Source organism: Salmo trutta, chromosome 31, assembly GCF_901001165.1.
Source record: "Salmo trutta chromosome 31, fSalTru1.1, whole genome shotgun sequence".
Taxonomy (NCBI): domain Eukaryota; kingdom Metazoa; phylum Chordata; class Actinopteri; order Salmoniformes; family Salmonidae; genus Salmo; species Salmo trutta.
In genome coordinates, this window is record NC_042987.1 from 6,553,368 (window position 1) to 6,623,368 (window position 70,001).

At 42.8% G+C, this 70,001-nt stretch overlaps 1 protein-coding gene and 1 long non-coding RNA gene across 2 annotated transcripts; both read left to right on the forward strand.

Moving 5' to 3' along the window:
* The first annotated feature begins 31,374 nt into the window (after positions 1 to 31,374).
* On the forward strand, positions 31,375 to 57,534 carry LOC115169396 (zinc fingers and homeoboxes protein 3). The gene is made up of 7 exons (XM_029724968.1): positions 31,375 to 31,819; positions 48,219 to 49,323; positions 49,500 to 49,613; positions 49,835 to 51,466; positions 51,662 to 52,531; positions 57,019 to 57,319; positions 57,487 to 57,534. Exons 2-6 carry the CDS (start codon positions 48,532 to 48,534, stop codon positions 57,268 to 57,270), a joined length of 3,660 nt encoding a protein of 1,219 aa, XP_029580828.1. The 5' UTR covers positions 31,375 to 31,819; positions 48,219 to 48,531; the 3' UTR covers positions 57,271 to 57,319; positions 57,487 to 57,534.
* A 60-nt stretch (positions 57,535 to 57,594) lies between these two features.
* Positions 57,595 to 59,115, forward strand: LOC115169397 (uncharacterized). The gene is made up of 2 exons (XR_003870860.1): positions 57,595 to 57,689; positions 57,975 to 59,115. It is a non-coding gene; the product is annotated as an uncharacterized LOC115169397 (long non-coding RNA).
* The last annotated feature ends 10,886 nt before the right edge of the window (positions 59,116 to 70,001 follow it).

Here is a 70,001-nt window from a genome sequence, read left to right on the forward strand (position 1 = left end):
TCTGTAACCGTAAAAGCCTTGGTTTAATGCATGTTAACATTAGAAGCCTACTCCCTAAGTTTGTTTTACTCACTGCTTTAGCACACTCTGCCAACCCGGATGTCTTAGCCGTGTCTGAATCCTGGCTTAGGAAAACCCTGAAATCTCCATCCCTAACTATAACACTTTCCGCCAATATAGAACTGCCAAAGGGGGCGGTGTTGCAATCTACTGCAAAGATAGCCTGCAGAGTTCTGTATTACTATCCAAGTCTGTACCCAAACAATTCGAGCTTCTACTTCTAAAAATGCACCTTTCCAGAAACAAGTCTCTCACTGTTGTCGTTTGCTATAGACCTCCCTCTGCCCCCAGCTGTGCCCTCGACACCATATGTGAATTGACTGCCCCCATCTATCTTCTGAGCTCGTGCTACTAGGTGACCTAAACTGGGACATTCTTAACACCTCAGCCATCCTACAATCTAAGCACCCTCATAGATGTCATCCTAACTAACTCGCCCTTCAAATACACCTCTCCTGTTTTCAATCAAGATCTCAGCGATCACTCCCTCATTGCCTGCATCCGTAATGGGTCTGCGACCAAACGACCACCCCTCATCACTGTCAAATGCTTCCGCGAGCAGGCCTTTCTAATCGACCTGGCCGGGCTATCCTGGAATGACATTGACCTCATCCCGTCAGTAGATGATGCCTGGCTATTCTTTAAAAGTGCCTTCCTCACCATCTTAAATAAGCATGCCCCACTCAAAAAATGTAGAACTAGGAATAGATATAGTCTATGGTTCACTCCAGACCTGTCTGCCCTTGACCAGCACAAAAACATCCTGTGGCGTTCTGCATTAGCATCGAATAGCCCCTGTGATATGCAACTTTTCAGGGAATTTAGGAACCAATGTACACAGACATTTAGAAAAGCTAAGGCTAGCTTTTTCAAACAGAAATTTGCATCCTGTAGTACTAACTCAAAACATTTCTGGGACACTAAAGTCCATGGAGAATAAGAGCACGTCCTCCCTGCTGCCCACTGCTCTGAGGCTAGGAAACACTTACCACCGATAAATCCACTATAATTGACAATTTCAATAAGCATTTCTCTACGACTGGCCATGCTTTCCACCTGGCTACCCCTACCCCGGTCAACTGCCCGGCACCCTCCACAGCAACCCGCCAAAGCCTGCACCATTTCTCCTACACCCAAATCCAGATAGCTGATGTTCTGAAAGAGCTGCAAAATCTGGACCCATACAAATCATACGGGGTAGACAATCTGGACCCTCTCTTTCTAAAATTATCTGCCGAAATTGTTGCAACCCCTATTACTAGCCTGTTCAACCTCTTTCGTATCATTTGAGATTCCCAAAGATTGGAAAGCTGCCGCGGTCATCCCCCTCTTCAAAGTGGGTGACACTCTAGACCCAAACTGCTACAGACCTATATCTATCCTACCCTGTCTTTCTAAGTTCTTCGAAAGCAAAGTTGACAAACAGATTACCGACCATTTCGAATCCCACCGTACCTTCTCCGCTATGCAATCTGGTTTCAGAGCTTGTCATGGGTGCACCTCAGCCACGCTCAAGGTCCTAAACGTCATCATAACAGCCATCGATTAGAGACATTACTGTGCAGCCGTATTCATCGACCTGGTCAAGTCTTTCGACTCTGTCAATCACCACATTTTTATTCGCAGACTCGACAGCCTTGGTTTCTCAAATGATTGCCTCGCCTGGCTTACCAATTACTTCTCTGATAGAGTTCAGTGTGTCAAATCGGAGGGCCTGTTGTCCGGACCTCTGGCAGTCTCTATGGGTGTGCCACAGGGTTCAATTCTTGGGCCGACTCTCTTCTCTGTATACATCAATGATGTTGCTGCTGGTGATTCTCTGATCCACCTCTATGCAGATGACACCATTCTGTATACTTCTGGCCCCTCTTTGGACACTGTGTTAACTAACCTCCAGACGAGCTTCAATGCCATACAACTCTCCTTCCGTGGCCTCCAACTGCTCTTAAAAGCAAGTAAAACTAAATGCATGCTATTCAATCGATCACTGCCCGCACTTGCTCGCCCGTCTAGCATCACTACTCTGGACGGTTCTGACTTAGAATATGTGGACAACTACAAAAACCTGGGTTTCTGGTTAGACTGTAAACTGTCCTTCCAAACTCACATTAAGCATCTCCAATCCAAAATTAAATCTAGAATCGGCTTCCTATATCGCAACAAAGCATCCTTCACTCATGCTGCCAAACATACCCTCGTAAAACTGACCATCCTACCGATCCTCGACTTCGGTGATGTCATCTATAAAATAGCCTCCAACACTCTACTCAACAAACTGGATGCAGTCTATCACAGTGCCATCCGTTTTGTTACCAAAGCCCCATACACCACCCACCATTGCGACCTTTATGCTCTCGTTGGTTGGCCCTCGCTTCATACTCATCGCCAAACCCACTGGCTACAGGTTATCTACAAGTCTCTACTAGGTAAAGCCCCGCCTTATCTCAGCTCACTGGTCACCATAGCATTACCCACTCGTAGCATGCGCTCCAGCAGGTTTATCTCACTGGTCACCCCCAAAGCCAATTCCTCCTTTGGTCGTCTTTCCTTCCAGTTCTCTGCTGCCAATGACTGGAAAGAACTGCAAAAATCTCTGAAGCTGGAGACTCATAACTCCCTCACTAGCTTTAAGCACCAGCTGTCAGAGCAGCTCACAGATCACTGCACCTGTACATAGGCCATCTGTAAACAGCCCATCTATCTACCTCATCCCCATACTGTATTTATTTATCTTCCACATTCATCTTCTGCACATCTACCATTCCAGTGTTTAATTGCTATATTGTAATTACTTCGCCACCATGGCCTATTTATTGCCTTAACTTACCTCATTTGCACTCACTGTATATAGACTTTTTGTTTTCTTTTGTTTATTCCATATGTAACTCTGTGTTGTTGTATGTGTCAAATTGCTATGCTTATTCTTGGCCAGGTCGCAGTTGCAAATGAGAACGTGTTCTCAACTAGCCTACCGGGTTAAATAAAGGCAAAATAAAATTATGGTTCTCGTCCCATCTATTTATTAGAGGTTTAACCTCACATTTTTTTTGGTTACATCCCTTTGTTTTTGTATACGTGTTTGTTCTGGGCTTTATCCCTGTGCCTTTCCATGGCATGTTGTATTTTTGGGTGGAGTATTAAAACTCCCTATTACGTATTCCTGCGCCTGTCTCCAATCATTTATACAATGTGACAAATAGTTCATAAGGGCAGTTACATAGCCTTGTGCCCTGTGCTAGCCAAACAGTTAGCCCTCACATCTCACCTCATCCCTCCATCCCCGGTGCAGTCCTCTAATGAATTGAAAGGTCAGAGCACTAATAACTATTAGCAGAAATTAATCTCTGTGTTAATGCACTTTTAATTCTTCTTAGCAAATTTCATTCCCGAGTAGTTTTCTGCCGGCTAATGAGAAATAAAACGCTGTGCTCAGAGGGAGGGGGGCTGCATGGTTGACGGTCCGACTGTTCTACAATTTCACACACACATTACGCACAGTTCCAGAATGCACAAACACACCAAGGACGCTTCTCAGTGTTAATTAAAGAGCACATCTCGGGCTTAACTCTCTCAAACACACCCACACTCTACATCAAAACACTGGCTGTACCACACTCCTCCCACTCTCTATTTCCTACATCAATTTTAGTCTCCAGAGTTAAGGGGGAAATTTTTTTTACAAGACAGAAAGCTACCTCTTCATTCAAGCATTATGTGCAGTTTACTTTGGAGTGTGGAACTTTAGAATTGCTATAAAACCAAATGTAGCGATCGTCTGAAGGAGAAGTGGACCAAAGCACAGCGTGGTAAGTGCTCATGATTCTTTATTATAACAACACACTCAAACAAAACAACAAAAGGCGAAAAACGAAAACGTACAGTTCTGTCAGGCAACAGAGGCTAAACAGAAAACAACCTCCCACAAACACAGGTGGAAAACAGGCTGCCTAAGTATGATTCCCAATCAGAGACAGCTGTCTCTGATTGGGAACCACACTCGGCCCAAAAAACAAAGAAACAGAAAACATAGATATCCCCACCCGAGTCACACCCTGACCTAACCAAACATAGAGAATAATACGGATCTCTACGGTCAGGGCATAACACCAAAACAGTGCCTATGGTCAGGTTCTGCTATCCCTCCACTACAGAGGCCTCAAAAGCCCAAACAACCCTCTCCGAAAACATGCTCCCCATGTCCTAGAGCATTTTCTTCAGCCACTTTCCTTGCAGACAGCGAAAAAAGGAAGCGAGCCCATAGGAGGGAGTGAGCGGCGACATTCTATTAGCAAACTGGCCCTTTAAATCAATAAAGAAATCAAATATATTTTTGTCAGACATATATCCTTGTTTGTGTAATGCCCCTGCCTCCACCACCATGCACATCATATTTGATGCAAAGGAGAAATAATGCACTGGAGGCCATGGAGCCACTCATCCATAATAACACAAAACACAGGTAGTCAGCAGGAACACACATTGCCCAGTCCAGGGCACGGACACCAGACAGACAACAAATGGGACTCGTTTCAGGAAACTAGGCGTATGTCGCACATCACTACTTGCCAGTTGAACATAAAATAAAAAAAGTTTATCAAAATGCGTTTTTTGGGCAGAAAAGCCTTCTGGAACATGTGAACTTTCATGTGCCTTAATAATAAAATGGTTAAATTACAAGCCTAGCTGGTTTAGCCAAAGAAACGGTCAGGAACCTTCCCGCTAGCAATGATTTGCTGAGATAATGGATGGGCTGGACATGCCGAGAGATGATTTCAGATTGGTCTGCCATGTAGCACCTTCTGTCTATAACATGAGCTGGTCAGTATGTGTAGGTAGTTCAGATTGGTCTGCCATGTAGCACCTTCTGTCTACAACATGAGATGGTCAGTATGTGTAGGTAGTTCAGATTGGTCTGCCATGTAGCACCTTCTGTCTATAACATGAGATGGTCAGTATGTGTAGGTAATCCTTTCTAAAGTGGCTTTTTTAAAAAGATATCACATAGTAGAACTGCAAAGGTGTTGCTCTCCACTTTCTGGAGGACCGAGTTTTGAAATCAGTGGAATGCCCAGTGGAATTAGACTATGATAGCTAAGGAGATGGAGAAAATGCTTGCGTTTGATTGCAAAAATGCAGAAGGAGTCGAAAAGAGAACACACGGAACGCTATTGTATAAAACACCTGTCTGTGGACGACATCTCCAAACTAAGAGCAACCGTGGCATCCGTGACGGAGGGAGAAGTGTCCATTCAAGTGTGCGGGTAAGACAGTCTAGCTAGCTACATTTTCAGATATTACACGTTTCTAATTTTGACAGAAAGTTGTTTTCATTTCAAGTTAAAGTGTACTGTTAGCTAATGTTATGTGTATGATCTGTGGAGTAATATTATTTGTATCTCAGAGCCATTTGCATTGCAAGTTATATCCTAATGTTAGCTAGCTAACATTGAACCTGGTTGGTTAGCTACCTGCAGATTTATGCTGGGTAGTAACATTATGAGTTGGGATAATGGTTCATTGTTTAGCTAGCTACCTACATGTCTAAACAAAAGACTCCACTTTGCAAGTAACCATTTCAATAGAATGTTCATGATGTCACTGTGACAACGGTTGATTGAAGTAGCTGGTAAATTCGCGTTGGCTATTTACTCCGATTTCAGAGCACGCTCATCTGGGTGTGCCAGAGTGCAGAATTACTGACGAATTTACGAACGCTCAACACCCGTTGAATATGCCAAAAAAGCGTAATTAAATTGTTGCCGGCAGCCCAGTTACAATCACCAAAGCTCTGGATAACACAAAAACAGCCTAACCGAGTAAAATGGTCAGAGTGAGCTGTTCTCTCATTTGTGTCAGGAAGTAGCTAGCCAGTTAGCTTGGGTGATACTGTTAGGTCCGAACGCTCGGATCAGCCCTACTCCAAGGCCAGAGCGTCCAGTGTGCACTCTGAACGCTCCGAGAGTGAAACACTCAATCTGACAACAGTCTGAGTTTACGAACGCCCAGAGCACACTCTGAGCTCACTCTGGCACTCCAGATTGAATTTACAAACACACCCGTAGTATAAACCAGCCTTTAGTCTTGAAATCTTTGGTTGTTTAGTACATGGCCTCACATGTGAATCCTTAAAGAGATGGGTGGGGCTAAGGCTTAAGAGGGTGTGAATGATGCTGAATTGGTGTAGACAAAGAAGAGCTCTCCAGTAGGTTTACTGAATCATTCAAGGGCCATTTTCTCAAAAGTGAGATTACAGGTTTAACAACTTTCAAAGCAGAGTGACTTTCCCATTGTTCCTCAACTGTAGTGCACTGTATGATATCCCATTTTCTAGCTCTGTTATCCAAAGTAAAAAACACCATTTCATATTTTGCTACGAGACCCAATCGAGCTGGTTGGACACAAATTACATTGACGGCTGTTTTAAAGGCAAATTGCATCCCGTAAACTCAAATATTAGTGAAACACACACCAAGCTTCACCCCGCTTGCTCTCCACACATACAAACATGTAAACACACACCACTACCACCGGTCATGGGGCTATTAGACTATTAGCGTTTGGGCTGATTGTCAGACAATCAGGCATCTGCCAGCCACGGCTAAATCTTCCCAATGAGATTAGACAGGTAACCAGAGCCTCTCCCTGCCCAGTAGATTGAGCTCACTCTGGCCTACGAGTAGGGAGGTGGTGGTTGGGCTGGATCAGGTTCCCGGGTCTCGGGTGGATCAAAGGGCCGATTGACACTTAATGGAGTGAGGTGAGACGAAGGAGTATGTGTGTCTGTGTGAGGGGTGGTGGGGGGGTTGTTGTTGTCGTCCGGGCTCGCTTGCACACAACTTGTACATCCTTCTCTCCATTAGTTATGCCTCTAATTTGGATTTAAATCAAAGTTACTGAATAATTGTTGTCTGTGTGTGCACACACACAGCTGCTCTACTATTAGTGATTAATGCTTGTCATCAGGCCCTCTGACATTGATGGTTTGATCCGTTGCTCAGTGCGCTGTAGCAGCAACACAGGCCAGGGCAACATCATCATAACTGCTGGGCGGGGGGGGGGGGGGTTGGGGACTGACATATTGATATGCCTTCAGTAAGGAGATGTGATAGATTGACCACCCACTGTAGATTCTTAAAACGTCACAGGGGAGACTGGATTGGGAAATGAGAGAGAGGGAGGGAGGGAGGAGTGGAGGGATGAGAGAGGAATGGGAGAGACGGTGATCAGATAGTGAACAGAGCTGGAGATAAACTCAGAATGGTACAGGATACAGGACCTGGTAAAACAATATCAATCAATCAAATGTATTTTTGAAGCACTTATACAGAAACCAAGACTAAAACCCCAAAGAGCAAGCAATGTAGAAGCACGGTGGCTAGGAAAAACTCCCTAAAAAGGCAGGAACCTAAGAAAAAACCTAGAGAGGAACCATCCTCTTCTGGCTGTGCCCGGTAGAGATTATAAGATGTTCAAATGTTCATAGATGCCCAGCAGGGTCAAATAATAATCACAGTGGTTATAGAGGGTCCAACAAGTCAGCACCTCAGGAGTAAATGTCAAATGGCTTTTCATAGCCGAGCATTAAGTCAAAGTGTTCAGGGTCAGAGCGTTTTTGTTGGTAGTCTTAAACAAATCTACTTTGAAACCAAAGTATACACCTCACACACATGGTTATGAGCTTAGAAAAATGAAACACCCGTACCATGCATCCCAATATTACACTTTATATACATCACAGAAGACTGAAATATAACAACCCCCCCCTCTCTCTGCTGCAGCCAGCCTGTCGGGTCCCTGTGGAGGGGCAGTGAAGGGCTAGGCAAGACACTTGGCTAACTCACGCTAACGACGGAGGAAAGCAATCGTGTCCAGTCCACTGGAGCTGAGGCCTATTGTTCTGCCAACACAATGACAGCCTGTGATTTAGGACCAAGGCGGCACAGGAGAGGTGGAGGTGGGTTAGGGGCAAGGGGGGTCAGAAAGAAGGCTCCACGGGCACCCTTCAACTCCCTTTTACCACCCCTCCCCTGATTCCTTTCGAAGATAGCGAGATGGCAGAATGTATCATGCCTGACCCAAACCCAACCCGGACCTGGCTTCCTCCTTCCTAACCCCCCCCCGACCCATCTACCATCCTCCCACCTCCTCCCTGCACAATCATGACAAATCTGGTGTTTATTTGATTAAAAAGACCTGGAGAAAAGCGCAAAGGGGAGATAAAAACTGTAAGATCAATAGAAAGCTAGCAGGGCTAACCCCTGGTGGTAGAAATGGTTTTACAGGCTAAAGGCTAGGGCCCAAGGAAGCTCTGCTGGTATGTGTGGATGGGCTATAATAAGGGCCAGAGTAAGAGGACGCAGATGGCTGCACAGGGCTGTGTCAAGACTGGGAACATCTCACAGAGAATGTACACTTGTATAGGCTGTGAAAAACAATGATCTTCAATTAAAAAAATAAGCAAATGATAAAATGAATATTGGCCCTCTTCCTGTGCTAAACCAAATTGCCTATCACGCAAAGTTGTCTGTCAAGTGCACGCACTTACTTTGTGTGATTCGGCCGTGTCTGTTTAAAACAGATCAAACCAATTATTTTTCTTGGCGGGGTCATAAACTGAATGATGATTGGAGACAACTACCAGCAGCTTCAGGTCTTCCATCCAAGAATTAACCATAACCAACCCTGCTTAGCTTCAGAGGCAAGCTAGCAGTAGGTTGCAGGGTGGTATGACTGCTGGCAAAGCAGGGCAGTGTATGCCATGGTAGTGTATGCCAGGGAAGTGTTTTCCAGGCATGAGTTATAACCTAGAAATAGAGGACATATAAATCTATAGTGACCATCTCTTCAATGCTCTTGATAGGAGAGATGAGAAGGGATGGTGGCTAGCTAGCCAACCAACAAGCCAGTCCACCTGAAAAGAAAATAGCAGCTGCAAGCCGTCAAGGCTTACAATATGTCATACCTTACATCACATCTACCGCCCCATCCCACCTGTCTCATCCCTGGCACGGCAAGCCATCCTGTTGTAGCCAAGAATTTTCTGCCCACAAGCCACTGCCCTCTCCACCCCAATCCTCTACCCCTCTACTCCCCCCCCACCCCCACCCCCCCACCCCCACCCCACCAAACCACAGTCCTCTTGAAGACAAATGGGTCCAGGGCAATGACAGAGTGCCTGGTCTACAAATCACCACCATCGGCCGCTCCCCCCCATTCCTTCCTCTCCCATCCCCTGCCCTCTGACCATTAGTTGTATGCAGCAGACGGCAGCAGTAATTAGACAAGGACAAATTGCCGGCCGCAGACACGGACGGGTCTGTCTGTTAAATAAGACCCCGTTACCATAACGACCAGTGGATGGAGAAGGGGGAGTGGATTGCAAAGGTGGGGCATAGGGGGACCAGGGGAAATTGAGAAGAGATTGGGGGAAGAACATTTTGAGAATGCTGAGAGGGACTGTCCGCATGCTACACTACACTACACTGTCCACTCATTTATAACCCTGTACGGCCCTCACATACACCTCTCAACCCCAACACCATCAGATCCCCGAAACTTATCCGTGCAAGTTGGGTAGGTTTGGGGGGTATTGGGGCTCATGGTCCAGGCCTGGTTCAGTGGTTCAGACTCAGCATGGGGAATGGGGCCAAAGTGTAGAGACCAACTGATGCACGGTGCCACAATATATTACTAAAGTATAGCCACATATTACAAGGTGTTCCAGTAGAATCAGGTTTAGATTGAGCCTGGTACGATGCAATAGAAGAGATACAGTAGATAGATAGCCTTATAAAACAGTTTACAGCCCACAACAGGTATGGCCAAAACTCATGTCTACCCATCATCTTTCACAACAGCATGGGGGAGAGAGTCCGCAGAGGACCACGGGCTGGCCTCCCAAGTGGCGCAGCGGTCTAAGGCACTGAATTGCAGTGCTTAGGCACCACTAGAGCCTGGGGTTCATTCCCGTGACCGGGATCCCCATAAGGCAGTGCACAATTCGCCCCGCGCCATCCGGGTTAGGGGAGGGTTTGGCCGGGGGCCTTTCCTTAGCTCATCGCACTCTAGTGACTCCTGGTGGTGGGCTGGCGCTTGCAAGCTGACTTTAGTCGTCAGTTGAACAGTGTTTCCTCCGACACGTTGGTGTGGCTGGCTTCTGGGTTAAGCGAGCAGTGTGTTAAGAAGCAGTGCGGCTTGGCGGGTCATGTTTCGGAGGATGCATGTCACGACCTTCGTATCTCCCGAGCCTGTTAAGGAGTTGAAGCGATGAGTCAAGATTGTAACCAACAATTGGACATCGCGAAATTGGTGAGATTTTTTTTTTAATTACAAAGAAATAAAAAGAGGACCCATGGTGACAAAACAGATGGCACTGTGATAGATAGCCTCCAACACTCTACTCAACAAATTGGATGCAATTTTGTAAATGACATCGCCAAAGTTGAGGATCGGTAGGATGGTCAGTTTTACGAGGGTATGTTTGGCAGCATGAGTGAAGGATCCTTTGTTGCGAAATAGGAAGCCGATTCTAGATTTAATTTTGGATTGGAGATGCTTAATGTGAGTCTACAGTCTAACCAACACCTAGGTATTTGTAGTTGTCCACATATTCTAAGTCAGAACCGTCCAGAGTAGGGATGCTGGACGGGCGAGCAGGTGCGGGCAGCAATCGGTTGAAGAGCATGCATTTAGTTTTACTTGCATTTAAGAGCAGTTGGAGGCCATGGTAGGAGAGTTATATGGCATTGAAGCTCGTCTGGAGGTTAGTTAACACAGTGTCCAAAGAAGGGCCAGAGGTATACAGAATGGTGTCGTCTGTGTAGAGGTGGATCAGAGAATCACCAGCAGCAAGAGCGACATCATTGATGTATACAGAGAAGAGAGTCGGCCCGAGAAATTAACCCTGTGGCACCCCCATAGAGACTGCCAGAGGTCCGGACAATAAACCTTCCGATTTGACACACTGAACTCTATCAGGGAAGTAGTTGGTGAACCAGGCGAGGCAATCATTTGAGAAACCAAGGCTGTTGAGTCTGCCGATAAGAATGTGGTGATTGACACAGTTGAAAGCCTTGGCCAGGTCGATGAATAAGGCTGCACAGTAATGTCTCTTATTGATGGTGGTTATGATATTGTTTAGGACCTTGAGCGTGGCTGAGGTGCACCCATGACCAGCTCTGAAACCAGATTGCATAGCGGAGAAGGTACGATGGGATGCGAAATGGTCGGTAATCTGTTTGCTAACTTGGCCTTAGAAAGGCAGGGTAGGATAGATATAGGTCTGCAGCAGTTTGGGTCTAGAGGGTCTCCCCCTTTGAAGAGGGGGATGAGGGGGATGACCGCGGCAGAAACACGGCCCCAGTGATGTACTGGACGGAGCAATTCCCGTAGCAGGCTGTGACTTCACATCTTCCACATTATGAGAAAGTATTTTCTCATCATGTCTTTCAACAGCTCAGGAGTTCTTCGAAATCATCCTTGTGTTGTGTTAACCAGTTAGGATGTTCTCTGGGGTAATTTCCTGTGTTTTGGATGACTAGTGTGCATGGTGTGTGTTGAGGATGGCTAGTGTGCATGGTGTGTGTGTGGAGGACAAGTGTGTTCTATTACTGTTCTTGGGGACGATGACCAGGTTTCTGACATTTTGAGGCCAATTTCAGTTTATTGAGAACATTTACCTTTCTAGAGAAGGGAAGGGCTAGACAGGAACGGCTCCAGTCACGCACCTGTGCCTCCAACATACCTATAACTTCCTTCCATGATGTAATGATAGGAAGATCATCAAGGACATCAACCACCCGAGCCACTGCCTGTTCACCCCGCTACCATCCAGAAGGCGAGGTCAGTACAGGTACATCAAAGCTGGGACCGAGAGACTGAAAAACAGCTTCTATCTCAAGGCCATCAGACTGTTAAACAGCCATCACTAACACAGAGAGGTTGCTGCCTACACACAGACTCGAATCATTGGCCACTTTAATATATGGCTCACTAGTCACTTTAAATAATGCCACTTTAATAATGTTTACATATCTTACATTACTCATCTCATATGTTTATACTGTATTTTATACCATCTATTGCATCTTGCCTATGCCACTCAGTCATCGCTAATCCATATATTTATATGTACATATTCTTATTCCATCCCTTTTGATTTGCGTGTATTAGGTAGCCGTTGTGAATTTGTTCGATTACTTGTTAGATATTGCTGCACTGTCGGAACTAGAAGCACAAGCATTTCGCTACACTCTCATTAACATCTGCTAACCATGTGTATGTGAGCAATAAAATTTGAAGTGTGTCACAATATCATCCCAATATCAGACTTCCTGGATTCATCCAGGAAAAGATGATGGTTGGTATCAGTGGGGAAATAATTTTTCTTTGGAATGAATACTCACAGACCCCAACTCTAACACACATAGGCCTAGTGTTAGACATCTGTCTTGAACTGTGAATAAGTTAAGGGACACCACAAACATCTGTTTCAAAGTCTAGTAAAGAGACATGGCACTTTTTATTAGGTCCCTTGCCCTTTTACAATGGGTTAAGTGATAAACTGACATTCACAACCAACCCTGCCAAGTTACACAGCGCACCGCACAGAGAAACAGACTGAAGTAATAATGTGAGAGAGCACACATTTTCTATTAACACTGTAGAGAGGAGTTGAAGTGGTGGACTGCTAAGAGAGGAACTGTAACTCCATACAATAATGCCAACGCCACTTCTCCCCAAGCATCAGGCTTCAAACAAAGAGGAGCTTTACCTCCACCTAGTGGTCATGGCATGCCACGTCCGCGGCACCCAACTCCAAACACATTAATCATGACAAAGGGAGTTTAAAATTAAATCGGCTCCTTCCATCCATTTCGAGTGTAGCAGCTTGAAGGCCGGCCTTGTAGTGTCTGAGAAAGGAGGGATGAGGGAAGAAAAAAGAAAGAGGTGCTCCCTACACTTCACCAGGACCCCTACTTCATAAGAAATAGTGTCTCTCCAGCGGAGGAGTGCCATTCTCTCTATACATTTCATTCCAATGCTGGAGGAAGGGTCAGGGAGGGAGTAGTGGATGCACGTGGTGCTCTGGATCCTTACCCAGACATATTTTCTGATCAGCGCTATAAACTAGACCGAGACACTTTCAATTTGTCACCTGGGGAGGCCGCTAGCCAGCCTCACGACTGATCGAATGCACCATCCAAAATGAAAAAATTCCACTCGAGCTTGAAACGCTTTCTATTCCTTTCCCATTTTTTCTTCTTTTCAATTTCTCTACTACTTAACATGTATGGCACACTGCCCTTTATTGGCTCTAAAGGCTGTGTAAAAGCATGCTTTGTAGTGTATTTTGTCCATTTAATATCCATATATTTCTCTGTAAACAATGCAAACTGTGAGATGAATTCACACCTTGGATAAACTATTGTATGTATTCTACTATATTCTATAAAGAAAGAACATATGCCAATTACATTCAGCCGTTGGGCGAGCTTTTCTTGAGCGGATGGTCGGGGGGCCGGAACAGTTATAAATAAGAAGGGTCTTCTGTAATAAACCTCATCTCATTTTGCTGGGCTTAAGATCAAGATCTAACTCAAATTCATCAGCACTTTTCATTAGCTATACTTTCATTACACGATATTAAAACCATACTGATAATGGGAACATCTAATTTAGTTCAGCTTATAAAACTGATTGTTTGGATCCTGGATGCTGATTGGACAAGCAGTGTTCCAAGCCATCCTGTATTGGCTGTAACAGACACCCCTATGCCTGCTGACAGTTCCATCTGAAAATGATCACTGCACCTCCATGAGAATATCATGTTGATGTTGCTGTCCCAATCACCCCTTGTATTTATCTCAACTCGCACATTATTTCCCCTTGCTTCCAGCCTAGCTTTTACAGTGCCTTCAGAAAGTATTCACACCCCTTGACCTTTTCCACATTTTGTGTTACAGCCTGAATTTAAAATCAATTTAATAGCAAAAAAGATTTCACTGGCCTATAATGTCAAAGTGGAATTATGTTTTTCGAAATGTTCACAAATAATTAAAAATGAAAAGCTTAAATGTATTCAACCCCTTTATGGCAAGCTTAAATAAGTTCAGGAGTAAAAATGTGCTTAACAAGTAATAAGTTGCATAATAAGTTGTGCTTAATAAGTAATACTTAACAAGTAATAAGTTGCATAATAAGTTGCATGGACTAATATGTTGCAATAATAGTGATTAACATTATTTTTTTTATGACTGCCTCATCTCTGTAACCCACACACAATTATCTGTAAGGTCCCTGAGTCGAGCAGTGAATTTCAAACACAGATTCAACTACAAAGACCAGGGAGTTTTTCCAATGCCTCGCAAAGAAGGGCACCTATTGGTAGATGGCAAAAAAGCAGACATTGAGTATTCCTTTGAGCATGGTAAAGTTATTAGATGGTGTATCAATACAGCCAGTCACTACAAAGATACAGATGTCCTTCCTAACACAGTTGCCGGAGAGGAAGGAAACTGCTCAGGGATTTCACCAGTCAATGGTCAATGGTGACTTTAACTTCATTAGCATACTGGTTATTGTTCGGAATTTCGGATGACTGACTTGCCAAAAGTACTGGGCCTGTTACTCAGGCCCAGAAGCTTGGATATGCATATACTTGTTAGCAGTTGATAGAAAACACTCTGAAGTTTCTATAACAACTGAAAACCCGAGGAAAGTCCATCCGGAATTTCTTTTTTTGAGGTCACAGGCCATTTCAATGCTAGCCTATGGGAAATACAAATAGATAGGACCCAGATTGCAGTTTCTATGGCTTCCACTAGATGTCAACAGTCTTTAGAAAGGGTTTCAGGCTTGTTTCTTTTTTTAAATGAGCAAGTATTTGTAGTTTTTCCAAGGTGTCTCATTGGCGCGTGAATGAGGTGCGCGCTCTTCATTATTTATCTTCCCTATTGAACATACTATTCTCTGTATTAAATATTATTGTTTATTTAGATATTAGAGTACCTGAGGATTAATTAAAAACATCGTTTGACTTGTTTGGATGAACTTTACCGGTAACTTTTTGGATTCGTTTGTATGCACGTTTAACAAGTGGATTACTGAGATCATTGGCGCCAACTAAACTGACTTTTTTGGATATAAAGAAGGACTTTATCGAACAAAATGACCATTCATTGTGTAGCTGGGACTCTTGGGATTGCAAACAGAGGAAGAACTTCAAAGGTAAGTGATTTATTTAATCGCTATTTGTTATTTTGTGATGCCTGTGCTGGTTGAAAAAGTATTTTGATGTGGGGCGCTGTCCTCACATAATCGCATGGTATGCTTTTGCTGTAAAGCCTTTTTGAAATCTGACAACGCGGTTGGATTAACAAGAAGTCAAATGATTTTAAAGGTATGACTCATGAATGTTTAATATTATGATTTTTGTATTTCGCACTCTGCAATTTCACCGGATGTTGTCGTAGGTGTCCCGCTAGCGGTTCATGCGCCCAAACAGTTACAGAGTTTAATGGCTGTGTTAGGAGAAAACTGAAGATGGATCAACAACATTGTAGTTACCCCACAATTCCAAACTAATTGTCAGAGTGAAAAAAGTAAGCCTTTAGAGAATAAAAAATAATCAAAAATATTCAAAGCAATTAAACTTTTGTCCTGAATACAAAGTGTTATTTTTTTTTTTACCCGTATTTTAGCAGGTACGTTGACTGAGACCACATTCTCATTTACAGCAACAACCTGTGGAAAAGTTACAAGGGAAAAGAGTGCGGATGAATTAGCAAATTGAAAGATGGAGATTGGGAATTTAGCCAGGACACTGGGATTAACACCCCTACTCTTACGAAAAGTGCCATGGGATCATTAGTGACCACAGAGTCAGGACACCCGCTTAACATCCCATCTGAAAGATGGCACCCTACACAGGGCAATGTCCCCAATCACTGTTATGTTTGGGGCAAATCCAATATAACACATTACTGAGTACCACTTTCCATATTTTCAAGCATAGTGGTGGCTGCATCATGTTATGGGTATGCTTGTAATCGTTAAGGCCTGGTGAGTTCTTCAGGATAAAAAAATAAATGGAATGGAGCTAAGCACAAGCAAAATCCTAGAGGAAAACCTGGTTCAGTCTCCTTTCCACCAGACACTGGGAGATGCATTCACCTTTCAGCAGGACAATAACCTAAAACACAAGGCCAAATACACACTGGAGTTGCTTACTAAGAAGACATTGAGTGTTCCTGACTGGCCAAGTTACAATTTGGACTTAAATCTATTTGAAAATCTATGGCAAGACCTGAAAATGGTTGTCTAGAAATGACCAAAAACCAATTTGACAGAGGTTGAAGAATTTTGAAAATAATAATGGGCAAATGTTGCACAATCCAGGTGTGGAAAGCTCTTAGAAACTTACCCAAAAAGACTCACAGTTGTAATTGCTGCCAAAAGTGCTTCTACAAAGTTTTGTCGTGTCTTGACTATCACTCATGTTTTTGACTGTTATTTTTTTTAAGTAATTGCATACCACGTGATTACACTAATCATATAACAATTAATTAAGTAGCAATCTAAGGCACCACAGGAAAAGTTATTTAACGAGTTACTATCTCCCAAATAAATCTAAAGATGTATATCTTATATCAGTCACCGTCAATTCATATTTACCTTATCTCAGTCGCATTCTGAACGTCATAATATTCTATAAATCTGCACAAACACTAGTCTCCATGATGAATCAGTGATACACAAATTGGCTTAACTTAAGGCTAGGCGTCCCTCTAGCGGGAAATTGGAGGGCGCAATTCAAATAAATAATTGTAATATGAAACATTTATGAACATACAAGTATCTAATATCGTTTAGCGAAAATACAATGGAACAGCAGGGCGCAAAATACAAAACATTAAATTCTCAAACATACGACTATTTTACACCATTTTAAAGACACACTTCTCCTTAATGTAACCACATTGTCTGATTTCAAAAAGGCTTTACAGCAAAAGCAAAACATTAGATTATGTTAGGAGAGTACATAGACAAAAATAACCACACAGCCATTTTCCAAGCAAGAATATGTGTCACAAAAACCCAAAAGACAGCTAAATTACGCACTAACCTTTGACGATCTTCATCAGATGACACTCCTAGGACATCATGTTACACAATACATGTATGTTTTGTTCGATAAAGTTCATATTTATATCCAAAAAGAGCATTTTACATTGGCGTGTGATGTTCAGAAAATGTATTCCCACCAAAACTTTCGGTGAATGAGCACATCAATTTACAAAAATACTCATCATAAACGTTGACAAAATATATAACAATTATTTAAAAAATGTGATATACTGCTCCTTAATGCAACCGCTGTGTCAGATTTTAAAATACGGAGAAAGCACATTTTTCAATATTCTGAGTACATAGCTCACCATCACAGCAAGCTATACAGACACCCACCAAGTTCGGGGTGAACTAAACTCAGAATTAGTTTTATAAATATTCTCTTACCTTTGCTGATCTTCGTCAGAATGCACTCCCAGGACTGCTACTTCCACAAGAAATGTTATTTTTGTTCGAAATAATCCATATTTATGTTCAGATCACTATCCAAAGGCATAATGCACGAGCGTGATTCCAGACACGAAAAGTGAAAATGTTCCATTACTGTTCGTAGAAACATGTCAAATGTTGTTTGCAATCAACCTTTATGGTATCTTTAACGTAAAATAATACGATAATATTCCAACAGGACAATAGCGTATTCATTCCAGGAGAAAAAGAAGGAACGGTGCGCTCACGGATCGCGCATACCCTAGCCCTTTGTCCACTGATTGACTGAGCTACTATTATCTGCCCAGCAACAGGAGAAGGCTGAAATAACTTTCTGAAGGCTGTTGACAGCCAATGGAAGCCTTAGGAAGTGCAGCGTGACCCCACAGACACTGTAGCTTTGATAGAGAATCAAAAGAAGAACTACAATTCTCAGATTTTCCACTTCCTGGTTGGATTTTTCTCAGGTTTTTGCCTGCCATATGAGTTCTGTTATACTCACAGACATCATTCAAACAGTTTTAGAAACTTCAGAGTGGTTTCTATCCAAATCTACTAATAATATGCATATTCTAGTTTCTGGGCACGAGTAGTAGGCATTTTTAATTTGGGTACGTTTTTCATCCGATCGTGAAAATACTGCCCCCTATAGCGAAGAGGTTAAATTCTTGTTAATCTACCTGCATTGTCCAATTTACAGTAGGCTTTACAGCGAAAGTATACCATGTGATTGTTTGAGGACGGCACCCCACATCAACCAGCACAGGCTTCATAAAATCACAAATAGCGATGAAATAAATCACTTACTTTTGAAAATTTTCCCGTTTGCCATCCCAAGGGTCCTTAGATAAAATCCTTCTTTATATCCCAAAAAAGTCTGTTTAGTTGGCGCCATCGATTTCAGTAATCCACTCGTTCAACATGCAGACAAACGAGTCCAAAAAGCTACCGCTAAACTTTGTTCAAACAAGTCAAAATACGTTTTTATATAATCCTCAGGTATCCTAAAATGTAAATAAACTCTAATATTTCATACGGAAAGAAGTATGTTCAATAGAAAAGTAAAATTAGTAAGCGCGCATCGTCATGCGCCAACAGACTGATATTGTACCGAGACTCTTTGTACAAAAACTTCATTCTTGCTCGTTTTTGAAGAAACAAGCCTGAAACTATGAACAAAGACTGTTGACATCTAGTGGAAGCCATAGGAATTGCAATCCATTATAGCCTGGGAGCTAAAAAAAAAAAAAGGTTTTTTTTCTTTGGATTTCCACCTGCCATATCAATTGTGTTATAGTCTCATACATTATTTTAACATTTCTACCTAATGCTACCAATTGTATGCATATCCTGGCTTCTGGGCCTGAGTAACAGGCAGTTTTACTTTGCGCATGTCAGTCAGGCGGAATTTCGGAAAAAAGGACCCTAGCCTGAAGTGTTTCATTATTTATTTATTTACTAACTAACTAAACAATCACACAGCATTTCATAAAAACACACACACACAGGATAGATTATACATTGAAAAGCCCTTAGTGGACGAAACCGATATGACGGCTTGTTATGTTACACAAAATGGCGGATTCAAAAGAGAGGGAAAGGGAGAGACAAAGGAATTACACTAACGTACATACAGCTGTTAACTATGCTCATGAAAATGTGAATACTTTGCACATGAACGGCCGCTCATTCGAAATAATTGCAATGTACATATTTACGTATGTATGTCTTTGCTGTCTCTATGTTGAAAACATTAGATCCATCTATGGGGAGTAATTCGACAGAAAGTCTCTGGTTGTCCACCGAGATCACCATGTCTTTCATAGTCGTAGCTTCTTGGTTTCGGAGTGTCTGTGAGTACGTAATGGAATGGATCTTTCAATGTACCACTCGGTGGTTCTCGGTCAAGTTTACTAGACTAAAGTACATAAACAGCTGCAGACTGAATGTTCCTGTGTAGTCTTCTTCTTCTTCGAGAGAGAGTTTCAGAGATTCTAACCATGTCAACGTGCTGTCACGCTCCATGTTTTTCTGGTCTCATAGAGTCTGACCATTCGTGACGTCCGGATCAACGCTGTCTGCCTGCTTGGTCTTTAGTCTTGTAGTTTTCTTAACCATTTGTAACATATTCAGCTGGCGCTGCACGTAACTGCGGGTCCTTTTAAACACTTGGGAAAAAGGGTGTTCCATTACGCTTGGCATAATGTCTGTGTTCATGTGGCCGTGGATTCTGAGTGGATAAACTTTACATGAAAAAACATTTTCTCATATTGAAGGCCAAGATCACATTTCATCTTCTCACATTTAATCCTATAAATTCCATAACATTTGGATGTAAACCTGACAACTGTGAAATTTACACATTCAAAGATAGTTTTGTTGTTATACCATCCTTAATGAGATCCCAAAACAACAACTGACCTGACATAATTGTTCTTTAATAAAGCCAGTGACTGATGTGGTGTACTCCTCAATGCCATCGGAAGAATCCCGGAACATGTTCCAGATGCAACCCAGAAATAGATGGTCCATGAATCGGCAAACGTGAGTAGATTACATTGAAAGCAACAGCTGGACATCTTGGATGGAGTCTCCAGTTCTTTTATACCTCAGTGGTTTCACCTCACAAAAATTAAATACAGCATCATCTAGAGGTGTAGTCATGCTATTGCTTCTTTCTTTTTGTCTTTCGGGTTGTTTAGGTGGTAGGCAGAAGCATCATAACTGCTTTAGTTTTCAATAGTGATGGGAAACCGAGCTTTCTGAACTCTTTGGGGCTTTCACCAAATTGTGCTGAAAAAATGCTTCATTACTCTATGCTTTTAACACAGTGCACATTAGTGACATCTGCTGGTCATTAATAAATGTCAGCATGTGTGATGTTTATGTAGCCTTGTTTTCCCATTGCATCCATCAAAACCTGTTAATAAACAAAATTTAGTTTGAATGTGGGGTTCGCATCCCACATCCTACTTACCCTTCTTGCCTCCATGTTAACAATCTTTTCAAAAACTGCATTTGTGGTATTATTCAGGATGCTGAAGGCAAAAGATGATCTTAGGCTACACTAAATAACAGAAAACTGGAACGTTTCTAGAAAATTCATATCTTATATTCTGAGAACATGGCAACCATGTTCTGTGTATGTTTAATGGGACGTCAATAGAAAAATGGACACATGAATGTTCATGCAACGTTCTCATGTAACATGTCTAGAACATTAATATCTAATAATTTGAGAGCATGGCAACAACTGGAACATTCCTCTGAAAACGTTAGGTTATGACCTAAAAGCGAACGTTCTCTAAAATTGTGGAACGTTTGTTATTAGCTGAAATAGCCTATATAATAAAATAAATATCATGTTCATTCAATTGAGTTCTATTTTGCTAATTGTAGGCTACTGTCTGTAATTTTTGGCTCAATATATTTTGTGATGTGTAACAACATGTGCGCAATGATATGCCAAATTTTGATTTACTGCGTTATTATAGTGAAAGCATTAGAATAAGCCGCCTCAATATTTGTGGCCATAGGTGAAAATATCTTTCTAGGAGCTGATCCGTCGTTAGTATTGTAGAATAATTCTAATGTTAAGGTAAGATTTGAATGGAGAAAGCTGATCTGAGAGCAGCGCTGCCTTTCTTTAGATCCTATCAGTACCGACACTATGCCTCAACACTGATCTGAGAGCAGCGCTGCCTTTCTTTTGATCCTATCAGTACCGACACTATGCCTCAAAACTGATCTGAGAGCAGCGCTGCCTTTCTTTTGATCCTATCAGTACCGACACTATGCCTCAACACTGATCTGAGAGCAGCGCTGCCTTTCTTTAGATCCTATCAGTACCGACACTATGCCTCAACACTGATCTGAGAGCAGCGCTGCCTTTCTTTTGATCCTATCAGTACCGACACTATGCCTCAACACTGATCTGAGAGCAGCGCTGCCTTTCTTTAGATCCTATCAGTACCGACACTATGCCTCAACACTGATCTGAGAGCAGCGCTGCCTTTCTTTTGATCCTATCAGTACCGACACTATGTCTCAACACTGATCTGAGAGCAGCGCTGCCTTTCTTTTGATCCTATCAGTACCGACACTATGTCTCAACACTGATCTGAGAGCAGCGCTGCCTTTCTTTTGATCCTATCAGTACCGACACTATGCCTCAACACTGATCTGAGAGCAGCGCTGCCTTTCTTTTGATCCCATCAGCACCGACACTATGCCTCAACGACGCCCTTTACAAACATTCTCTCTGTGTGGTGTTTTGGGAAACGCATGTTACATCTTTGGGCGTTGTAGAAAAGATGCATCTTTAAAACAGTCATAAGCCTAAGTTCCATCACTATCGGGAGACCGGGCACTGGTATCTAACCTGGGCTGTATGTGTAGAAACTCAGACTGTGTTAGTCCACCATCAGGCTTAGGGAGCAGCTGACACAAGTCCTGCAGGTCTAAGGTCTGCTACTTGTCCATCATCAATGGGTGTAACTCAAGAAACGCTGATATCAGAAAACACCCTTTATTGCGGTCTGCAATTACACCCTTCTCTTCAAGTCTATGCAATTGCTCCTCACCAACTGTACCAGGCAGCCATCACCTGCATTGTGGGAGGCTCTGTTTGTCAACCAATCATTGTGGGAGGTACTACTTGTCAACCAATCATTAGGGTGTTTTTGGTTGACCCACACAAACGTGACCAAAGACGTGTCTGAAACAGGAACCAACTTTGCCATGATTCTCTAACCAATTAATTGTACACACATTATGTTTTCATAATATGGGGGAAAAGAACATTTTATTTATAAAGACTTTTATAAACAATAGCAGCTATATTGACACTACCCTCTTGATCTAAGCCTTCCTGTTGGAAAACCACCATAGTGTCTGACTTTCGGCTGTTACAGATGCACCTCCCCCGACTTGACTCACCTCCTTTCGTCTACAGTTGGCTTCGTTAGCCTTACTGCTCGAACACATCCATTGTCTCCAAGGTTGATTGATGAGGAATGATGGTGAGGAAAACAGATGTGTCAGTGTAAGCCTTCAAATCAAAGTTTATTTGTCACATTCGCCGAATACAACAGGTGTAGACCTTACAGTGAAATGATTACTTACAGGCTCTAACCAACAGTGTAAAAAAGGTATTAGGTGAACAATAGGTAAGTAAAGAAATAAAACAATAGTAAAAGACAGTGAAAAAGGCCTCGTTACAAGAATGGTCTCAATCAATTCCCTTGAGAACCTGAGAATATGTGCTTTTCAATTACAGAGTCTTGGTAGAGTAAAGTAGGGCTTAAATACCTCCTAAATTCCCTTTTAATAAAAACTGCCATTAAAGGTAGGCCTAGTTCCAGCATCATCTGGACCCTACTGTGCTCCATATTTTTTGGCCCATCTACCACATTGAAAGTGATTTGCACATGATTTCACGTGTGACTGGAACTATTGTCTGATAAACATGAGCCTGTTATGGCGTGATCAGAGCTGTTTCACAATCATAAACCTTATAATAACTTAAGGTTACTTGAGTAATCTCAGTTCTCTGATATTATGAGTGAGACATCTCACTAGTGGGATTCACCACAATCTTCTAAATTGCTTGAAGAACCAAATATACATGTTTGTCGGAGACAGACAGGTTGAGTGGCGAATGAGTGAGACCCACCCCTCATACTAAAGAGCCACTCCCCTGCCCTCCCTCTCTCCCTGGTTTTAGCTTGCAGCTATCACTGTCTAACGGGCTAGGTTTAGAATATTTACTAGCCCATACCAGTGACAAACTTAGCTACTGTATGTTATTTGACATATGGCAATACACAAACAAGCTCACTTACTTTGCCAGCTAAAAAGAAATAGCCACAAATTAATTCAGAAATGGAGGAAGAGGATAGCTAGCTATAGCAAGCTAATGCTATCTGCGGCCTCTTCAACAAGAAGCCACTGCGACAACATTGATCTTAAGATCCAACCATAGACCACAATCCACCCATCCAAATAAAGCATGGCTCCGGGGCTTCTCCGAAATGCCACATCCAAAATAAAGCATGGCTCCGGGGCTTCTCCGAAATGCCACCCGATCCGTGATTGGATCTATGGCTCTCTCCCCCAGAGCCACAGGACGACCAAATTAACGCAACGCGCAGCCTCGCAGAATACCTTGAAAACGACTCTTTCCCATAGGCTTGTACTATCTATGACAGCATCAGCAGCTTTCTACCAACCACTGGCAGACATGTTCACATTTGGTTAGTTTTATTAGTGTTATTTAGATGGAAGAAGTGAGCTAAATGTGATAGCTCTATAGCTTGCTAACGTTACCATAGAGGTAGCAAGCTAGCTAGCTCTTTCACTTACCCGTTTCACTTCTATGCCAGGTCTCTGCTGGTGCTGCTGGCTGTTTGAGATGCTTTAGAAGCCACGTTAATGGTAGGGACAGCATCCACTTTGAGATGTGCCCCACAGATTGAGGAGTAGACGCCCAATTCTCCCGCCTCATTTTCGCAAATGTATCCCACTTTTTCATTCACTGTGTGACGCTGAAAGCAGGGCATTGTGGAATTGTTTCTGAAGTTAAAGCTGATTTGGAGAAAACCTCAAACCCAACTTTTAGAACAGTATTACTGTCACGTCCTGACCAGCAGAGGGCGTAATTGTATTAGTTTTGGTCAGGACGTGGCAGAAGTTTTGTGTTATGTGTTAGTTAATTGGGGTTGGACTCCCAATTGAAGGGAGGTGTGTTGAGTTGCCTTTGATTGGGAGTCCTATATTGTAGTGTGTGTTTTTCCTTGGGGTTGTGGGTAATTGTTTCTGTTCAGTGTGATATGCTGTCAGTACTGTTTAGCTGTCGGTTGTTTATTGTTTTGTAAGTGTATAGTGTTCCGTTTTGAATTAAAATTATGAACACTAACTCCGCTGCACCTTGGTCCACTTCTCTCCATGACGACAGCTGTGACAGAATTAACCACCACCAAAGGACCAAGCAGCGGAGGAACGAGGAAGACGGATGGACGTGGGCGGAGATAAGGATGAGCGTTTCCAGGGCTATGGAGGAGTTAACCTCTCTAGGGTAGCCAATAATAATAAGCCAATAATTATATGCATATTCTAGTTTCTGGGCAGTAGTAATAACCAGATGAAATCGGGTACGTTTTTTATCCGGCCGTGCAAATACTGCCCCCTTCATCTGGTTACTACTCCTGCCCAGTAACTAGAATATGCATATAATTATTGGCTTTGGATAGAAAACACCCTAAAGTTTCTAAAACTGTTTGAATGGTGTCTGTGAGTATAACAGAACTCATTTGGCAGGCCAAAACCTGAGAAGATTCCAAACAGGAAGCGCTCTCTCTGACTATTTCCTGGCCTTCTTGATCCTCTCTAACCAAAACAGGGGATCTCTGGCATAACGTGACATTTTCTAATGCTCCCATAGGCTCTCAGAAGGCGCCAGAACGATGAATGGTGGCTTTGCAGGCCATGGCTGAAAAACATTAGCGCATTTTGTAAGAGGTCGATCTGAGGACAATGAGACTGGAGGCGCGTGCACGAGCCGACACCATGTTTACTTTCTCTCTCTTTGAACGAAAACAACCAATCCCGGTCGGAATATTATCGTTTTTTTACGAGACAAATGGCATAAAAATTGATTTTAAACAGCGTTTGACATGCTTCGAAGTACGGTAATGGAACATTTTGAATTTGTTTTGTCACGAAACCCGTCGGGAGCGTCACCCTTCGTTACCCTTCGGATAGTGTCTTGAACGCACGAACAAAACGCCGCTATTTGGATATAACTATGGATTATTTTGAACCAAACCAACATTTGTTATTGAAGTAGAAGTCCTGGGAGTGCATTCTGACGAAGAACAGCAAAGGTAGTCAAACTTTTCTAATAGTAAATCGGAGTTTGGTGAGTACCACACTTGGTGGGTGTCAAAATAGCTAGCCTGTGATGGCCGGGCTATCTACTCAGAATATTGCAAAATGTGCTTTCACCGAAAAGCTATTTTAAAATCGGACATAGCGAGTGCATAAAGGAGTTCTGTATCTATAATTCTTAAAATAATTGTTATGTTTTTTGTGAACGTTTATCGTGAGTAATTTAGTAAATTCACCGGAAAAGTTCGGTGGGAATGCTAGTCACATGCTAATGTAAAAAGCTGTTTTTTGATATAAATATGAACTTGATTGAACAAAACATGCATGTATTGTATAACATAATGTCCTAGGATTGTCATCTGATGAAGATCATCAAAGGTTAGTGCTGCATTTAGCTGTGGTTTGGGTTTATGTGACATTATATGCTAGCTTGAAAAATGGGTGTCTGATTACTTCTGGCAGGGTACTCTGCTGACATAATCAAATTTTTTGCTTTCGTTGTAAAGCGATTTTGAAATCGGACAATGTGGTTAGATTAACGAGAGTCTTGTCTTTAAAATGGTGTAAAATAGTCATATGTTTGAGAAATTGAAGTAATAGCATTTCTAAGGTATTTGAATATCGTGCCACGGGATTCAACTGGCTGTTGAGTAGGTGGAGTCGTCAGAGGCCAATGAAGGTGCAGTGACGTCTAGTCGGTAGAACCTCATAAAAGTATGAGGGGATGCCCATCAAGCCTCATCGCAAAACTCCTGTAAGGAGATGCCCTTGAACAGAGCCCAAGAGCCATACCTCTGGCAGAGTGAGCTCTCAGGCCCTCCGGAGGCTGTAATGCTTCGCTATTATAGGCCAATATAATAGCTTCCACAATCCTATATGACAACTCTGGCCAGAGTGGGTGTATGAGGCTGAGGGGAAGAAAAGCGTCAAGCAACAACCTTGGCCAAGAGTGTGCCAGCGTGTCTACCCCCAGTGGTGCATCTCTTTCTAGCATGAAGAATAATGGACAGTGTGCGTTTTCTTGCAATGCGAAGAGATCTATGGATGCTTGACTTTATCTCGTCCAGATCGGTTTCACCACTTGGGGAAGGAGTCTCCATTCCCCTTAATAGGAATTCCCTCTGGACAATAAGTCCGCTCCTTCCTTGAGTCCTGTGTAAGATCAGTACGGTCAGTAATCCTAATCTTTATCTGACGATTGAGGTGATGCCACAAACACCCAGTGCTGGAAGTAGGCCGAGAAGTACTACTGAGATGGTGGAAGCCATCAATCCCAGTACTCTGAGGCATGTCTTGAACGTGACCGAACACCCCCTATGGAACAGGGAGAGGCACTGTTGGAATGACACAATACAGTCTTCAGAGAGTGCCTGATAAGATAAAGAATCCAACATTATGCCTAGGTATTATATTCTCTGTGTTGGCACCAAACAGCTCTTATTCTAATTGATCTTGAATCCTTGGGGAGTGACGTTTTGTCTCGTACCGCTTGTTCCCAGGATGGGGAGCAAAGCAGGTAATCGTCTATGTTGGCGGAGCCTCTCAGCCCCTTGTTTCTCAGAGGTGTGAGAGCTGCCACAACACACTTGCTGAACGTTCAAGGAGCTAGCGCTAGCCCGAATGGGACAGCAAGGTATTCGTAGGCTGTGCCTTGAAAAGCCAACCTCAGAAACCTCCTGTGTGCTGGCAGGATGCTTGTGTGAAAATAAGCATGCTGCAGGTTGACAGAGGTGAACCAGTGGCCTTGACGAATAGAGCAAGACAGCACGTTGAAACGTAAGCATAAGGAACGTGAACTTCGTCAGATAGCTGTGAGGACCCGTAGGTCCAGAATGGGGCGAACACCTCCTCCTTTTTTGGAAGCCAGGAATTACCGGAAGTAGCAGCCGAGGTGGCTCTCTGCCGCTGGTATCGCCTTGATAGAAAGAATGTCACTGAAGGGAATGGGGGCCGTTTTACGAGCTCCTGACCAATTGTGCTATTTTGTCATTTTTATGTTCAGAATCTTTCCGCCATCGTTTCCTATGACCTAAAAGAACTTCTGGACATCAGCTATCACTCGATTTGGATGAGGACTACTTCAATGAGTCGGAGGCAAAATACATACTGATTATCCCAGACCAGACCCTAATCCCCAAAACTCATAGAAAGCAAAGACGGCACTGTAAAGGCCGGCGCACGGGCACAAATATTTTTTATCTATATTACTTGTAGCTGCCTATTTACCACCACAAACCGATGCTGGCACTAAGACCGCACTCAACGAGCTGTATAGAGCCATAAGAAAACAAGAAAATGCTCATCCAGAGGCGGTGCTCCTAGTGGCTGGTGATTTTAATGCAGGCAAACTGAAATCCGTTGCATGTCTACTTGCATGTCACCTGTGCAACTAAAGGGACTAAACACTTTAGAGCATCATTACTCCACACACAGCGACACATAAAAAGCTCTCCCCTGCCCTCCATTTGGCAAATCGGACCATAAGTCAAAGCCTACGCTGACATCTTATTCAATCTCTCTCTGACCCAGTCTGAAATAACTACATGTTTCAAGCAAACCACCATAGTCCTTGTGCCTAAGAACATCAAGGCAACCTGTCTAAATGGCTACCGCCACATAGCACTGAAATGCTATAAAAGCTGGTAATGGCTCATATCATCCCAGAAACCCTGGACCCATTCCATTTCGCATACTGCCTCAACAGATCCACAGATTACGCAATTTCTATTGCACTCCACACTGCCCTTTCCCACCTGGACAAAAGGAACACCTACATGAGAATGCTATTCATTGACTACAGATCTGCGTTCAAGCACATCACTAAGCTAAGGACTCTGGGACTAAACACCTCCCTCTGCAACTGGATCCTGGACTTCCTGATGGGCCGCCCCCAGGTGGTGAGGGTAGGCAACAACACATCCGCCATGCTGATCCTCAACACAGGGGCCTCTTAGGGGTGAATGCTGAGTCTTCCTGTACTCCCTGTTGACCCACGACTGCATGGCCACACACAACTCCAAAACCATCATTAATTTTGCCGACCACACGACAGTGGTAGGCCTGATCACACACGATAGGGAGGAGGTCAGAGTCCTGGCAGGGTGGTGCCATGACAACAACCTCAATGTGGGCAAGACAAAGGGGTTTATCGTGGACTACAGGAAATGATGCGCCGAACACACCCCCACTCACATCGACAGGGCTGTAGTAGAGCGGGTTGAGAGCTTCAAGTTCCTCAGTGTCCACATTACTAAGGACCTATCATGCCCAAATACACCAACACAGTCGTGAAGAGGGCACGACAACGCCTCTTCCCCCTCAGGAGGCTGAAAAGATTTGGCATGGGCCCTCAGATCCTCAAAATGTTATACAGCTGCACCACTAAGAGCGTCTTGACTGGCTGCATCACTGCTTGATATGGCAACTGCATAGCATCCGACCACAAAGCACTACAGAGGGTAGTGTATATGGCCCAGTACATCACTAGGGCCGAATTCCCTGCCATACATTACCTCTATACCAGGCGGTATAAAAAGAAGGCCCTCAAAATTGTCAAAGACTCCAGCCACCCAAGTCAAAGTCTATTCTCTCTGCTACCTCACGGCAAGCGGTACCTTAGCGCCAAGTCTGTGACCAAAAGGCACCTGAATAGCTTCTACCCCCAAGCCATAAGACTGCTGAACAGTTAATCAAATGGCTACCTGGACAATTTACATTGACCCCCTTTATTATGTATTTATTTATCTTAATTGTTTTCCACTGACTCCCTTGCACTGGCTCTATGCACACTCACACACACACACACACACACACATACACACGCACACACACACACACACACACACACACACACACACACACACACACACACACACACACACACACACACACACGCATGCATATTGACACCACACACACACAGACACACTTTACATACGCTGCTGCTTCTCTGTTTATTATATATCCTGATTGCCTAGTCACTTTTACCGCTACCCACATGTACATACTGTATTCCCTCGTACCCCTGAACATTGACGGTACTGGAACTCATTGTATATACTGTAGATTCGTTATTGTTTTATTGTGTTACTTACTTATTAACTCTGCACTGTTGGGAATAGACTCATAAGTAAGCAAAGTCTACACTGGTTATATTCGATGCATGATTGTTGGCTGCCCCTCTCTACCGCAGCGGGCGTACACCTAGGTCGGGCAGCCTTTCTTCCCTCTTCTTAAGAACTGTAGCCTCTGGCCCCTTCAACGCTCTTTACCGCCTCCACATAGGAGATTTGCTGTACAGCCCTGACCCTTGACACCTCAACCCCTTTCACCCTAACAGGGCACTCTGGGAATTTGGAAATATGACCCCCACCACAGTTTCAACATTTTACATTCAGAGACTCTTCAATAACATATTCCTTCCATCTGCAAACACTTGACAAATGGCCAAACTTTTTACACTTCTTGCATTGCATCAGGTTTTGCAGGAACACTCCTACAGCGTATCTTAAATATCCCAACTTTATATAGGGTGGTAAATCCTCACAAACAACAATAATACAGATAAACTTTTTTCCTTTTTCCCATTCTCCGTACGGGTCAAGCGACATGCATTAACTACTCCTGGAATTTTTTGTTTAAGATATTGATTATCAATGTCCAACGGAACACCAGAGATATCACCATTTACTGGTGCCCTGCTCCGAAAATCAAAGCTGTTCACTTTATGCGTCGATACTTCCGCGAACCACAATGCATGCTCCGTTTGCTCTTTAGATACACACGATATCGAAACACTATATCCCTCCCAGTTACTTTGACTGCATCCACTTTTCCCCAACGCCTTCTTCACCATCCTCGTGACTTCAAAAGGGTTTCCCAAGTAAACATCCTTATTAAAAAAACGTACTCCAACAAGCAACGACTCATCAGACTCATTTTCCACAACAGTTTTAGCCCTTTTTGTTCCATTCTTGGACTTCACTGTTGTCCACTCATCTTTCTGGACTTCACTGTTGTCCACTCATCTTTCTGGCTAATTGTACTCAACGTGTTTTCAGCTTCAAACAACACTTATGCTTCCGCCATCTCCCCTTCCATGCACCTCTAGACAGAGCCTGCCATTATCATGACAATCCCCCCAACATTTAAAGGAACAGTGACAGGAAATAGGGATTGCGTCTGTGTGCTCCCTCAGGGGCTACATCAGTGTGAATTCCCAAATCTGATATGGGTCACATGCAAAATTGAGTGTGGACAGTCCTGAGAGTGGCTGTGTAAATACAGTATCTCTGTGAGTTTACCACAATCTGATGGTGCTTTCAAAACAACTAATAGGAACTCAGGAAAAAAAAATTGTTCAAATTATGACATCATTGATCTTTAGATCGAAGACAGAGTTCTATAAAGATGCGACTTGGAATTACGAGCTGGATGACTGTTCAAAACGATTTTTACCAGTCAGAGCTTGTTTTAACCTAAGTTCCAAGTCGTACTGAACGCAATGAAATCTGAAGTCGGAGTTTTCCGAATTCAGAGTTCCCAGTCATTGGCGAAAATCTGATATCAACTTTGGAGGGGGCAATTACATGAAATTATCTCAAGAGCAATTCCTGAGGGGGACACCAAAAGTAGTGCTGTAACACATAGCCTACATTGTAATATGGTAAATGTATATTGAGGAACCAAAGAAATAAGGTGTTTGCCGTACTCCTAACTACCGGTACCCAAAACTACACAACTAATCACAACAGCAATACGTCGGAGTTTTCAGAATTCAGAGTTCCCAGTTGTTGTGAACGTAGCATGGGGACTTGGTGTAATGACGTTTTGTACCACGCGCCTGTCCCTATCCTGTCCAAAGATGGTGAATCAATGAAGATAATTCACTCCCACTGTTTACCATTGGAAACAAATGGTCAGTTCCTGTCTGCTTAACGGAGTTCATCTCCAATAAACACCAATGCGATAGCAGCTGAGTCTGGTCTACTTAGTTCATTGTCTAAAAATGAACCAGAAAAAAACTGTGAGTGGAGTGTCTCGCTTCCTCTTCCGTCTATGCCCTGACTCCGTGTGTTGTATTTTCCTCTCCACTATCCCGGACTCCGGGACGTGAGAGACATTAGAAATAAACATGAGCGACGGGGGCCATTGTGGCCACTAGCCAGTCAAGGAAGAGAGGGGGAGAGAGAGGGGTACCACCACTACCTGAGTTGTTATCAACAAAAGACCCACATCTCACAGTTTATATATATGGTTCGGTTTATTGAAGTTGACTTTTTCCACAATCTAAACTCCATCTGGACTAATTAAGGTGAGTGAGCTTTTAATGAATGTATTTACATTTTAAAAGTTGTGCGAGCGTTACCTTTGCTGTGCTAGTGTTGGTCAGCTGCATGTCGCTCGCATAAAATGGCGACAGCAAGTGGGTTTATGTTCCCCCTTTCTGAATTGGTTATAATATTGCAAAGATGTATGTAATCCGCCTGTTAATTTATCGCTCACTCTGCGGAGTAAAAAATGTGAGTAACAACACCCGCCAGTTTTGTTACAATGTATCATTTCGGAAAATGTCATGATGGTTTCGTTGACGGGATGTGACTCGCAAGCTTTCCTCTTACAATCACTCTCTCTATTTTAATTAGTCACACTTTTATAGCTTGACTAATGTAGTTATAACGTAATGCAACAGCAAGTAGTTAACGCACTGTAGGCGTTATGGTTTATGTGGAATCTGATTTAATTTGAATCAGTCCATATCGCATCCTCATTGTTGCATGATTTTGAGGAAGATTGGCTATATTCTATTAAAGTTTAAGATATTCTAAATATCATAAAATCGTTTGTCCATGGACATTTTCCAAATGATCACAATCAGAAATTATTGGAAAATAAGACTAAATAGCCTATTTGTTTCACCCCAGCTGTGACAGAAATGTATTTATCAAACAGGTTATGCGAATGATTGAATGTTATCAGAATATCATCATTTGCACTTTTTTGTCTCTTCATATTTAAATTCATATCTCAATATACACACTGTGTGACTGATAGCCTATAGGAATGTATGCAAGCAGCAGTAGTTGTTTTAGGTTACTCCCACAACATGTCAACATTGCCATGCTTTCTGTGTGTGATTTTAGAGATTAGTTCAAAGCTGTACCCCAAAGGCTAATTTGTCTGATGTCCATGTGATAAACAAGCCATAGTGCCCCAGCTCCAATCAAGCTATCTATTCATCAGCCATGTCACAGTTATCACCCCTGACATAAACCAATTGCCATACCTTTGTTGGAAAGAAAAGAGTAGACTAGTCCTTTATGAGTAAATGGAGGAGGAGGTGGGAGTACTAGTTTAGGAGATCTTATACATTTTGTTCACCAGTGTTGGGTTCTGACCTTTAAACTTCAAAATATGAAATATCCTTATTCATGTCACCCGAGAGAGGGGAATGTAAAGTGTTTACATTCTACCAGGATATGTTATTGTCAGACATCAAGTGTCCTATGGGAGGAGAAGAGACACAGTCTGGTACAAGTCAACATGGCAGCTGTGAGTTGGGGAGGAGTGAGGAATTAGGGCAGAGATCAGGTTAGATGAAGTGAGGAAGAACATATATCACTAATCTTCTGGTTAGCAACAGAGGTGTATTGGCTGTTCTTTGTCTGTGTAGCTGTATGACCCAATGGGTGAATAAACTTGGTTTGAGCTTTACTAATTATCTGTGAAATGTTATAATGTTAATTTAGAACCTAACACCAACTAATGTCACTTTTGAAGAATTTATGGAACAAAAAAATACACACAAAGGCTTCGTAATTCATAATGGTGATGTTAACTGATCTCATAGAACAAAACATATACATCTCCTAAACCTGTGTCAACCTCAGACCTTATTTTCATCATTTATTCCAAAACCCTATTCTTTCCCCATTCTATTTTTTTCCATAGGGATGGCTGAACGAGGTATCTAATTTCCGTGTTTTAGGACTACAAGCTGGCGAGCTCTATTAGGCCTATGAATTCTAGATACTTTTGAAGCACATGTTGTGCTCTGGAAACTCCTATTCAATCCTGTAAAGACGTTTATTACAAAAAGCTAAAACGTTGATACAAAAACCTGTCAAAAAACATTTCGGACATTGAAATTACAAAGTAATTTGTGGACTATTAGGTTTCTACATTGTGTATAAGCACTACTCATTGTGTGCTTATACAGTAATCTTCACTACTCATTACATAAAAAATGTGACACTTTCTCTTTAGGAGTGTCAAGTTTGTGAGTGAAGATTACTAAAGTTTCTCTTGAAAACGCTTAATATTTAATTAAAGACTGCCTCAAAAATATGATTCAATGGAAATTGAAATGACAAAATTGAAAATCGAAGTGACAATATTGAAAATCGAGATGACTATATTGGAAATATAAATACAGTGGGCTATAGGCTACAAAGACCTATATATTTCAAATAGAGGTCGACCGAATATGATTTTTCGATACCGATTATTGGAGGACCGAAAAAGCCGATACCGATTAATCGGCCGATTTAAATTGGGGGGAAAATAAACATTTATTTATTTGTAATAATGACAATTACAACAATACTGAATGAACACTTATTTTAACTTAATATAATACATCAATAAAATCAATTTAGCCTAAAATAAATAATGAAACGTGTTCAATTTGGTTTAAATAATGCAAAAACAAAGTGTTGGAGAAGAAAGTAAAAGTGCAATATGTGCCATGTAAGAAAGCTAACGTTTAAGTTCCTTGCTCAGAACATATGAAAGCTGGTTGTTCCTTTTAACATGAGTCTTCAATTTTCCCAGGTAAGAAGTTTTAGGTTGTAGTTATTATAGGAATTATAGGACTATTTCTCTCTATACGATTTGTATTTCATATACCTTTGACTATTGGATGTTCTTATAGGCACTTTAGTATTGCCAGTGTAACAGGATAGCTTCCGTCCCTCTCCACGCTCCTACCTGGGCTCGAACCAGGAACACATCGACAACAGCCACCCTCGAAGCAACGTTACCCATGCAGAGCAAAAGGAAAAAACTACTCCAAGTCTCAGAGCGAGTGACGTTTAAAACGCTATTAGCGCGCACCCGGCTAACTAGCTAGCCATTTCACATTGGTTACACCAGCCTAATCTTGGGAGTTGACAGGCTTGAAGTCATAAACAGCGCAATGCATTGCAAAGGGCTGCTGGCAAACGCACGAAAGTGCTGTTTGAATGAATGCTTACGAGCCTGCTGCTGCCTACCATCGCTGTCAGACTGCTCTATCAAATCATCGACTTAATTATAACATAATAACACACAGAAATACGAGCCTTAGGTCATTAATATGGTCGAATCAGGAAACTATCATCTCAAAAACAAAACGTTTTTCCTGCCAGTGAAATACGGAACCGTTCTGTATTTTATCTAACGGGTGGCATCCCTAAGTCTAAATATTCCTGTTACATTGCACAACCTTCAATGTTATGTCATAATTACGTAAAATTCTGGCAAATTAGTTCGCAACGAGCCAGGCAGCCCAAACTGTTGCATATACCCTGACTCTGCGTGCAATGAACGCAAAATGACACAATTTCACCTGGTTAATATTGCCTGCTAACCTGGATTTCTTTTAGCTAAATATGCAGGTTTAAAAATATATACTTCTGTGTATTGATTTTAAGAAAGGCATTGATGTTTTTGGCTTTTTTCGCAAATGCGCTTTTGGTAAATCATCCCCCGTTTGGCGAAGTCGGCTGTCTTTGTTAGGAAGAAATAGTCTTCACACAGTTCGCAACGAGCCAGGCAGCCCAAACTGCTGCATATACCCTGACTCTGGTTGCAAGAGAAGTGACACATTTTCCCTAGTTAAAAGAAATTCATGTTAGCAGGCAATATTAACTAAATATGCAGGTTTAAAAATATATACTTGTGTATTGATTTTAAGAAAGGCATTGATGTTTATGGTTGGAGCAATGTGTACCTAAGTGATTATATGCAACACAGGACAGGCTAGATAAACTAGTAATATCATCAACCATGTGTAGTTAACTAGTGATTATGATTGATTGATACTTTTTTTTAATAAGATAAGTTTAATGCTAGCTAGCAACTTACCTTGGCTTGTTACTGCATTCGCGTAACAGGCAAGCTCCTCGTGGAGTGCAATGTAAAGCAGGTGGTTAGAGCGTTGGACTAGTTAACCGTAAGGTTGTAAGATTGAATCCCCGAGCTGACAAGGTAAAAATCTGTCGTTCTGCCCCTGAACAAGGCAGTTAACCCACCGTTCCTAGGCCGTCATTGAAAATAAGAATGTGTTCTTAACTGACTTGCCTAGTTAAATAAAGGTCAACTTTTTTTTTTATCGGCCAAATCGGCGTCCATAAATACCGATTTCCGATTGTTATGAAAATTTGAAATTGGCCCTAATTCCGATTAATCGGTCGACCTCTAATGTATATATGCGTCAGCCTACTAAATATATTTCAAAATTAAAATCAAATTCACTAACCTATACTTGTAACTTTGTAGGTAGCATGTGCTGCACCCGAATCACATGTTCTGTTCTGCTTTATGGTTTGAATGATGTGCGTAATTCCAGTCTATTTAATACAGTGTAGTACAGTAGAGTAATACAGTTCACACACACCTAGGAGACATGAACACTGCGTGTGTGAGGCACTGAAATAGAAGCAGGCCAGCGACTCTCCTGTCACCACTCACAGGAGTGTGTGGAAAAAAACAAGCCCACGAGAGCCAGGAATGGCGTGTGTGTGAGTGAGAAAAAATGAAATTAGGAGGGTGGGAGGGAGGGAGGGAACGGGATGGGGGGGACGGTTGCCATGGGGAGTGTGTGTGTGTGGAAAAAAATGAAATTAGGAGGGTGGGAGGGAATGGGATTGGGGGGGCGGTTGCCATGGGGAGAGTAACACACCAGTGGTATTGCCGACCTGTCTCTCTGGGCCAAAATTATTCAAAGGGAGAGGGAGGGACGTAAATACATCCATCCATGCGTACATACAGGGGGGCACAGTAGCCCAAATGGAGGGCACTTACTCTCTCGAGGAGGGGTGGAATTTCATTCCCCCCACAGTAGCAAAGGCCTGCTCAGCCTCTTAAAACTTCTTTGGGATAGGGGGCGGTATTTTGATGTCCGGATGAAAAGCATGCCCAAAGTAAACTGCCTGCTACTCAGGCCCAGAAGCTAGGATATGCATATGATTGGTAGATTTGGATAGAAAACACTCTAAAGTTTCTAAAACTGTTACAATAATGCCTGTGAGTATAACAGAACTGAAATGGCAGGCGAAACTCCGAGGACAAACCATTTAAAAAAAACACTGATTTCAATGGCTGGCACTTTTATAATAGGACGAAATCGTCCCTGATTGCAGTTCCTAGGGCTTCCACTAGATGTCAACAGTCTTTAGAAAGAGTTTCAGGCTGGTTTTTGGAAAAATGAGTTTGTAGTTTTTCTAAGTGGCTCCCATTTTGGCTGTAGTGTTTCCAAGCGCGTGGAAGAGAGCGCGTTCTTTGCTATTTTGCTCTGGTAAAGACGATAATGATTCTCCGTCTTAAATTGTATTGTTTATTTGCGTATTAGGGTACCTATTGTTTGATTATAAACGTTGATTGACTTGTTTGGATAAGTTTATTGGTAACGTTTTTCGATTCATTTTGGATGCATTTTGAAGGAAGGAAACCGAGTGGATTATTGACTGAAGCGCGCCAGCTAAACTGAGTTTTTATGGATATAAAGAAGGACTTTATCCAACAAAAAGGACCATTTGTAATGTAACTGGGACCTTTTGGAGTGCCAACAGAAGATCTTCAAAGGTAAGGCATATATTATATCACTATTTCTGACTTTCGTGTCGCAACTCCCTGGTTGAAAATGATTTGTTATGCAATTGTGTGCTGGACGCTGTCCTCAGATAATCGCATGGTTTGCTTTCGCCGTAAAGCCTTTTTGAAATCTGACACGGCGGCTGTATTAATAACCTCTTACATCTAGATGTTCCGCTAGCGGAACACCGCTCCAATATCCAATGATAGGGCGTGGCGCGAATTACAAACACGTCAGAAATCCAAAAACTTCAATTTTTCAAACATGACTATTTTATACCATTTTAAAGATAAGACTCTCCTTTATCTAACCACATTGTCCGATTTCAAAAAGGCTTTACAACTAAAGCAAAACATTAGATTATGTCAGGAGAGTACCCAGCCAGAAATAATCACACACCCATTTTTCAAGCTAGCATATAATGTCACAAAAACCAAAACCACAGCTAAATGCAGCACTAACCTTTGATGATCTTCATCAGATGACACTCCTAGGACATTATGTTATACAATACATGCATGTTTTGTTCAATCAAGTTCATATTTATATCAAAAACCAGCTTTTTACATTAGCATGTGACGTTGAGAACTAGCATTCCCACCGAACACTTCTGGTGAATTTACTAAATTACTCACGATAAACGTTCACAAAAAACATAACAATTATTTTAAGAATTATAGATACAGAACTCCTTTATGCATTTTCCTTTATGCTATTTTGACACCCACCAAGTTTGGTACTCACCAAACTCAGATTTACTATAAGAAAAATTCGATTACCTTTGCTGTTCTTCGTCAGAATGCACTCTCAGGACTTCTACTTCAACAACAAATGTTGGTTTGGTTCCAAATAATCCATAGTTATATCCAAATAGCGGCGTTTTGTTCGTGCGTTCAAGACACTATCCGAAGGGTAACGAAGGGTGACGCGCCGGCGCGTATCGTGACAAAAAAATTCAAAATATTCCATTACCGTACTTCGAAGCATGTCAAACGCTGTTTAAAATCCATTTTTATGAGATTTTTCTCAGGTTAAGCATCTTCAATCCAAAATTAAATCTAGAATTGGCTTCCTATACCGCAACAAAGCATCCTTTCATGCTGCTAAACATACCCTTGTAAAACTGACCATCCTACTGATCATCTATAAAATAGCCTCCAACACTCTACTCAACAAATTGGATGCAGTCTATCACAGTACCATCCGTTTTGTCACCAAGCCCCATTCACTGCCCACCACTGCGCTCTCATTGGTTGGCCCTCGCTTCATACTCGTCGCCAAACCCACTGGCTACAGGTTATCTACAAGTCTCTGCTAGGTAAAGCCCCGCCTTATCTCAGCTCACCGGTCACCATAGCAACACCCACTCGTAGCACGCGCTCCAGCAGGTTTACCTCACTGGTCACCACCAAAGCCAATTCCTACTTTGGTTGCCTTTCATTCCAGTTCTCTGCTGCCAATGACTGGAACAAACTGCAAAAATCACTGAAGCTGGAGACTTATATCTCCCTCACTAGCTTTAAGCACCAGCTGTCAGAGCAGCTCACAGATCACTGCACCTGTACATAGCCCATCTGTAAACAGCCCATCTATCTACCTCAACCCCATACTGTATTTATGTATTTATCTTGCTCCCCAGTATCTCTACTTGCACATTCATCTTCTGCACATCTACCATTCCAATGTTTAATTGCTATATTGTAATTACTTCGCCACCATGGCCTATTTATTGCCTTAACTCCCTTATCTTACCTCATTTGCACTCACTGTATATAGACTTTTTGTTTTCTGTTTTTCTACTGTATTATTGACTGTATGTTTTGTTTATTCCATGTTTAACTCTGTGTAGTTGTATGTGTCGAATTGCTATGCTTTATCTTGGCCAAATGGAACTAAATACCTGAATTTGTCCAATAGAAACTCTCTGTTGCAACTGTTGGACTAATGATTACATCCTAGGTCAGCTACAGTTGAAGTCGGAAGTTTACATACACTTAGGTTGGAGTCATTAAAACTCGTTTTACAACCACTCCACAAATTTTTTGTTAATAAACTATAGTTTTGGAAAGTTGGTTAGGATGCATGACACAGGTAATTTTTACAACAATTGTTTACAGACAGATTATTTCACTTATAATTCACTGTATCACAATTCCAGTGGGTCAGAAGTTTACATACTTGACTATGCCTTTAAACAGCTTGGAAAATTCCCGAAAATTATGCATTGGCTTTAGAAGCTTCTGATAGGCTAATTGACATAATTTGAGTCAAATGGAGGTGTACCTGTGGATGTATTTCAAGGCAAACTCAGTGCCTCTTTGCTTGACATCATGGGAAAATCTAAAGAAATCAGCCAAGAAAAATTGCAGACCTCCACAAGTCTGGTTCATCCTTGGGAGCAATTTCCAGATGCCTGAAGGTACCACGTTCATCTGTACAAACAAACAGACAGTACGCAAGTATAAACACCATGAGACCATGCAGCCGTCATACCGCTCAGGAAGGAGACGCATTCTGTCTCCTAGAGATGAACGTACTTTGGTGCGAAAAGTGCAAATCTATCCCAGAACAACAGTAAAGGACTTTGTGAAGATGCTGGATTAAACAGGTACAAAGTATCTATATCCACAGTAAAACGAGTCCTATATCAACATAACCTGAAAGGCCGCTCAGCAAGGAAGAAGCCACTGCTCTAAAACCGCCATTAAAATACCAGACTACGGTTTGCAACTGCACATGGGGACAAAGATCGTACTTTTTGTAGAAATGTCCTCTGGTCTGATGAAACAATAATAGAACTGTTTGGTCATAATGACCATCATTATGTTAGGAGGAAAATGGCGGGAGGCTTGCAAGCTGTAGAACACCTTCCCAACTGTGAAGCACAGGGGTGTCAGCATCATGTTGTGGGGGTGCTTTGCTGCAGGAGGGACTGGTGCACTTCACAAAATAGATGGCATCATGGGGCAGGAAAATTATGTGGATATATTGAAGCAACATCTGAAGACATCAGTCAAGAAGTTAAAGCCTGGTCACAAATGGGTCCAAAGTTGTGGCAAAAAGGCTTAAGTACAACAAAGTCAAGGTATTGAAGTGGCCATCACAAAGCCCTGACCTCAATCCTATAGAAAATGTGTGGGCAGAACTGAAGAAGTGTGTGCGAGCAAGGAGGCCTACAAAACTGACCCAGTTACACCAGCTCTGTCAGGAGAAATGGGCCAAAATTCACCCAACTTATTGTGTGAAGCTTGTGGAAGGCTACCTGAAACGTTTTACCCAAGTTAAACAATTTAAAGGCAATGCTACCAAATACTAATTGAGTGTATGCAAACTTCTGACCCACTGGGAATGTGATGAAAGAAATAAAAGCTGAAATCATTCTCTCAACTATTATTCTGACATTTCACATTCTTAAAATAAAGTGGTGATCCTAACTGACCTAAGACAGGGAATTTTTACTTAGATTAAATGTCAGGAATAGTGAAGAACTGAGTTTAAATGTAGTTGCCTAAGGTGTATGTAAACTTCCGACTTCAACTGTATATGCTGAAAAATGTGTGCAAAGCGGTTTTGAATGTGTCAATGTCCGTCACCTTGATGATTAAAATGAATCTCGACCTGTGCACCTACGTTGTAAACATTCATTTATAGGCTTAGCTGTAGCAACCTCATGATGGGCGTAGGGAAAATGTGATTATTATGCGCTGACCTATAGTGCACAGTGGACATGTCTGCACAGGGTTGGGGGATTCATTGTGCTGATGGAAGTCACTCTGGCATTGGGCTGAAGGACTGCGTGTGTGTGGGTGCTGTCAGGTTTGTGCTGTTGGGATTAATTGCCCTAGAGCTGTCCTCCAGTACTGCACCAATGCCTCTTGGGGAGAGGGGAAGGAAAGGAGTGGGGGGGTGGGGGGGTGTAGTTGTTACGTAGAGTTTTGGATATTATAGAGAGGAGATTGAGTCTCTGTCTCTGTCTGTGAATTAGGCATGCGCCATCCGCATGCCTAATGCGAATCCCACCTTTCCAAAATGAAGGCCCCCGAAAATCTTCTAGAGTGATTGTCCTGCTACAGATCTGAAACTGTTCACAAAGCTTTTGTGCTGTGAATTGTTTGGCGAGCCTATAAGTGTGGAACTGTGTCATGCAGTGTTTTAAAATTGTCCAGAGTGCAGTGTGTATGAAGGAGGGGAAGTAAAAGGAGGACAGTGAGCGGTGGGGGAAGGGAGAGGAGAGGGGGTGGCATGGGATAGGAGCTCTCTTTACAGAAGATTGAGAGATTGGAAGGGGAGCGAGGAAAGACTGGGGTTCACTATATTGTAGGGCTGTCCCAGTCCAAAAAATCTTAGTCGACCAAGAGTTGTCTGTTTTTTCGACGTGTGTTTTTTTTTCATATATTGATACATCCTATGTGTTTTAATCATCAAATCAACTATATTCACTGAGCTTGTCTGATGCTTTAAGCACAATGTTTGATTCAATATTTAAGACACACATGACTAGAGGAGAACCGTCCAGCAATTGATTTGATAAAAAAAAGACAGCGAGTGACTATCCCCCGTTGTCTCTTTCTGCAGCGACATCAAACTGTTTATCGCACCGTCTGTGTTGCTAAAGCTGCAGCAAAATTACAGCCATTTCTGACTGAAAAATGCTGTTATTGAAATCCGTCATTTGTTTAGAAAAAACATTCCCTTTACCATTGCTCTCTTTACGTGACACATGTATGCTTCGCATGCACGTGACCAAAGACCTATTTGCACGGGACCAGTATTACTGGAGAACATTGGTTATGTAATTATTACTCCAGAATGTCCGTTATTCCAGAGGACAATTCGGAGGGGTTAGTTTTTTTCCAAACTGCCCCCTGTAATAAAAATAAAAATGTCTTAATAAATTGACTGTTATGACGGAAGCCTGGAGGTTTTTATTCTATGCGTGAAGATACAGTATTTCAACATGTCCAGGTGATAGCCACATTGATAACTCCAGCTTGGTTCCCAAGTTTCTAAACCATACCAAACCATCTTTCGTATAGTGTCTCCATAATAATTGAATTGTGGAAGTGTGATCATAATCATTGGGATATTTTAGCAATCCGCAGTATGTCCTAAATGCCCCCCAGCCTTCAGATTTGCGCTAAACAGTGCAATTGCACTTTAGATGCATTTTAAGGCTATTGATGAGAAAGTTAATTTATCATTTCCAAACGTTTAGGTCATTTGTATGCTGCTTTGTGATCTATTAACAGCAAGGGTTGTATTAAATATGGTCAATACTGATGCATTTTGCAATATTCAATTCATATGCACAAAACCTGTATGAACAAAAGCATTCACTATGAAACTTGATAGGCTACATTTAGGTCATGCATATAGCTTATGTGCAACACTTAGTTCAATTTATCGAATAAGTTATTGTTTTCATGCTAAAACCGTGAGCAACACCTGTCAAACTCAGACACTTCTCTCAAAACACAGGGATGTCGATTAGCACGGGACTTAGTATTATCAGAGGACATTGGAGTTCGCCAAAAAAACGTTGGTTATTCTAGCTAGAATGTAGGGCTGGGCGGTGTACCGTATTTTACTATATACCGGTAGTGATGCACGGACCGGTTTGGGTTTTTCCTTTACCTTCTATAACGGTATTTGAATGTTTGGTTTGTTAAATATGATACGCCGGTTGTAACGTCCATCTTTATAGTTTACTCCGCTGCTCGAGTCTCTCCTGTCTCTCTTTCCACACAGACCTAGTCCCACCCCCTGTCACTCAAGAGTGCATTTGTTGTTGACCACGAGATACTTTTGTTCAGTCTGCATGGTCAATGCAGCACATGCAACAATGTTGTTTCCAATTTGATCTTAATATAAATCCACAAGCGTTCAATAATTACAATATTAATTTGTGTTTCTTACATTTGCAAACTGCTAGTTTGTAATTTCTTAGCAAGTTAAGCTACATCGTGTTAGCCACTAATGCTAGTTAGCTGGCTAGAAAACTAACTAATAAAAGTACTGAGTCAGAGCAAACGTAGCGAGCTAATACAGCCTGATACCAGTGCTGGTGGTGGCCTAAATCAGCATGTTGTTTGTGCAACAGTATCTTCTATATCAAGGAGGAATAGGCAAAGCTTGAATTTGTTGGCTATATGAATAAAGATTTAATGTAGCCAAAGGTTATAGGGGTCCCCTAGGAAACACTGAACATCACTTTGGTTCCTACCCTGTCACAATAACTCGTCCATGGCATTGTCATATCAAACAACACTGTATTCAAAGTGCCCACTGTTATCTATATTCTAACTATAGAATTATAATAAACGTTATATTTCCATGATTCCAAAAGTTCACCCATGTGTTTTGATCTATATCGCAATTGCAACATTTGGTTAAAATAAGGCCTAGTATTTTTGCCCACATCGTGGAAATGATCTCAAATGAGTGCAGGAAATGCAGAAATTGATAAAAATGCAGGAAATTATTTTAGGTTGAATTGAACAGTATAAAACAATCAGAATGGAGAAAGACCCATTTGAAATCATTTAGAATATATGTGTTGCCACCCAATGGTCACACACAACTCATAAAGCAAATGTAGAACTTTTATTAATCAAAAACATAAAATAGCGTCATACTGTCCAAAATGTGAAAAATACCATATGATATGATATTTTGGACATATCGCCCAGCCCTACTGTAATTGTTACTCTCCTGACATGTAAAAATGACAGACATGGCATTTTCGGACGGGACAAAAATGACAGTGTTTAGTGCTTGTGCACAGAATTACATTACCTGACCTCTCCCAGTAAAACGAATCCTGTCCAAATAGGGCACAATGGGACCTGACCTATAGCATATCATAATCACATCAATGACTTGTTTATAACAAATTCTAAACACCGTAACACGTGACAGCAAAATGGATGCAGAGGACGTGACAAATAAGGTTTACTGGTTGCTCAGGAGGTAAAGGGAAAATCAGATGTGTGGAATAAATTTGACTAGTTGTGGAAAATACTGGAAATCAAGAAAATGTTAAGGAGCAAGCGCTGTGTGCCAAACAGGTGCTGTATAGATTACAATATATTTTTTTCTGACCTTTTGGAACAATGTAAACAACATTTGAATTAATTATAAGCATACCAGGGAGTCTGTAAAGTTTTCTTGCTAAGCCTTTGTTACAGCAAAGACTAAAAAAATCAAACTAATTCAGTCGTGAATGCAATTTCCGAAATGGAGAAGTTTATTGTTTAAGCTAATTATTCAAGGCTCACTATTTTAAAACTGAAATGTTTAATAGCATTTAAAATCATGAATGACTCGTGATGACATGAACGAATGATTGATTGATTGATACAGTAGCCTATACAGTGCCTTCAGAAAGTATTCAGGCCCCTTGACTTTTTCCACATTTTGTTATGTTACACTCATATTCTAAGATGTATTAAATAAATACAAATCCTCAGAAATCTATACACAATACCCCATAATGACAAAGCGAAAACAGGTTTTTCGAAATGTTAGCAAATGTATTACAACTTTAAAACAGAAATACCTTATTTACAAAAGTATTCAGACCCTTTGCTTGAGCTCAGGTGCATCCTGTTTCCATTGATTATTTTTGAGATGTCTCTTGATTGGAGTCCACCTGTGGTAAATTCAGTTGATTGGACATGATTTGGAAAAGCGCAAACCTGTCTATATAAAAGGTCTCACAGTTGACCGTGCATGTCAGAGCAAAAACCAAGGTCAAAATAATTGTCCGTACAGCTCCGAGACAGGATTTTGTCAAGGCACAGATCAGGGGAAGGGTGCCAAAAATGTCTGCAGCATTGAGGGTCCCCAAGAACACAGTGGCTTCCATCATTCTTAAATGGAAGAAGTTTGGAACCACCAAGACTCTTCCTAGAGCTGGCCGCCCATCCAAACTGAGCAATCTAGGGAGAAGGGCCTGGGTCAGGGAGGTTAATAAGAACCCGGTGGTCACTCTGACAGAGCTCTGGAGTTTCTTTGAGGAGATGGGAGAACCTTCCAGAAGGACAACCATCTCTGCAGCACTCCACCAATCAGGCCTCTATGGTAGAGTGGCCAGACGGAAGCCACTCCTCAGTAAAAGGCACATGACAGTCCGCTTGGAGTTTGCCAAAAGGCACGTAAAGGACTTTCAGACCATGAGAAACAAGATTCTCTGGTCTGATGAAACCAAGATTGAACTCTTTGGCCTGAATGCCAAGGGTCACGTCTGGAGGAAAACTGGCACAATCCCTATGGTGAATTATGGTGGTGGCAGCGCATTTGTTATAAAATATAATTTTTATTAGTGTTGCACCATTGTTCTTATGTAATATAAGCATATTTAATTTTCAGTAGCAAATGTCTTAGACTGATGGACTGTGCAATCCCCACTGCCTCCACAATGGCAAAGCATTGTATTTGGAACAAATCATTCACTAAACCTCAACTAAATCTTGTAATATATATTGTGGAAATTGAGCAAGTTGAGGAGACTAAACTGCTTGGAGTAACCCTAGATTGTAAACTGTCATGGTCATAACATATTGATGCAACAGTAGCTAAGATGGGGAGAAGTCTGTCCATAATAAAGCGTTGCTCTACCATGATATGATCTGGTAGAGCAGCACTAACAACAAGGCAGGTCCTATAGGCCCTACTTTTGTCGCACCTTGACTACTGTTCAGTCGTGTGGTCAGGTGCCACAAAAAAATGACTTAGGAAAATTGCAATTGACTCAGAACAGGGCAGCATGGCTGGCCCTTGGATACACAGAGAGCTAACATGTCAAAGTGGAGGAGAGATTGACTTTATCACTACTTATATTTATGAGAGGTATTGACATGTTGAATGCACCGAGCTGTCTGTTTGAACTACTGGTGCACAGCTCGGACACCCATGCATACCCCATAAGACATGCCACAAGAGGTCTCTTCACAGTCCCCAAGTGAAAAACAGACTGTGGGAGGCGCGCAGTACTACATAGAGCCATAACTACATGGAACTATTCCACATCAAGTAACTGATGCAAGCAGTAAAATTTGATTTTAAAACACACTTTATGGAACAGCGGGGACTGTGAAGCAACACAAACATAGGCACAGGCACAGACACATGCATACACACACGATAACATAAGCACTATACACACACGTACACGTGGACTTTGTATTGTAGATATGTGGTAGTGGTGGAGTTGGGGCCTGAGGGCACACTGTGTTGTGAAATCTGTGAATGTATTGTAATGTTTTTAAAATTGTGTAACTGCCTTAATTTTGCTGGACCCCAGGAAGAGTAGCTGCTGCCTTGGCAGCCACTAATGGGGATCCATAATAAATACAAATAGAAATGGATCAGTCCACTCAGACAGATGTCTTGTACACCATGCTACTTTTTTTTTTGCTACTAAAGAAATCACTGTTGACCAACAGCTTGTCGACTAAATGGAGTCAGCCCTAATACTGTACATTGGCCTATAGCCCTATAAAAACCTTGTAACTTGGCTTGTGAGTTGAATTTTAAAAGCAGCACACTATATTGACAAACAAGAATACCAAATCATGAAGGCATCAAATATGTTTGTTTATATTATACAGTAGATAATGGTACCACCATTTAAGACATCTCCAAACCAGATAATATTAAATGACTTGGAGGAATTTCATTGTGTAGTGTAAAATGTGTTTCTGGGCACATTTCTATGAATGCTGTCCTCACTGATTTCTCTGTGTACTCTTTCTCTCTCTCCACATTGTCTTATACAGTATCAATCAAAAGTTTGGACACATACTCATTCAAGGTTTTTTTAAAAATGTTTTACTATTTTCTACATTGTAGAATAATAGTGAACTATGAAATAACACATATGGGATCATGTAGTAACCAAAAAGTGTTACCAAAAAATATATTTTAGCTTCTTCAAAGTACCCACCCTTTGCCTTGATGACAGCTTTGCACACTCTTGGCACTCTCTCAACCAGCTTCACCTGTAATGCTTTTCCAGCAGTCTTGAAGGAGTTCCCACATATGCTGAGCACTTGTTGGCTGCTTTTCCTTCACTCTGCGGTCCAACTCATCCCAAACTGTCTCACTTGGATTCAGGTCGGGTGATTGTGGAGGCCAGGTCATCTGATGCAGCACTCCTTCACCCTAAAATAGCCCTTACACAGCCTGGAGGTGTGTTGGGTCATTGTCCTGTTGAAAAACAAATGATAGTCCTACTAAGCACAAACCAGATGGGATGGCATATCGCTGCAGAATGCTCTGGTCGCCATGTTGGTTAAGTGTGCCTTGAATTCTAAATAAATCGCAGACAGTATCACCAGCAAAGCACCCCCACACCATCACACCTCCTCTATGCTTCATGGTGGGAACCACACATGCGGAGTTCATTCGTTCACCTACTCTGTGTCTCACAGAGACACGGCGGTTGGAAACAAAAATCTAATTTGGACAGAATTCCGCAGGTCTAATGTCCATTGCTCCTGTTTCTTGGCCCAAGCAAGTCTCTTCTTATTATTGGTGTCGTTTAGTTGTGGTTTCTTTGGTTAGAGTGTTGGGCCAGTAACCGGAAGGTTGCTGGATCGAATCCCAGAGCTGACAAGGTAAAAATCTGCCGTTCTGCCCCTTGTTTAATACTTTTTTGGTTACTACATGATTCCATATGTGTTAATTCATAGTTTTGATGTCTTCACTATTATTCTACAATATAGAAAAAAATAAAGAAAAACCCTTTGAGTAGGTGTCCAAACTTTTGACTTAGCACATATTTTAATTAATCATACATGATGTATGATTAATTAAACTTTTAATTGTTTTCTTTTTCTCTTCATCTTATTTGCAGGTTCTTCTCTGGCTCCCTGAAAGGAACACACATACACATACATACATACATACATACATACATACATACATACATACATACATACATACATACATACATACATACATACATACATACATACATACATACATACATACACATACACACATACACGCACACTGTGATGTGAGAAAACAACGCATGGTCATGTTCTCCCAAGCTCCCCTCCCAATGGCTTGTCTATAATCAGGACCCCAACCCCAACTGAACCACAACCCGACCCCCGTACTCCTCGTCCGGCTACCACAACCAACTCCCACCCTCTACTCCAACCATGGCCAGCAAGAGGAAGTCCACCACCCCCTGTATGATCCCCAATAAGACCATTCACCTCCGTGAGGAGCTGGAGCAGGACTCGTGGCTGTCAGACCCTCCTTTCCTCCTCAGACAGGCCCAGGCCCGGGACCAAGGCTACCCCGTGGGCGGTAACAGGCAGATCCCGATGGAGCGATCCCCAGTTGAGTCCTCCAGGCTTGAGGGGGGCGACATTGTCAAAGACTGGGGTGGCACCTACACATGCAGGCATTGTAACTTTGAGAGCCAGGACCTCAACCTGTTCCTGGACCATGTCTACAGTGGCCACCCGGACTTCAGAGCTGACCCCAGCTTTCAGTGCATGGACTGTGGGGTGTCGGCAGCCAAGTTCGAGGGCCTGGCCCTGCACAACGCTCGGGTCCATCTCAGCACTGTGAGCACCACCCTACAGCTGAGGAAGAGGGACATGAGGTTCGTGGTGGAGCAGAGTCTGGTCACAGGGACAGAGACAATGAGGGACACAGAGATCTCCATCACCAAGACCCCCATCATGAGGTTGATGAAGGGCAAGTCAGAGTCCAAGAGGATTGTGGTGTCCCATTCTTTCCCTGATGAACCCTCCTCAGACCCCCCACCCCTCTCCATCTCTACCTCCAAAGAGACCAAGAGAAAAGAGACCCCCAAAGTGACGGTTACTCACGTCCCTACCATAGTGCACAATGGGACGGTCACCAAGGTCACGCTGCCCTCAGCTATTCAGATAGTGAATGACTCGGGGGCTCTGCCCATGCTCAAGACCGCCATCACACAGGTACTTAGTACATACATTTTTGCTGCGTTTCGGGTACTGGTATGTTCATTACTGCAAATGAGAATTATTAAACTTATTTGGTTCAATGTTTTATTTAATTACTTTGCCAGAATGTGTACATCTTCCCTCAGGGAGTTGAATGCAGTTCAACGTTTTTTTTCTATTCTCTGAACCAGGTTGTGTCCGTGATCCAGAACAGAAACTTTCACCATCAGACAGCTCCCATCACTGTCTCCTCAGCTTTCTCCTCCACCTCCTCTTACTCCACCTCCACCAAGAACATGCCCAAGGTACAATTCCCCCTTTGATTAAATTGTGTCGGTCCCACTTTATATGAAGACTTGATAGGCAGTGTAGGTACACATTATTACAAATACATGTTTTTTAGTGTCTTTTGAGCTAAGTGTAAATCTTCTCCTGTTTCATATGAAATAGTTCCATGAAGTAGTGTAAATTCTGTAATTACGATTTTGGTGCTACATAAAATATGTTTCTACCTTCTGTGGTCCAGGTGATGATCCCTCTGAGCAGTATCCCAACCTACAACGCCTCCATGGACTCGTCCTCCTTCCTCAAGACGTCCTTCAGTAAGTTCCCCTACCCCACCAAGGCAGAGCTCTGCTACCTCACCGTGGTTACCAAGTTCCCAGAGGAGCAGATCAAAATCTGGTTCACCGCCCAGAGACTCAAGCAGGGCATTAGCTGGTCTCCAGAAGAGATTGAGGAGGCCAGGAGGAAGTTGTTCAACACCATCATACAGACTGTGCCACCTAGCACCCAGCACCAGACACTACACCATGGCCAGACCCAGGCCCAGCATACCATCACGGTCCTGCCTGCCTCTCTGGGTCCTACGGGGATCCCTCACATCCTCCAGGGCTCTCTGGTGGGCCAGGGAGGGGTGATTGTCACCCAACCCATGATGGCCAATAGCATCCAGGTCAGCAGTGCCCCCATGGCCCTGGCGGTCACACCCAAGCATCAAGCTGCGGCCCGGCCTATGGTGCAGGCCCGGCCTGCCGCCGCCCAGGTGGCGGATAAGGGGATCAGCATGGCGGGGGGGACAGTGGGGAGCAGTAGTAGTAGTAGTAATGGTGGAGGGAGTACTAGTAGTATCAGCAGTGGTAGTAGTAGTTTCAGTAGCCATGCTAGTGTTATTAACTTTAGCCTTGGCAACAACCGAGGGAACAACATTCATAGCAATCCCAATGGCAAAGCCATCAACACCAATGGTAAAATCAATCTTGCTATTGCTATTCTCAATGGTAAAAGCAACAGCAATGCTCTCAGTATGGTTAAAAGCATCAGCACTGACAGTAGGCGCAATATCGGCAGCAAAAGCCACAACAGTACTATTGCTAAAATGATCAGTGAGAGTAGAGTCATCGCTGATATCAAAAGCACCATCGACAACAAACCCAACAGCAGCAAAGATACTAACAGCAGCAGCTTGAGCAACAACAAATTAACCACCACCCCGACCTGTGGTCCCACAGCCACAGCTACTCCTCCCCCTACAACCTCCACAAACACCACCAGTAACCCCACCACCACCAAAACAGAGGTGGCTTCTTCCCCCTCCACCAAACATTCTTCCCTGGCACCAAGTGGGAGCACGGTCGCCAGCGGAACCCCAAGTTCCCGAACGCTCCCCAACACCTTCCTGGACCCTAGCTTCTACAAGAGCAAGAAGTCAGTGGAGCAACTGTGGGCACTCAAAAAGAGCTTCACTAACAACCAGTTCCCCAACCAGGAGGAGGTGGACCGTCTCATCTCCTTCACCGGCCTGACCGTGCGCGAGGTCCGCAAGTGGTTCAGCGACCGCCGCTATCACTTCCGCAACCTCAAGGGGGGGCGTTCAAGTACGGGCGTTCAGGGTGGTGCTAGCACTCCAATCACACCCGGGTCGGCTAGTGCAACCACCCGATCTGGGACCCCCAGTGGTAACAGTGGTACCCCCATGGACGTGTTGGACACTGCCACTCCCAATGAACCCCCCCCAAAAAAACAGCAGGGGTTGGCAGCCCTCAGCTCCCCTCCCTCACAGATGCCCACTTCCCCAACCACCCCGTCCAGACGGCCCCCCAGACCCCCCTCCCCAGACTTCACAGCCATCCGCTACAAAGAGCGGGACCCTCAGCAGGTGAGTGGTGGTGTGACTGTGATGATTATGACTTAGTTTATCTACACATAGCTTAGTGTTCCATAAGATTCTTTTTAATCTCATATCGGTTAAGTATCCCTTTAATGTGTATTTACTGCCAATCAAATTTGCTCACTGTGACATGAGAAACTTACGCTCATCTACCCTACAGTAATCTCCTCTCTACCTCACCAGGTGAGGGCGCTGGAGGCCAGCTTCAGCCAGGACACTGACCCCTCCGGAGAGGAGGTGGACCACCTCCGGTCTGAAACCAAGATGACCCGCAGAGAGATTCACAGCTGGTTTGCTGAACGCAGGAAGAGAGTTGCTGCTGAGAAGAAGAAAGAGAAGTTAGAGAGGGAGGAAGAGGAGGAGGAGGAGATGGATGCAGGGGAGGTGGGAGGTAAGAGTAATGATGATGCCGGGGTGAAGAAAGAGGAGGATGCGGAGGAGAGGCAGAAGGAGGATGGTTCATGCTCAGAGCTGAAGGTGAACCCCATTAAGATCAACCTGAAGATGCTCAAAGTGACTGAGTCCAATGGCAAAATGGAGACTGAGGCAGGGCAGGCAGACAGCCCTACGATGCCTACCCTATTTCCCCCAAACCTTAGCCCAGAACCCTACCCAGCCCCAACCCTCACCCCTGTTCCAGCCACAATTCCATCTCTAACCCCAAATCCAACCCCATCACCCAAACCCTCTGCCTCTACAACCCCAAAACCAGCAGCACAATCTTCCACCCCTGCCCTCAAGCCCTCCACATCCCCCAAACACTCCCCTATCCGGGGCAAGAAGACATTAGGGCAGCTCCACCTCCTGAAGCAGGTGTTTGCCCGGACCCAGTGGCCCAGTGCGGTCCAGTATGACGAGCTGATCTCTTCCACGGGGCTGCCCAGGCCCGAGGTGGTGCGCTGGTTCGGTGACTGTCGCTACGTGCAGAAGAACGGCCAGCTGAAGTGGCTAGAGGCCCACCAGACCATGGTCCTGGAAGAGGACTTCCAGAGGGGAGACACTCAGATTCTCAAGGCCCATCTGGAGGCTCATGGGAGTCTGGAGGAGGAACAGGTACGACTCTCCCATTATCTCGGATCAAGAGTTTTTATATTACAGAGTGGCTGCTGTTCTGGATTTCTAGAACCCGACTTGCCGTGGCTAATGATACGGATATTTCTGCACATGCGCAGGATTTTCTTTTTACATAGTTATTTATTCCGCTGCCAACGTAGCTTCTGCTCAGTGCTCCGCTGCCGCTTCCCCCTACTACAATAAATACAAAAAAATGTAAGTCAATGCTAAAGACATGGTCGACATGTCTATCTGCATGTAGCCTTACACCCCTTTTTTTCCAGGAGGGGTGTAAGGCTACATGCAGATATCATGTTGTACACAATCGACATGCAAGGAATAATAGTGAGCCTAAAACGTTCGGCTGCCCAGAGCTGTTCCACCAGCTAGGTATCCTACTCGTGTGGTATTTGCATGATTATTGAGAAGTGAAATAGCAGTTAGTAGGGCAGCGTTTTCCAAACTTGGTCCTCGAGACCCCAAGGGGTGTATGTTTTAGTTTTTGCCCTAACACTACACAGTTGATCAAATTATCAAAGCTTGATGATTAGTTTATTATTTAAATCAGCTGTATAGTGCTAGGGCAAAAAACAAAATGTGCACCTCTTGGGGTTCAGAGTACCAAGTTTGGGAAACCCTGTAGTAAATCCTGTGTGTGGTTAAAACTCACATCGTTTTTTGCCCCAATACAAAACTCAAGTGGGGAGTTACAGTTGAAGTCAGAAGTTTACATACACTTGTTTTTCAACCACTCCACACATTTCTTGTTAACAAACTATAGTTTTGGCAAGTCAGTTAGTACATCTACTTTGTGCATGACACAAGTCATTTTTCCAACAATTGTTTACAGGCAGATTATTTTTCTTGTAATACACTGTATCACAATACCAGTGGATCAGAAGTTTACATCCACTAAGTTGACTGTGCCTTAAAACAGCTTGGAAAATTCCAGAAAATTATGGCTTTAGAAGCTTCTGATAGGTTAATTGACATCATTTGAGTCAATTGGAGGTGTACCTGTGGATGTATTTCAATGCCTATCTTCAAACTCAGTGCCTCTTTGCTTGACATCATGGGAAAATCTAAATAAATCAGCCAAGACCTCAGAAAAGAAATTGTAGACCTCAACAAGTCTGGTTTATCCTTGGGAGCAATTTCCAAATGCCTGAAGGTACCACATTCATCTGTACTAACAATAGTACCCGAGTATAAACACCATGGGACCACACAACCATCATACCACTCAGAAAGGAGACGCGTTCTGTCTCCTAGAGATGAACATACTTTGGTGCAAAAGTGCAAATCAATCCCAGAACCACAGCAAAGGACCTTGTGAAGATGCTGGAGGAAACAGTTACAAAAGTATCTATATCCACAGTAAAACAAGTCCTATATCGACATAGCCTGAAAGGCCGCTCAGCAAGGAAGAAGCCACTGCTTCAAATCCGCCATAAAAAAGCCAGACTACAGTTTGCAACTGCACATGGGGGCAAAGATTGTACTTTTGGGAGAAATGTCCTCTGGTCTGATGAAACAAAATTGGAACTGTTTGGCCATAATGACCATTTATGTTTGGAGGAAAAAGGTGGAGGCTTGCAAGCTGAAAAACACCATCCCAACCGTGAAGCGCGGGGGTGGCAGCATCATGTTGTGTGGGTGCTTTGCTGCAGGAGGGACTGGTGCACTTCACAAAATAAATGGCATCATGAGGGAGGAAAATTATGTGGATATATTGAAGCAACATCTCAAGACATCAGTCAGGAAGTTAAAGCTTGGTTGCAAATGGGTCTTTCAAATGGACAATGACCCCAAGCATACTTCCAAAACTGTGGCAAAATGGCTTAAGTACAACAAAGTCAAGGTATTGGAGTGGCCATCACAAAGCCAGACCTCATTCCCATAGAAAGTTTGTGGGCAGAACTGAAAAAGCGTGTGCGAGCAAGGAGGCCTACAATCCTGACTCAGTTACACCAGCTCTGTCAGGAGGAATGGGACAAATTTCACCCAACTTGGGAAGCTTGTGGAAGGTTACCCAAAACGTTTGACCCAAGTTAAACAATTTTAAGGCAGTGCTACCAAATACTAATTGAGTGTATGTAAACTTCTAACCCTCTGGGAATGTGATGAAAGAAATAAAAGCTGAAATAAATCATTCTCTCTACTATTATTCTGACATTTCACATTTTTTAAATAAAGTGGTGATCCTAACTGACCTAAGACAGGGAATTTTTACTAGGATTAAATATCAGGAATTGTTTAAATGTATTTGGCTAAGATGTATGTAAACTTCCGACTTCAACTGTACATGCAGCTATATAGGCAGCATATCAAACACAAGACTTAGACACAGTCTAATTAGCTGTTTACTATGCGTTACTATGTAGTTTTATTTATTTTATTTCACCTTTATTTAACCAGGTGGCCAGTTGAGAACAAGTTCTCATTTACAACTGCGACCTGGCCAAGATAAAGCAAAGCAGTTCGACACATACAACAACAAATGTAATAACCTGGTATTTGTGCACCTGAATGTAAAGTGTGACTAGAACTGTTGCGGTGACCATATTACCGCTACACCAGCGATCAAGAGTTAAAGGCAGTCAAATTCCATATGACTGTTTAGTCACAGTAATTAGGCATCTCCAAGCTCTGATCCTGCTGATGGTCATTAGTAGCCTACCAAACTTGCTAACTGCCTGGTACTCAGCACTCTATTGTCCCTCTAATCACTCTGTTATCAATGCAAATGTGTTTCGAATCAAATCGAATCAAACACTTCATGGGAGCCTGTGAGCTCATGTTGCGTTCCTCTACTAAAAGGAGGAGGATTCCATCAGCTTTCTATAGACTATGCCTACTATATTTATTTTTCAACTTTCTTAATATTAAGCACATTATTTATCTTTACAACAGGAGTATAGCCTACCTGGCTGGCATGAAAGTGAACCACGGGAAAAGCGTTCTCCATTCACTATTTACCTGCATAGATGACATGTATTTTTCCCGCTGCCCCTGTTTCGAGACAGGTGCATGCTATTGGTCCATTTTAAATCACAACAAATTTCACACATATTATTTAGTATATGTAAAGACAACATTAAATCAAGAATAGTCTGATGGGTGACAATATTAGCCTATCACTTGTGAATTATATATTATCACCTGAATGATGTAACAAACTGACTTTTTGTTGTTGACTTTCCCTAATCATAGTAGCACACCTCTTGTAGCCTGCCCATTGGCCTATATGTTATGATAAGGTTTGTATGTCGAATAAAGTGGCCAATAACTTCTTAAAATTGAGTATATTAATCCGCTTTACAAATCAAATGTATTTATATAGCCCTTCTTACATCAGCTGATATCTCAAAGTGCTGTACAGAAACCCAGCCTAAAACCCCAAACAGCAAGCAATGCAGGTGTAGAAGCACGGTGGCTAGGAAAAACTCCCTAGAAAACTCCCTAGAAACTCCCCAAAATCTAGGAAGAAACCTGGAGAGGAACCAGGCTATGAGGGGTGGCCAGTCCTCTTCTGGCTGTGCCGGGTGGAGATTATAACAGAACATGGCCAAGATGTTCAAATGTTCATAAATGACCAGCATGGTCAAATAATAATAATCACAGTAGTTGTCGAGGCTGCAACAGGTCAGCACCTCAGGAGTAAATGTCATTTGGCTTTTCATAGCCGATCATTGAGAGTATCTCTACCGCTCCTGCTGTCTCTAGAGAGTTGAAAACAGCAGGTCTGGGACAGGTAGCATGTCCGGTGAACAGGTCAGGGTTCCATAGCCGCAGGCAGAACAGTTGAAACTGGAGCAGCAGCACGGCCAGGTGGACTGGGGACAGCAAGGAGTCATCATGCCAGGTAGTCCTGAGGCATTGTCCTAGGGCTCAGGTCCTCCGAGAGAGAGAAAGAAAGAAAGAGAGAATTAGAGAGAGCATACTTAAATTCACACAGGACACCGGATAAGTCAGGAGAAATACTCCAGATATAACAGACTGACCCTAGCCCCCTGACACATAAACTGCAGAGCCTAACTGGTATACATAAGCAGCACGTGAGTTTCAAGTTTGGGGTAGATAATTTTCACAATATGCTATTCTTTGCTTCTGAAATAGACTACATTTTCTTCATATCATGCTTCTTTGGACCTGTCTAATAATAATAATGGATGTGTTGTGAAGGTGTAGGGTATATTACATGGATGTATTATACTTTTTTAAATGTAGATGTTCCAAAGGTCTGCATCAGTGGTTTGTGTGGAAGCCAGGAGATGCTAAATGTGTTTCTGTTAATTAACGGTCAATTACCATGAGACCTACAGTTATTTGCTTGACAATCACCTGCTGACAAAATTTCCTGACCACCTCAGCCCTACGTGTGACTAGCAATTGTCAATACTCTCATGTTGCCTGTGTGTCTATATTTTGAGTAGCATAATTCATGTCACTGGTAATATGTAACAGACTGTGTCTGTCCTCTCCAGGTGTTGGAGCTGGCACAGGCTAGTGGGCTAACAGAGGAGCTGGTACGACGCTGGTTTACTACCCAGGTTCCTCTACTTCTGCAGGGGAAGGATAGTGGGGAAGCAGGGGAGACACCCGGGGTGGGGGGAGTAACTGTAACAGCCAGCCCAGCACCCACGGCACCCATGGAGGGAGGAGTGGCGGAGCCGGTCCAAGGAGAGGGGGTGGTGAAAGAGGAGAAGATGGAGCAGTCGGTGTGTGGAGGAACGTAAGGGGGATGAGGAGAGGAGTGCGGGAAAACAAGACTGAATCCTGTAAAAGGTAGTTGTTTTCCCACCAATTTTTATTTGATATGTAGTCTGCATTATTTTCTTGGTATATGTATGTTTTGAATATTGACATATTACACTTATCATTGACATTCACTGAGTTTACAAAACGTTAGGAACACCTTTCTAATATTGAGTTGTACCCCCTTTTGCCCTCAGAACAGCCTCAATTCGTCGGGGCATGAACTCTACAAGGTGTCGAAAGCATTCCACAGGGATGCTGGCCAGTGTTGACTCCAATGTTTCCCACAGTTGTCAAGTTGGCTGGATGTCCTTTGGGTGGTGGACCATTCTTGATACACACGGAAAACTGTTGAGTGTGGAACAACCCAGCAGCATTGCAGATCTTCACACTAAAACCGGTGTGTCGTTCAAAGGCATTTAAATATTTTGTATTGCCCATTCACCCTCTGAATGGCACACATGTCTCAATTGTCTCAAGGCTTAAAAATCCTTCTTTAACCCTTCATCTACACTGATTTGGAAGTGGATTTAACAGGTGACATCAATAAGGGATAATAGCTTTCACCTGGTCAGTCTGTCATGGAAAGAGCAGATGTTCTTTTTGTTTTGTACAGTCAGGGTATAAAGTGGCACCACACTAATTACCCATGTAAGGTTTATTTTAATTGTATTTTTTGTCACAGATACAGACTGAGGATCTTAGTCTGAGCAGGGAAGAGGAGTGAGTGAGTGATGGAGGGATGGAGAGAGTTGCCCCCCAACTCCCATATTTCTCTCCAACGCTCCGCTATGCTGAAGATGGCACTTGAAACCACCACATGCTCCAATCCACCATTTCCTCCTTCAAACGACAAGTTCCAGTTGAGACTCTAAATGCAGGATTCACAGAGGAAGGGGTGGGAGTAGAGGGTATGTTTCTCTCTCTCCATCCTCCTCTCTGCTGCCGGCCCTGCTGCAGTTGGAGGGAGAAGTGGATGGATATGGAGCAGAAAAGTAGGGGAGAGATGTGGTTGGGATTTGGACTCCAGCAGACATAGGGAGGGTGGGGGGTTAAAATCCTGACTGGACAGATATTGACCCAGCCGATCATCTAGTGTGAGGATCACTCGTGTGTGAAGAGCGAGAGAGACTGACTGTAGGCCTATCCAATAGGTTTTTGGTACTGGGGTACAAGATGAGAACTGCACAGAATGGTTTTTAATGACACTTGAGTTCAGAGGTATCCTTGTTTTAGCATCAAGTGCTTCTGTTCTGGACATCTATTTCTGTTTACGTGGATCTTTCTTAAACTGTAACAAACCTTGACTGACTAAAAGAAGCTCCAACATACTTAGGCCTGTTGTATACTTTTTTGATATTATTTGCAGAATAAACAAAATTTAACATTGGTTATTTATTACTTATTTTCAAAGTAACAATAGTCACCATAGGCAATTTTTTTTTTTTTTAATACCGCACAAAAAACTGGTGTTAATAATCTGTGAGATAAGAATTAAGACATTACACATTTATTACATCTTCACCATTTCATCAGGCGACAACCTTTAAGCTCATCATGATCCTAGTAAACTAGGTGGGATTTCTATAATTTTGCTTATACTTCTTATCAACCTATCAATTCCTCTACACAAGTGGCTAGTGGGTAGAGGTTTCAATGTGGATCAGACAAACAAGTTCATCATCAATTAAAGAAATTGTGTACTTCATTGATCCATGATTAATCATCACTTCCAAGTGTTTACCTTCTCAGTTAACTGTGTAGTTTCACATTGAAACGGATGTTTATTCATGGGGAATGTTCATATTAAATAAATCAAACAAGCACATAAGATGAGGCCAATAGTTGAATAAGTACTTTATTTAATTCTCAAGCTTGAATATGTTTCACATGAAAGGCTAAATTAAAATGAATACTTTTCTCCATAGCTCAGGCACATTACAAAAAGGATGAGTTTATAAATGATACCATCGGTAACAAAATTATGATGCGTCAAGATCAAAATTAAGACAATGACAAACCAACCAAGCGATTTCTGAATATGCAATGTAGCTATGTACTCTTACCCTACGTATTTGTTTGGACAGGTCAAATGTTTTATGAGGCGACAGTACAGAATGTCAACTCATTTGAGGGTATTTTCATGCATATCGGTTTTACTGTTTAATGCTTTAATTTCTATGTATCTAGTCCCCCCCCCCATTTGAAGGTGTCAAATTAATTTAAAGTATGTGTATTAAAGTAGTCAAATTTAGTATTTTGGACACAAATTCCTAGAATGCAAAGACTACATCAAGGTTGTGACTCTACAAACTTGTTGGATGCATTTGCTGTTTGTTTTGGTTGTGTTTCGGATTATGTTGTGCCCAATAGAAATGAATAGTAAATAATGAATTCTCATTGTTGTCACTTTTATTGTAAATAATATAATATGATTCTTAACACTTCTACATTAATGCTACCATGATTGTGGATAATCATGTATGAATCGTGAGTGAGAAAGTTTGAGACATATACCCCACCCCCCTAACATGCTAACCTCCACTGTTATTGGTAATGGTGAGAGGTTAGCATGTTTTGGGCTATGATCTTTGTTCCTCTAACTTTCAATCATTATTCATGATTATCCGTAATAATGGTAGCATCCAAATCAATGTAGAAGTGTTCAGAAACATTATATTCTTGGCTCCCGAGTGGCGCAGTTTTCTAAGACACTACATCCCAGTGCAAGAGGCGTCACGGCAGTACCTGGTTCGAATCCAGGCTGCATCACATCCGGCCGTGATTGGGAGTCCCATAGGACGGCGCACAATTGGACCAGCGTTGTCCGGGTTTGGCCGGAATTAACAAAAATTAACAAAAGTTTCAATGACCAAAAAGTGGCAAGATTCTAACCTTAGGCATTCAGTTCCAAACCCCATTTTCCACTTAATGTCCTCCAGTGATTTTTTAACTTTGTTGAAAAGCGATATCCCAAGTATAAGTACTATACTAGTAATATAAAAATATACATTTTGAGCTGTGTTTTTTAGACAACTGCAATCTTCAAGGAGTAGGGAATCGGTGATGTCATCTGCCTCTCCCTTTGCTTAAGAAGCACCTTCCTACTTTAAATCAGGTGTTAAAGTAGGTGAAAAGAAGACTGGAGTGCCACTGAAACTTAATCCATATGGCTTCAAAAAGAGTTTCCCTTCATGGCAAAACAAACTATTTTCCAGGGAGAAAATCGGCTGAAGGGGGCATTGCAGAGACTGACACACACACACACACACACACACTCACACACACACACACTTTAAAACAGCTCTCTTTCCCCATTCCCTGATCTCAGTGAGGGAATCACGTGATCAGACAGGGTAGTCACCTCTGGGTCCCTGTTTCCTTAGCAATCAGTAAAAACACTTTCCAGTGCAAGCTATGAAACAACATCAACAACATCTCTGCCTGGACTGAAATGTTGTCTTGCATGTGCTTTCATCAAAACAACAACAGAATTAGCATATTCACTGTTCATAGCGTCCGCTACTCCCAGCCTAAACCATTATGGGGGTAAAAGTTAAAGGGAGTGACCTTAGATTGGTTTCAGAGGGCAACTTCCATTAAAACACATACTGAGTGAATATGCCAGACTAGCGCGTCAGTCAGGAATAATCAATAAGATTGATTAAATTTGCTTTCAGGAACAACAACATTCAGTTTAAGATCTGCTTTGTAGATGTATGAATAAATTCAAATATTTCTCGCTCCTCTCAATTGATTCACATTCAAATGTGATGTTATGACCTCTGCAGGCCGAGTCATGTCACTACAGACCACAGTGATTTAACCCCTATATGTCTCTGCAGGGTAATATAGAAGGGATGTTATGACCTCTGCAGGCCGAGTTATGTCACTACAAACCACAGTGATTTAACCCCTATATGTCTCTGCAGGGTAATATAGAAGTTTGGGACATGCCAATCATCTTCAGCTCCACAGCAAACTTCGCATAAATTATCTTCAGAAATGTTTGGGAGCATCTGGAATGCAGCAATGAAATGCAAAACAAAGAAAAACATCCCCTCAGTTGAATAATACACAAAAGTACCACTAACCTACAAGCAAACATTTAGGAATAGCCTTTCAATCCATACAGTCTATAGGATTTCAGTTCTTCAGTTCTTCTTGGCCAGCAATCTCACAACCAGTTAAGACGGTAATGAAAGCGGAATGACAGTCTACAATTAAGACAACTTTAACACTGTTATGTTTGACCTCCATGACCTCCATTACATTTCCATTTGGATTTAAATGCAAGTCCAGAGACTGTAGACACAGGAAAACATTTTTAAAAAGCCACTATGCATCCAGTGGCACCCTGCCTTTCCTCCCTCCTTATCCTCCTCCATAGATCTACATTGAAACAATTAAGGATGTGACTTCATCACTGGCATTCGAACTTACAGCATTGCTTACTGACACGGATAGCCTAGCCCTGGTCCGGCACTTTCAAAAGCAATATGGCATCCTAAAGGGTAAATCAATGAGACCCTAATCTCCAAATAGGGTAGTACTTTGACAAGGTTACAGTGCATTCAGAAAGTATTCAGACCCGTTCCCATTTTCCACATTTTGTTACGTTACAGCCTTATTCTGAAATTGATTCAATTAAAAAAAAATCCTGAGTGGCACAGCGGCCTAAGGGACTACATCTCAGTGCAAGAGGCGTCACTACAGTCCCTGGTTTGAATCCAGGCTGTATCACATCTGGCCGTGATTGGGAGTCCCATATGGCGTCGCCCAATTGGCCCAGCGTCGTCCAGGTTTGGCCAGGGTAGGTCATCATTGTAAATAAGAATTTGTTCTTAACTGACTTGCCTAGTTAAATAAAATAAAAAATCAATCTACACACAATACCTCAATTTCTGCAAATGTATTAAAAATTAACTGAACTGTCTTATTTATGTAAGTATTCAGACCCTTTGTATGAGACTCGAAACTAAGCTCAGGTGCATCCTGTTTCCATTGATCATCCTTTAGATGGTTCTACAACTTGATTGGAGCCCACCTGTGGTAAATTCAGTTGATTGGACATGATTTGGAAAGGCACACACCTGTCTATATAAAGTCCCACAGTTGACAGTGCATGTCAGAGCAAAAACCAAGCCATGAGGTCAAAGCAATTGTCCGTAGAGCTCAGAGACAGGATTGTGTTGAGGCACAAATCTGGGGAAGGGTACCAAAACATTTCTGCAGCATTGAAGGGCCCCAAGAACTTAGTGACCTCCATCATTCTTAAACGGAAAAAGTTTAGAACCACCAAGACTATTCCTAGAGCAGGACGTCTAGCCAAGCTGAGCAATCGGGGAAGAAGGGCCTTGGTCAGGGAGGTGACCAAGAACCCGATGGTCACTGACAGAGCTCCAGTGATCCTCTGTGGAGATGAGAGAACCTTCCATAAGGACAACCATCTCTGCAGCACTCCATCAACCAGGCCTTTATGGTAGAGTGGCCATAAAGGCCTGGTTGCCACTCCTCAGTAAAAGGCACATGACATTCTTCTCTGCAGATCCTCTCAAGCTCTGTCTGGTAGATGGGGAGCGTCGCCGCACATTTTCAGGTCTCTCCAGAGATGTTCGATCGGGTTCAAGTCCGGGCTCTGGCTGGGCCACTCAAGCAGGGGCGGTTCTGGGGGGGTGGCCCCCCTAAATGTGGAGTATGAAATAATTTTTACATAACACATTTTTGCTATCGTTTTTTTTTTACATCCGTTATTAGACAGTGGCAACGATGATGATTATGAACATGGTCTTTTGCCTGCTAATGCCTGCAATGCAGTGAAGAAAAAGATATGACAACAATAACGTCTAATGTAACTGGCCCCTCTAACAGTACAACTGGTCCCAGCTTGGCCCCCCCAGTTGAAATGGTCTAGAACTGCCACTGCATTCAAGGACATTCAGAGACTTGTTCCGATGCCACTCTTGACGTGTCTTGACTGTGTGCTTGCGGTCGTTGTCCCGTTGGAAGGTGAACCGTTTCCCCAGTCTGAGGTCCTGAGCGCTCTGGAGCAGGTTTTCATCCAAGATCTCTCTGTACTTTGCTTCATTGATCTTTCCCTTGATCCTGACTAGTCTCCCAGTCCCTGCTGCTGAAAAACATCCCCGCAGCATGATGCTGCCACCACCATGCTAGACCATAGGAATGGTGCCAGGTTTCCTCCAGACGTGACGCTTGGTATTCAGGCCAAAGAGTTCCATCTTGGTTTAATCAGACCAGAGAATCTTTCTTTTCATGGTCAGAGTCCTTTAGGTGCCTTTTAACTACAAGCAGGCTGCCATGTGCCTTTTACTGAGGAGTGGCTTCCGTCTGGCCTCTCCACCATAAAGGCCTGATTGATGGAGTGCTGCATGGATGGTTGTCCTTCTGGAAGGTTCTACCATCTCCACGGAGGAACTCTGGAGCTCTCACAGAGTGACCATCAGGTTCTTGGTCACCTCCCTGACCAAGGCACTTCTCCCCTGGTTTCTCAGTTTGGCTGGACAGCCAACTCTAGGAAGAGCCTTGGTGGTTAAACATTTCTTCCATTTAATTTCTTAAACCTGTTTTTGCTCTGTCATTATGGGGTATTGTGTGTAGATTTGAGGGAAACAAATGTATTTAATACATTTTCAAAAAAGGCTGTAACGTAACAAAATGTGGAAAAAGGGAAGGGGTCTGAATACTTTCAAATGCACTGTATGTAGGGGATGTGGGTGGCATTTGGGACGTAGGGTATAGGGGGTAAGAGTGTTTATACTGTACAGTTGAAGTCGGAAGTCCACATATACTTTAGCCAAATACATTTAAACTTCGTTTTTCACAATTCCTGACATTTTATCCTAGTAAAAATGCCTTGTCTTAGGTCAGTTAGGATCACCGCTTTATTTTAAGAATGTGAAATGTCAGAATAATAGTAGAGAGAATGATTTATTTCAGCTTTTATTTCTTTCATCACATTCCCAGAGGGTTAGAAGTTTACATACACTCAATTAGTATTTTGGTAGCACTGTCTTTAAATTGTTTAACTTGCGTCAAACGTTTCGGGTAGCCTTCCACGAGCTTCACACAATAAGTTGGGCCCATTCCTCCTGACAGAGCTGGTGTAACTGAGTCAAGCTCCTAGGCCTCCTTGCTCACACATAGGATTGAGGTCAGGGCTTTGCGATGGCCACTCCAATACCTTGACTTTGTTGTCCTTAAGCCATTTTGCCACAACTTTGGAAGTATGCTTGGGGTCATTGTCCATTTGGAAGACTCATTTGCGACCAAGCTTTAACTTACTGATGTCTTGAGCTGTTGCTTAAATATATCCACATCATTTTCCTTCTCATGATGCCATCTATTTTGTGAAGTGCACCAGTCCCTCCTGCAGCAAAGCACCCCCACAACATGATGCTGCCACTCCCGTGTTTCACGGTTGGGATGGTGTTCTTCAGCTTGCAAGCCTCCCCTTTTTTCCTCCAAACATAACGATGGTCATTATGGCCAAACAGTTCCAATTTTGTTTCATCAGACCAGAGGACATTTCTCCCAAAAGTACGATCTTTGCCCCCATGTGCAGTTGCAAACTGTAGTCTAGCTTTTTTATGGCGTATTTGAAACAGTGGCTTCTTCCTTGTTGAGCGGCCTTTCAGGTTATGTCGATATAGGACTCATTTTACTGTAGATATAGATACTTTGTACTTGTTTCCTCCAGCATCTTCACAAGGTCCTTTGCTGTTGTCCTGGGATTGATTTGCACTTTTCACACCAAAGTACGTTCATCTCTAGGAGACAGAACGTGTCTCCTTCCTGAGCGGTATGACGTCTGCGTGGTCCCATGGTGTTTATACTTGCGTACTATTGTTTGTACAGATGAACGTGGTACCATCAGGCGTTTGGAAATTGCTCCCAACGATGAATCAGACTTGTTGAGGTCTACAATTGTTTTCTGAGGTCTTGGCTGAATTCTTTAGATTTTCCCATGATGTCAAGCAAAGAGGCACAGAGTTGGAAGGTAGGCCTTGAAATACATCCACAGGTACACCTCTAACTGCCTCAAATGATGTCAATTAGCCTATCAGAAGCTTCTAAAGCCATAACATAATTTTCTGGAATTTTCCAAGCTGTTTAAAGGCACAGTCAACTTCATGTAAACTTCTGACCCACTGGAATTGTGATACAGTGAATTATAAGTGAAATAATCTGTCTGTAAACAATTGTTGGAAACATTACTTGTGTCATGCACAAGGTAGATGTCCTAACCGACTTGCCAAAACTATAGTTTGTTAACAAGAAATTTGTGGAGTGGTTGAAAAACAAGTTTTAATGACTCCAACCTAAGTGTATGTAAACTTCCGACTTCAACTGTATGTTACTTCTAGGGAGACTACAGTGCACCTGCTTTTACACCACAAAACAGGCAATGGAATGACATTTTTCAGAATGCAAGTTTGGCAAAGTAAGAAAAGCCTGTGTGTGTGTGTCTGTGTGTATATAAAGGCTTGAGTTGCTCCATTGATAAACGTGGAGGAAAGACACGTTTAAAATAGCCACAGAGTGTTTTACACATAAAAGAAATGTAATCACATTAGGAATTTTTAAAAGTAAAAAAAACATGGAGACAGAAGCTCTGCTGCCGTTGTCTGACCAACAGCACAACAGGAATACATAAATTTACTCACAGTATAGATAAGAGAATAATAATAATAACTCAACCTGGAAAACAGTTTCAAACTGTTATCTTTTCCTCTCGCTCGCTCTACCTCATCTCTTCCCTCCCTCCCTCCCTCCCTCCCTCCCTCCCTCTCATCCTCCTCTCTCCTTTCCCTTACAAACTTTTGCGCTCGAGTAGACCACAACAAAAAATTCCCCATCTCCTTACATCTTAGCCGAGGGCTGAAACTTCTTAGCATTTTTTTGTTTCTTGTGTTGTTTTTGTCTTTTCTCTTTCCTGTCTGTGACTGACAGCTTCTCTTCCACCACCCACGTACTACATAGAGGGGGGAAGGGACACGCAGAGGAGAGGGAGAGCAGAGGGAGAGAGAGCTGCCTGAAATGTAGGCCAAAGCGGTGGTGGGCATTTCCAAAGAAACAGTGTTCACAGCAGTCAGTGACATCCTCAGTATAGGGAGGGACTGGCCTTGGAATACGCCCTGCTTGGTCCGGCCTAAACACGATTCTCTCTGCCCACTCTGGCCCTGCACACCATCCTGAGCGTGGGAGAGAGAGGACACTCTAGAATCTCACACAAAACAGAACACTTAAATGCTCTAACACAGACAGATAGAAACACATGTTTATACATAGAAGTACGCACCCTTACACATACCTCCTGTTCTGAGGGTCCAGGTCCAGCAGAGCCTCCTGTGATGAAGTCATTCAGGGGTGTCTGGTAGTGGGCCTTGAAGGCGCCCTTGCTGCCTCTGTTGGTCTGAGCTGCTGGGGACTGGGGCAGAGGGGACATGGAGGAGGCTGAAGACGTGGAGCCTGTATCCCCAGACGCTTATGCCCTGTCTGCGTGACCACTGCCACAGATGCACCTCCTACGGGCAGGAACAAGCTCAGCACCTCCACATTCTCATCCTAGCAAAGGGAGAGAAAATAAGTTGAAGGAGAGGAGTGAGAAGGGGTGAATAACTGTCTCTCCCAGCCAATTTGTGATGGGCACTTTGACAGGGGTGGTGGAGTCCAGTGAGTGTACGCACCCTGCCCAAGTGATGTCCATGTACACCAACAGAGGCCAGCTCCAGATCCTCATTATAACTATTCTTCAGAGGGACCGACCAGTAACCTGAGATAACACAGACAAAGCCATAGGTCTAGTAATGCAAACAGAATGATAATCTGAAATGTTTTGACGCCATTAGTTGTCCATGTCCAGGTCAATCTATCCTGATAGTCAGAGAGCCAGTCAGGGTGTGTCATACTTGTCTCAGCCTATCCGAGTGGGTGTTGTTGGCGTGCATACCTGTTTTGAGGCTGTTGATAGGGAACATGTTGATCTCGTACACCACGAAGCACAGAAAGGCAAATGCAGAGTTACATACCATGAACTGGAAGGGCTTCCGAGGCCACGTGGGGTTCAAACCTTATCCGCTGGAGAAAAGATGAAAAGAGAGCGATAAGAAAATATTAGCTATCTAAATTGACCATTGTCATATATTATGCTTCATCATCATAACTCCATATACTGAATTACTATGTGTGTAGGTGAGTGTATTTGTGAACACTATGGGATGTTTTCCCGATCAGGTTCCCACAATTGTACAACTTCCTGTTTTTCCTTAGGGAAAAGGGATGGATACCTTTGTCCTCCTCTTGTCGTGTCCTGTGTGTGTATATATATATATATATATTTACATCTTTTCTGTCCATATCTTTTCATCTTTTTTTCTAAAAACTCAACCTCAAAATACTCTCCTGCAACCCACCTCACCAATTTAAAAAAAGTATTATTTACCACAAATCTGAAATCTGAAATCCACAACAGAAGCTAGCCAGAGGTTGGCCAGTTCACTGGCTAACGTTGGAGTTCAGCTATCCACAGTTGGCAGTCATCAGCTATCCCTTAGCTCGAAAAGCTATCGCCAGTTTTGTACAGCGCAACTCAGACCAGAGCATACCGGACCTATTTTCTCTCCATATCCCCGGATTTCTACCGCAGGCTCTGGACATTTACACCTGGATCTTGCAGCTAGCTAGCTGCTACCCGAGTGACTATTGGATAACATCGATTCCGGAGCAAACACCAATTATCCCAGAGCTAGCCAGCTGAAGAGTTCCATCAGCCACTCCTGGGCTACAATCACCTATCCGGACCCGTTTTACTGCCGATGCGGAGCCCCATCGGGCCTTCATGACTAGACTACCGACGTTATCTGCCCGAGGGAGTTATCCAACTGGCACCTCCGTCGCGACGTAACCTGAACGCCCATCTGCGGCCCGCTAATCGTTAGCTGTCTTATCGGCTGCTATCTGAATAGGTCTATTGGACAATTTTCTTGGGCCACTATAACTATAACTATTTTGCCAATTGGACTGGTCCCCCCTACCACACGGAACCCCACTAATCTACAGACAGAAACGCACGAGGTGGCTAAAAACAGACCTCCCTCCATCTTCAGCCAGCTTGCTACCTATGCCCCGGCTAGCTGTCTGAATCTCACGGGACCCTTATGATCACTGCTCTTCTGGTTAGTGTTTATTGGCTTATTTCACTGTAGAGCTTCTAGCCCTGCTCATTATACCTTATCCAACCTTTCAGTTCAACCACCCACACATGCTATGACATCTTCTGGTTTCAATGATGTTTCTATAGACAATATCTCTCTCATCATCACTCAATGCCTAGGTTTACCTCCACTGTATTCACATCCTACCATACCTTTGTCTGTACATTAAACCTTGAAGCTATTTTATCGCCCCCAGAAACCTGCTCCTTTTACTCTCTATTCTGGACGTCATAGACGACCAATTCTCATAGCTTTTAGCCATACCCTTATCATACTCCTCTGTTCCTCTGGTGATGTAGAGGTGAATCCAGGCCCTGCAGTGCCTAGCTCCACTCCTATTCCCCAGGCACTCTCTTTGGTGACTTCTGTAACCATAATAGCCTTGGTTTCATGCATGTTAACATTAGAAGCCTTCTCCCTAAGTTTGTTTTATTCACTGCTTTAGCACACTCTGCCAACCCGGATGTCCTAGCCGTGTCTGAATCCTGGCTTAGGAAGTCCACCAAAAACTCTGAAATCTTCATCCCTAACTACAACATTTTCAGACAAGATAGAACGGCCAAAGGGGGCGGTGTTGCAATCTACTGCAGAGATAGCCTGCAGAGTTCTGTCCTACTATCCAGGTCTGTACCCAAACAATTTGAACTTCTACTTCTAAAAATCCATCTCTCTAAAAACAGCTGTGCTCTGGACACCATATGTGAACTGCTTGCCCCCCATCTATCTTCAGAGCTCGTGCTGCAAGGTGACCTAAACTGGGACATGCTTAACACCCCAGCCATCCTACAATCTAAGCTTGATGCCCTCAATCTCACACAAATTATCAATGAACCTACCAGGTACCACCCCAAAGCCGTAAACACTGGCACCCTCATAGATATCATCCTAACTAACTTGCCCTCTAAATACACCTCTGCTGTTTTCAACCAAGATCTCAGCGATCACTGCCTCATTGCCTGCATCCGTAATGGGTCAGCGGTCAAACGACCTCCACTTGTCACTGTCAAACACTCCCTGAAACATTTCAGTGAGCAAGCCTTTTTAATCGACCTGGCCCGGGTATCCTGAAAGGATATTGACCTCATCCCGTCAGTAGAGGATGCCTGGTTATTTTTTTTAAATGCCTTCCTCACCATCTTAAATAAGCATGCCCCATTCAAGAAATTTAGAACCAGGAACAGATATAGCTCTTGGTTCTCTCCAGACTTGACTGCCCTTAACCAACACAAAACATCCTGTGGCGTTCTGCATTAGCATCGAACAGCCCCCGTGATATGCAACTTTTCAGGGAAGTTAGAAACCAATATACACAGGCCGTTAGAAAAGCCAAGGCTAACTTTTTAAAGCAGAAATTTGCTTCCTGCAACACAAACTCAAAACAGTTCTGGGACATTGTAAAGTCCATGGAGAATAAGAACACCTCCTCCCAGCTGCCCACTGCACTGAGGATAGGAAACTCTGTCACCTCCGATAAATCC

Coding starts and splice junctions, on each gene's coding strand:
- LOC115169396 (XM_029724968.1), top strand. CDS start 48,532: ATGGCCAGCAAGAGGAAGTCCACCACCCCCTGTATGATCCCCAATAAG. Junction 49,614..49,834: donor CCACCAAGAACATGCCCAAG/GTACAATTCCCC, acceptor TCTGTGGTCCAG/GTGATGATCCCTCTGAGCAG. Junction 51,467..51,661: donor AAGAGCGGGACCCTCAGCAG/GTGAGTGGTGGT, acceptor CTACCTCACCAG/GTGAGGGCGCTGGAGGCCAG.